The following is a 72,089-nucleotide window of genomic DNA, read 5'->3' as shown; positions in this document are numbered from 1 at the left end:
CGTAAGTATCCTATGGCTAGCCTGATAAATCCAGGCTATGAGTGACAGGCCTTCCATACTTCTTACTGGGCGTTGTCGGGCACACATGTAACTAACTACTCAGTGATCCCGTGGCTGGCTTTGATGGAGAGTACCCCGCTGAGATTATTTCAGAGCCCTAAGGACATGATGACATGGGGGTGCCACACACACGCGTGCGCCCTGGGGCAGGAAGGGGGAGATAAATGAGACAAAGTGGTTTAGCCAAACAGAACAGCCTCGGGGGTAGATCTTCAACCCGGGCTAACATTAGCATGTTTATAGAGGTTGAATGTGTTTGTCTACATTCCACTGCCCCTGGAATCACCTTTTGATGAAACCTATTAAGAACAAAGGACCTTGGAAGAAGTCAATGCTCTGTGATGAAGTCGAGCATATGAATGCTAACGTTGTGCTCACATCGTTGTGTACCAAACAACCCTGGTTTTACAACCCATAGATGATCTGAAGACATTGTTAGAGTCATTTCATGTCGTTGTTGGGGACACCTCAGTGTCAGAAAGCCTGTGTTTCTAACATTTGTTTGACAACGACCGACACAACAAGGACCAAACACCGGCTAACCAAAATTATTTTCTTAATGACATCTCCATTTGCTCAAATCTGGTAATATAATACGGTCTCATATCTAAGAACACAATTCTATGTTGCAGAAAAACAAAATATTCCATTATATGACAATATGTGTGTAGGCTTGTCGAATTTACTGAGAATCCAAACAATAACAATGTTCTCAGTCATCACAACCGCTGAAATACAACGGGTAGCCCAGGGACGTTATTAGCATAGTGTAGAGGGTGTGTGAATAGGAGAAATGATACAACGGGTAGCCCAGGGACGTTATTGGCATAGTGTAGAGGGTGTGTGAATAGGAGAAATGATACAACGGGTAGCCCAGGGACGGTATTGGCATAGTGTAGAGGGTGTGTGAATAGGAGAAATGATACAACGGGTAGCCCAGGGACGTTATTAGCATAGTGTAGAGGGTGTGTGAATAGGAGAAATGATACAACGGGTAGCCCAGGGACGTTATTAGCATAGTGTAGAGGGTGTGTGAATAGGAGAAATGATACAACGGGTAGCCCAGGGACGTTATTGGCATAGTGTAGAGGGTGTGTGAATAGGAGAAATGATACAACGGGTAGCCCAGGGACGTTATTAGCATAGTGTAGAGGGTGTGTGAATAGGAGAAATGATACAACGGGTAGCCCAGGGACGTTATTAGCATAGTGTAGAGGGTGTGTGAATAGGAGAAATGATACAACGGGTAGCCCAGGGACGTTATTAGCATAGTGTAGAGGGGGTGTGAATAGGAGAAATGATACAACGGGTAGCCCAGGGACGTTATTAGCATAGTGTAGAGGGTGTGTGAATAGGAGAAATGATACAACGGGTAGCCCAGGGACGTTATTAGCATAGTGTAGAGGGTGTGTGAATAGGAGAAATGATACAACGGGTAGCCCAGGGACGTTATTAGCATAGTGTAGAGGGTGTGTGAATAGGAGAAATGATACAACGGGTAGCCCAGGGACGTTATTAGCATAGTGTAGAGGGTGTGTGAATAGGAGAAATGATACAACGGGTAGCCCAGTGACGTTATTGGCATAGTGTAGAGGGTGTGTGAATAGGAGAAATGATACAACGGGTAGCCCAGGGACGTTATTAGCATAGTGTAGAGGGTGTGTGAATAGGAGAAATGATACAACGGGTAGCCCAGGGACGTTATTAGCATAGTGTAGAGGGTGTGTGAATAGGAGAAATGATACAACGGGTAGCCCAGGGACGTTATTGGCATAGTGTAGAGGGTGTGTGAATAGGAGAAATGATACAACGGGTAGCCCAGGGACGTTATTAGCATAGTGTAGAGGGTGTGTGAATAGGAGAAATGGTACAACGGGTAGCCCAGGGACGTTATTAACATAGTGTAGAGGGTGTGTGAATAGGAGAAATGATACCAAGCACAGAGAGAATCAATGGAATGTGACCAGATGAGGTGTCATCTATGCATGTAATATATCAGAGGGACCAAAGGCTTTAGATCATAGAAATACAGATGAGGTGTCATCTATGGATGTAATATCTCAGAGGGACCGAAGGCTTTAGATTGTGTCATCTATGCATGTAATATCTCAGAGGGACCAAAGGCTTTAGATCATAGAAATACAGATGAGGTGTCATCTATGCATGTAATATCTCAGAGGGACCAAAGGCTTTAGATCATAGAAATACAGATGAGGTGTCATCTATGCATGTAATATCTCAGAGGGACCAAAGGCTTTAGATCATAGAAATACAGATGAGGTGTCATCTATGCATGTAATATCTCAGAGGGACCAAAGGCTTTAGATCATAGAAATACAGATGAGGTGTCATCTATGCATGTAATATCTCAGAGGGACCAAAGGCTTTAGATCATAGAAATACAGATGTGGGATTATTATTATACATGATATGTATGTTTATGGTGCAGAGAGGGACTTTTACAGACTTTTACAGAAGGTGAGGAGCCTGGAACTGCTACTCAAACTGTCTTGTTTTTGTGTTGGCTGAATGTACCTTGGTCTAGTTAGAGTCTAAAGACCATTAATGTAGAACCAAAAAGTGCTAATGGTTCAAATGGTAAATATATGCTTACTGCAGCGTTTCCCAATCCTGATCTGGGGACCCCGAGAGGTGCCGCATTTTGTTTTTGCCTTAGCACTTAGTTCTAATACAGCGGTAATGTCTGTTTTAAGACAAATACATACATTTTAACAATTGCAGCAATGAATGAATGACTCGTGCTGGGGACTTTAAGGAAGCTAAACAATAGTTTTAAACCTGTAAACTGTCTTATCTATAACCTACTGAGACTACATGACAGAGGAAAATGTCTTTTTAAACAGCAACCTTTCAAGAACGCATGTTGAGAGCTGCAGTATCCAACGTTAGCCACTGGGAGGCGCTAGATGACCTCTCTTGTTGACACCACTGCAACTCCAAGACATAAACACAAAGCAAACTGAACGAGAAAAGGCATGTGTTGTTAAAAAATAAAATGTCTCTCCCACTTAAATGTTTGATTATTGATGATATCAGCTATCACAAAATGGAGGGATTGGAAAATACAGTTTTGATCAATACAGATTGGAGCAATTCATTTCTAACATATTATAATCATGTATTTACACCAGATTATAACCTAGGCCTATTCATTATAAAACGATGTCTCTTCCTCGTGTGTTCTGACTGAGAAAGCTATGTTTATTCCAAAAAATTATGAGGAATATCTAATGGTGTTTTTCCACAGTATAAATTGCTTATTTAAACTAGGAGATTGAAAAATCATTGGACTATACAAAAATAAGTCCAACTAAACATTGATACATTCAACTCTGGCTTCCTGGTTTTATTTGAGTCACAGTCAAATGAAACATGAAAACCATAAACAGCAGCCATATAGGATCTGTGTTGAAGGCGTGCCCATTAAAATACCTAACATATGACGGCTCCAGTTGTTGCGCAACAGAACAACACATTTTTTTCCGTCAATCATTTATCTAGGCAGGTCAGTTAAGAACACATTCTTATTTACAATGACAGCCTACCAGGGAACAGTGGGTTAACTGCCTTGTTCAGGGGCAAAACAACACATTTTTATCTTGTCAACTCGGGGATTTGACCCAGCTACCCAATGCTCTAACCACAAGGCTAACTGCCACCCCAAATAGATAAAGGGTGACAACATCTCTTTCCTGACCACTATCAGTAACAGTGCTCTGTCCTACTCTATCCTAAACAACAGGAAATGATCCCGCCACTCTGTCCTTGCCCGTATTGACCGACAGTCATGTTGGACATGAGTCATGTTATAGTTGGGAGTGCGTGGTCAGCAGGACCATACCTGGGGCTCTGTAGGACTCTGTAGGGCTCTGTAGATCTCTGTAGGACTCTGTCGGGGTCTGTAGGGCTCTGTAGATCTCTGTAGGACTCTGTAGGACTCTGTAGGGCTCTGTAGGACTCTGCAAGGCTCTGTATGACTCTGTAGGGCTCTGTAGATCTCTGTAGGACTCTGTCGGGGTCTGTAGGGTTCTGTAGGGCTCTGTAGGACTCTGTAGGACTCTGTAGGGCTCTGTATGACTCTGTAGGACTCTGCAAGGCTCTGTATGACTCTGTAGGACTCTGCAAGGCTCTGTATGACTCTGTAGGACTCTGTAGGACTCTGCAAGGCTCTGTATGACTCTGTATGGCTCTGTATGAATCTGCAAGGCTCTGTATGACTCTGTATGGCTATGTAGGACTTTGTAGGACTCTGTATGACTCTGTATGGCTCTGTATGACTCTGTATGGCTCTGTATGACTCTGCAAGGCTCTGTAGGACTCTGCAAGGCTCTGTATGACTCTGTAAGGCTCTGCAGGACTTTGTAGGACTCTGTAGAACTCGGTAGGACTCTGTAGAACTCGGTAGGACTCTGTAGATCTCTGTAGGACTCTGTAGGACTCTGTAGGGCTCTGTAGGACTCTGCAAGGCTCTGTATGACTCTGTAGGGCTCTGTAGATCTCTGTAGGACTCTGTCGGGGTCTGTAGGGTTCTGTAGGGCTCTGTAGGACTCTGTAGGACTCTGTAGGGCTCTGTAGGACTCTGCAAGGCTCTGTATGACTCTGTAGGACTCTGTAAGACTCTGCAAGGCTCTGTATGACTCTGTATGGCTCTGTATGACTCTGCAAGGCTCTGTATGACTCTGTATGGCTCTGTATGACTCTGTATGGCTCTGTATGACTCTGCAAGGCTCTGTAGGACTCTGCAAGGCTCTGTATGACTCTGTAAGGCTCTGTATGACTCTGTATGGCTCTGTATGACTCTGTATGGCTCTGTATGACTCTGCAAGGCTCTGTAGGACTCTGCAAGGCTCTGTATGACTCTGTAGGGCTCTGTAGGGCTCCGTAGGACTCTGTAGATCTCTGTAGCGCTCTGTAGGACTCTGTAGGAGTATGTAGGACTCTAGGACTTTGTAGGGCTCTGTAGAACTCGGTAGGACTCTGTAGAACTCGGTAGGACTCTGTAGATCTCTGTAGGACTCTGTAGGACTCTGTAGGGCTCTGTAGGACTCTGCAAGGCTCTGTAGCACTCTGTAGCACTCTGTAGGACTGTGTAGGGCTCCGTGGGACTTTGTAGGACTCTGTAGGACTCTGCAAGGCTCTGTATGACTCTGTATGACTCTGCAAGGCTCTGTATGACTCTGTATGGCTCTGTATGACTCTGTATGGCTCTGTATGACTCTGTATGGCTCTGTATGACTCTATAGGGCTCTGTAGGACTCTGCAAGTCTCTGTATGACTCTGTAAGGCTCTGCAGGACTATGTAGGACTCTGTATGGCTCTGTAGGACTCTGTGGGACTCTGTAGAGCGCTGTAGGACTCTGCAAGGCTCTGTAGGACTCTGTAGGACCATGTAGGGCTCTGTAGGTCTCTGTAGGACTCTGTGGAACAATGTAGGACTCTGTGGGGCTCTGTGGGACTCTATAGGGCTCTGTAGGGCTCTGTAGGACTCTATAGGGCTCAGTAGGACTCTGTAGGACTTTGTAGAGCTCTGTAGGACTCTGTATGACTTTGTAGGACTCGGTAGGACTCTGTAAGGCTCTGTAGGATTCTGCAAGGCTCTGTAGGACTCTAGAGGACTTTGTAGGGCTCGGTATGGCTCTGTAGGACTCTGCAAGGCTCTGTAGGACTCTGCAAGGCTCTGTATGGCTCTGTAGGACTCTGCAAGGCTCTGTAGGGCTCTGTATGGCTCTGTAGGTCTCTGTAGGACTCTATGGGGCTCTGTAGGACTCTGTAGGGCTCTGTATGGCTCTGCAAGGCTCTGTAGGACTCTGTAGGGCTCTGTATGACTCTGCAAGGCTCTGTAGGACTCTGCAGGGCTCTGTAGGACTCTGCAAGGCTCTGTAGGACTCTATAGGACTCTGTAGGAATTTTGTAAGGCTCTTTAGGACTCTGTAGGGCTCTGTAGGACTCTATAGGGCTCTGTAGATCTCTGTAGCGCTCTGTAGGACTCTATTGGGCTCTGTAGATCTCTGTAGGGCTCTGTAGGAGTATGTAGGACTCTGTGGGGCTCTGTAGAACTCGGTAGGACTCTGTAAGGCTCTGTAGGACTCTAGGACTTTGTAGGGCTCTGTAGAACTCGGTAGGACTCTGTAGAACTCGGTAGGACTCTGTAAGGCTCTGTAGCACTCTGTAGGACTGTGAAGGCTCCGTAGGACTTTGTAGGGCTCTGTAGGACTCTGCAAGGCTCTGTATGACTCTGTAAGGCTCTGCAGGACTATGTAGGACTCTGTATGGCTCTGTAGGACTCTGTGGGACTCTGTAGAGCTCTGTAGGACTCTGCAAGGCTCTGTAGGACTCTGTAGGACTATGTAGGGCTCTGTAGGACTATGTAGAGCTCTGTAGGACTCTGTATGACTTTGTAGGACTCGGTAGGACTCTGTAAGGCTCTGTAGGATTTTGCAAGGCTCTGTAGGACTCTAGAGGACTTTGTAGGGCTCGGTATGGCTCTGTAGGACTCTGCAAGGCTATGTAGGACTCTGCAAGGCTCTGTAGGGCTCTATAGGACTCTGTAGGGTTCTGTAGGGCTCTGTAGGACTCTGTGGGACTCAGTAGGGCGCTGTAGGACTCTGCAAGGCTCTGTAGGACTCTGTATGGCTGTGTAGGGCTCTGTGGGGCTCTGTAGGACTCTGTAGGGCTCTGTAGGACTCTGTAGGGCTCGGTGGAACTGGGGTATGACTGACTTACCCATAGCTGTGTGTGTGTGTGTGTGTGTGTGTGTGTGTGTGTGTGTGTGTGTGTGTGTGTGTGTGTGTGTGTGTGTGTGTGTGTGTGTGTGTGTGTGTGTGTGTGTGTGTTTAACTTGTCTGTCTGACTCAGGTGAACTTCACCTCACCCACAACACATACAGTACTCCAGAACGGTCCTGTCAGCAGACTGAGATGAGCTCTGAGGGGACAGACTGAGACATCCTGGTCTAAAACAACACTGTGTTGCTGTGTGTGTATGACAGTACATAGTATGTGGATGTTGTGTACAGTCTAACAACTAAAAGGTTAGGACACTGTTTACCTGTCAAGATGATGATTGAACTAGGTAACTGATCGTTGATGATTGATTATTTTACCTACGTAATAACCTAAATGTTCCCATTCTTACTGCACAATTTCTTATATTAATAGGTCAATATTACATGATATAGGACCAACCACCAAACCAATAGAAGCATAACATTTTCTGGAAGTTTCGTAATACTTTCCGTTCTGCAAACTGCTCAAGGCTGTACGACTGCCCATTAGAGGAAATTTACCCCCCTACGATTTTTCTGGTTATTCATAGCCCTACACACCAAATTGCGCAATACTGTAAGTTTACAAAGATCTGTTAGTCAAGAAGTATAAATGAAGTATTGCTTCCTGTACTGGAATGGATCAACTGGTGTAAACGATGAGTCAGTCACACCATCCTCATTATGCAGAGGTAAAGTGACTCCTTACTGAAATAAACAGAGAGAGGAGGGAGTGAACGACCTTGAGGCCCAGGAGAAAGAAGTGGGTGTACACCATGTGTGCCTCAGACGTGGAGCTGTCAGATGCCGTTGAGAGATTGATGGCTTTTAGAGGGAGAAAACATCATGTCATAGTATTGCCAAGGAGATTTGTGAAGACACTGCTTGACAGCTCTCAACAGTTCGCCCTGAGCCCTATCATGTCAGAAACGGACTGGAAGAACAAGCTGTGGTGTCTCACACAGGTAGCTCATAAGCATACAAACACACACACCAACACAGACACACACACACACACCAACACAGACGCACACACATACAAACACAGACACACACACACACACACACACATATAAACACAGACACACACACCAACACAGACACCCACACACACACACACCAACACACATACACACACCAACACAGACACACACACAGACACACCAACACACAGACACACACACAGACACACACCAATACAGACACACACACACACACACACACAAACACAGACACACACACCAACACAGACACCCCCACACACACCAACACAGACACCCCCACACACACACACACACACCAACACAGACACACACACACACACACACACACAGACACACACACCAACACAGACACCCACATACAAACACAAACACACACAGCACATAACAGAAAACACACCCACAATAACACTAGCGTCAGCATCAACAATCTGAGATGAGGGTCAATGATCAAATGTTGGCATGGTAATATCACTGATGTTAGCTACGTTAGATAGTAAACTGTTCACTACGAAACTTCCTGGACACTGAGATAACATGCTCTAAAATCTATTTCACCCTACATTAAAACTGTTCACTATGAACCTTCCTGGACACTGAGATAACATGCTCTAAAATCTATTTCACCCTACATTAAAACTGTTCACTATGAACCTTCCTGGACACTGAGATAACATGCTCTAAAATCTATTTCACGCTACATTAAAACTGTTCACTATGAACCTTCCTGGACACTGAGATAACATGCTCTAAAATCTATTTCACCCTACATTAAAACTGTTCACTATGAACCTTCCTGGACACTGAGATAACATGCTCTAAAATCTATTTCACCCTACATTAAAACTGTTCACTATGAACCTTCCTGGACACTGAGATAACATGCTCTAAAATCTATTTCACCCTACATTAAAACTGTTCACTATGAACCTTCCTGGACACTGAGATAACATGCTCTAAAATCTATTTCACGCTACATTGTTTAGTTACATGACCACAAAAGTGCTCTGGTTGTTGGAAAGAGGTTTTGGGCCTTTAGGCTCTTTGATTCTGCTGAAGGCTTCAGTGTTTTATAAGTAATGAAAGTTCCTGGCCTTTGATTCTGCTGAAGGCTTCAGTGTTTTATAAGTAATGAAAGTTCCTGGCCTTTGATTCTGCTGAAAGCTTCAGTGTTTTATAAGTAATGAAATTTCCTGGCCTTTGATTCTGCTGAAGGCTTCAGTGTTTTATAAGTAATGAAAGTTCCTGGCCTTTGATTCTGCTGAAAGCTTCAGTGTTTTATAAGTAATGAAAGTTCCTGGCCTTTGATTTTGCTGAAGGCTTCAGTGTTTTATAAGTAATAAAAGTTCCTGGCCTTTGATTCTGCTGAAGGCTTCAGTGTTTTATAAGTAATGAAAGTTCCTGGCCTTTGATTCTGCTGAAGGCTTCAGTGTTTTATAAGTAATGAAAGTTCCTAGCCTTTGATTCTGCTGAAGGCTTCAGTGTTTTATAAGTAATGAAAGTTTTACTATATTTTGTCATTTGAAATGGAATAATGATGGAGTTAAGTACTATACTTTTAGTTTAGTTGTTTGCAGCACAAACTTGATGTGATGTGTAAGCAAGCGATGCACACCAGAACAAAGTGGGTTTATCAGGTCCAGTGTTTTCATCTTATCAGAGCAGCAGCACAGACCCAGCTTCCTTTTATTCTGCCGTCTCATCCTGCTCTGGGACACCAGCTGACATAACACACACACACACACACACACCCGCCCCATCCTCATCCCCAAGTGTCCCCAGAGTCCAGTCCACCACAATGCCATTATCGTCCATCGGATTGTACATGGTCATTACCCATTCAGCTCTGCCGACGTGCCTTTTGTGCTGGGTAATTCTTCACAGCATCCCCCTACCCTGCTCCCACCCCATCCCGCTCCTGTCTACTGCAGCCCATCTGTTTAGCCCATCCCCCACCCCCCATATTCATCCCCATCCACCCCCCATATCCATCCCCATCCACCCCACACTCCAAACCCAAGCAGCTGTCTTGGCCGTCCCAGTCCCGGAGGGCATGAACAGGTGCCAGGCCTAGTGTGGGACGGCTACATGAGACACACGGTTGAGCACGCTCTCTCTCTCTCTCTCTCTCTCTCTCCCTTTCTCTCTCTCTCTCTCCCTTCTCTCTCTCTCTCTCTCTCTCTCTCTCTCCCTTTCTCTCTCTCTCTCTTCCTTTCTCTCTCTCTCTCCCTTTCTCTCTCTCTCTCTCACTCTCTCTCTCTCTCTCTCTCTTTCTCTCCCTTTCTCTCTCTCTCTCTCTCTCCCTTTCTCTCTCTCTCTCTCTCTCTCTCTCCCTTTCTCTCTCTCTCTCTCTCTCTCTCTCTCTCTTCAGCCTGTCAATATAACACATCACACAGTGAGTGCTGGGAGAAAGTAGGTTCTTATTATTGTCTATGCTGTCTCTAGCTGCAGGCAGCTTGGTTGTAACCACAGACTCGGAGGTGTTGCTGCTTCACTGCAAAACAGAGAAAACAAAGAGGGCCTGCAACTGACTCCTGTGGGATACCCTTAAACACTTACTACAGATAAAAACACGTTTCTGGATGGTATGAGTTGTCGCTTATTTATTTCAGACATGGTCCATGTAATCAGGATAACTGATAACACAAAGATAATATTAAACAGATGTTATACTTAAAGGTGCAATCTGCAGTTCAAACAATAAGAAAGTGGCACACCCCACCACTGATTTGGTAAATAGCTGAGGGATGAGTCTGGAGAAATGGAATCACTCTCAAATTCATAGACAAAGTTATGGACTGACCTTCCATGAGATCCTAATGACAGTTTCAACCATGTCTTAAGACTGTAGAGTGTTTGTTTACAATTACATTATTTACCAACAAAGGAGTAAACAATAAGCTTATATTCTGATGGGCTAGACAATTCATCTAGGCTCATAAGGCATTCATAAATTATAATCTTCAAGAATCAATGGACGTATATCATGAATTTAAAAGTCCAAAAAAGGATGTGGCAATCGCAGATTTACCCTTAAAGAAGAAGAAGTCCAACAGTCTTACTGTGGAACTGGCTGTTATGTTGATAGAATTGTATTTATTAAAGGTTGGGAGGATCTTTTGACCGCAGGTTTGAAGGAAGAGGAGGACACGCCTTAAGCTGATGTAAAAATATACATTACCGTCTCATGGAAATAGATCCAAGGGAAAGAGGCTATCGTGCTGAGCTTGAAGGGAGCTGTGTTTTTACAACAGGCTGTGCAGTGTGTTAAGGGAGGAAGACAAGTTGGACGCTGGTCAATGCGCCAGTACACACACACTAAAATAGCAACAGAGGGTCAATGTTACTATTCTCGGAAGACTGTGAACTGTCAATTGTTGGATTGATCAACGGTTGGAGCTTGGAGGAGATTCATCTGCACACGGACAGTTCTTTCTTTTTCTGATTCTAAGGCAAAAGTACAGAGGACTGGTACAGTGATGAAGCTAATAGATATGACTACAGAAAATGACAGTGGGCAGAATATTGCAAACGATTTGAAACACTTCCACCTTGAGAAATCACTAATCCTCTCAGCAGTGCTGCTACTTACAGACAGAACCAGTCAAATGTTTGGACCAACTTACTCATTCAAGGGTTTTTCTTTATTTTTACTATTTTCTACATTGTAGAATAATAACACATATGGAATCATGTAGGAACCAAAAAAGTGTTTAACACATCAAAATATATTTTATATTTGAGATTCTTCAAAGTAGCCACCCTTTGCCTTAATAACAGCTTTGCACACTCTTGGCATTCTCTCAACCAGCTTCATGAGGTAGTCACTTGGAATGCATTTCAATTAACAGGTGTGCCTTGTTAAGTTCATTTGTGGAATTTCTTTCCTTCTTAATGCATTTGAGCCAATCAGTTGTGTTGTGACAATGTAGGGGTGGTTTTCAGAAGATAGCCCTATTTGGTAAAAGACCAAGTCCATATTATGGCAAGAACAGCTAAAATAAGCAAAGAGAAGTGACAGACCATCATTACTTTCAGACATGAAGGTCAGTCAATACGGAACATTTCAAGAACATTAAAAGTTTCTTCAAGTGCAGTCGCAAAAACCATCAAGCGCTATGATGAAACTGGCTCTCATGAGGACCGCCACAGGAAAGGAAGAACCTGAGTTACATCTCAAATCAAATCAAATTATATTTCTCACATGCGCCGTACACAACCTTACAGTGAAATGCTTACTTACAAGCCCTTAACCAACAATGCAGTTTTAAGAAAAACAGTAAGAGATAAGAATAACAAATAATTAAAGAGAAGCAGTAAATAACAATAGCGGGGCTATATACAGGGGGTACCGGTACAGAGTCTGTGTCAATGTGCGGGGGCACCGGTGTCGAGGTAATTTGGGTAATTGTGTACATGTAGGTAGAGTTATTAAAGTGACTATGCGTAGATAATAACAGAGAGTAGCAGCAGTGAGGTGGCTTGGGGGTGGAAGCTGTTTAGAAGCCTCTTGGACCTAGACTTGGTGCTCTGGTACTGCTTGTCGTGCGGTAGCAGAGAGAACAGTCTATGACTAGGGTGGCTGGAGTCTGACAATTTTTAGGGCCTTCCTCTGACACCGCATGGTATAGAGGTCCTGGATGGCAGGAAGCTTGGCCCAGGTGATGGAAGTAGTGCCTTGTGGTCGGAGGCCGAGCAGTTGCCATACCAGGCAGTGATGCAACCCGTCAGGATGCTCTCGATGGTGCAGCTGTAAAACCTTTTGAGGATCTGAGGACCCATGCCAAATCTTTTCAGTCTCCTGAGGGGGAATAGGTTTTGTTGTGCCCACTTCACGACTATCTTGGTGTTTTTGGACCATGTTAGTTTGTTGGTGATGTGGACACCAAGGAATTTGAAGCTCTCAACCTGCCCCACTACAGCCCCGTCGATGAGAATGGGGGCGTGCTCGGACCTCCTTTTCCTGTAGTCCACAATCATCTCCTTTGTCTTGATCACGTTGAGGGAGAGGTTGTTGTCGTGGCACCACACGACCAGGTCTCTGACCTCCTCCCTATAGGCTGTCTCATCGTTGTTGGTGATCAGGCCTACCACTGTTGTGTCATCAGCAAACTTAATGATTGTGTTGGAGTCGTGCATAGCTGTGCAGTAATGAGTGAACAGGGAGTACAGGAGGACACTGAGCACGCATCCCTGAGGGGCCCCCGTGTTGAGGATCAGCGTGGCGGATGTGTTGTTACCTACCTTCACCACCTGGGGGCATCTCGTCAGGAAGTCCAGGATCCAGTTACAGAGGGAGGTGTTTAGACCCAAGGTCCTTAGCTTAGTGATGAGCTTTGTGGGCACTATGGTGTTGAACGCTGAGCTGTAGTCAATGAACAGCATTCTCACATAGGTGTTCCTTTAGTCCAGGTGGAAAAGGGCAGTGTGGAGTGCAATAGAGACTGCATAATCTCTGGATCTGTTGGGGTGGTATGCAAATTGGAGTGGATCTAGGGTTTCTGGGATAATGTTGTTTTTGTGAGCCATGACCAGCCTTTCAAAGCATTTCATGGCTACAGATGTGAGTGCTACGGGTCGGTAGTCATTTAGGCAGGTTACCTTAGTGTTCTTGGGCACAGGTGGTCTGCTTGAAACATGTTGGTATTAGAGACTCAAACAGTGAGAGGTTGAAAATGTCAGTGAAGACACTTGCCAATTGGTCAGCGCATGCTCGGAGTACACGTCCTGGTAATCCGTCTGGCCCAGAGGCCTTGTGAATGTTGACCTGTTTAATGGTCTTACTCACATTAACTGTGGAGAGGGTGGTCACACAGTCGTATGGAACAGCTGATGCTCTCATGCTTGTTTCAGTGTTACTTGCCTCGAAGCGAGCATAGAAGTTATTTAGCTCGACAAGTAGGCTTGTGTCACTGGACAGCTCTCGGCTGTGCTTCCCTTTGTAGTCTGTAATAGTTTCCAAGCCTTGCCACATCCGACGAGCATCGGAGCCAGTGTAGTACGATTCGATCTTAGTCCTATATTCACACTCAACTGCCTGTTGGATGGTTTGTTGGCTGGCATAGCGGGATTTCTTATAAGCTTCCGGGTGAGAGTCCCGCTCCAGAGGATATGTTCAGAGGATAAGTTCATCAGAGTTACCAGCCTCAGAAATTGCAGCCCAAATAAATGCTTCACAGAGTTTAAGTAACAGACCCATCTCAAAATCAACTATTCAGAGGAGACTGCGTGAATCAGGCCTTCATGGACAAATTGCTGCAAAGAAACCACTACTAAAGGACACCAATAAGAAGAAGAGACTTGCTTGGACCAAGAAACACGAGCATTGGCCATTAGACCGGTGGAAATCTGTTGTTTGGTCTGAAGAGCCCAAATTTGTGAGTTTTGGTAGGTGATTTCCACATGTGTGGTTCCCACCGTGAAGCATGGAGGAGGAGGTGTGATGGTGTGGGGGTGCTTTGCTGGTGACAGTGTCAGTGATTTATTTAGAATTCAAGTCACAGTTAACCAGCATGGCTACCACAGCATTCTACAACGATTCGCCATCCTATCTGGTTTGCGCTTAGTGGGACTATTATTTGTTTTTCAACAGGGCAATTACCCAACACACCTCCATGCTGTGTAAGGGCTATTTTATCTAGAAGGAGAGTGATGGAGTGCTGCATCAGATGACCTGGTCTCCACAATCACTCGACCTCAACCCAATTGAGATTTTTGGGATGAGTTGGAGCGCAGAGTGAAGGAAAAGCAGCCAACAAGTGCTTAGCATATGTGGGAACTCCTTCAAGACTGTTGGAAAAACATTCCTCATGAAGCTTGTTGAGGGAATGCCAAGAGTGTGCAAAGCTGTCATCAAGGCAAAGTGTGGCCACTTTGAAGAATCTAAAATATGAAATATAATTTGAGTTGTTTAACACTTTTTTGCTTACTTTATGATTCCATATGTGTTATTATATTTATTCTACAATGTAGAAAATAGTAGAAATAAAAATAAAAACCTTTGAATTGTCACGTTCTGACCTTTATTTCCTTTGTTTTGTCGTTATTTAGTATGGTCAGGGCGTGAGTTGGGGTGGGCAGTCTATGTTTGTTTTTCTATGATTTTGGGATTTCTATGTTTCGGCCTAGTATGGTTCTCAATCAGAGGCAGGTGTCATTAGTTGTCTCTGATTGAGAATCATACTTAGGTAGCCTGGGTTTCACTGTTTGTTTGTGGGTGTTTGTTTCCGTGTCTGTGTTTTTCACCACACGGTACTGTTTTGGTTTTCGTTTGCTTCACGTTTATTGTTTATGTATTCATAGTGTTCAGTTTATGTTTTTTAAATAAACAACCATGGACACTTACGACGCTGCGCATTGGTCCTCCGATCCTTCTCGCTTCTCCTCCTCAGACGAAGAGGAGGAGGATAACCTTTACATGAATGAGTACGTGTGTCCAACGTTTTGGCTGGCACTGTGTATATCTGTATACAGTTGAAGTCGGAAGTTTACATACACTTAGGTTGGAGACATTAAAACTTGTTTTTCAACTACTCCCCAAATTTCTTGTTAACAAACAGTTGTTTTGGCAAGTCTAGCCGACTTGTGCATGACACAAGTAATTTTTCCAGCAATTGTTAACAGGCAGATTATTTCACTTATAATTCACTGTATCACAATTCCAGTGGGTCAGAAGTTTACAAACACTAAGTTGACTGTGCCTTTAAACAGCTTGGAATATTCCCGAAAATTATGTCATGGCTTTAGAAGCTTCTGACTAATTTACATAATTTGAGTCAATTGGAGGTGTACCTGTGGATGTATTTCAAGGCCTACCTTCAAACTCAGTGCCTCTTTACTTGACATCATGGGAAAATCAAAAGAAATCAGCCAAGACCTCAGAAAAAACATTGTAGACCTCCACAAGTCTGGTTCATCCTTGGGAGCAATTTCCAAATGCCTGAAGGTACCGCATTCATCTGTACAAACAATAGTATGCAGGTATTAACACCATGGGACCACGCAGCTGTCATACCGCTCAGGAAGGAGATGCGATCTTTCTCCTAGAGATTAACGTACTTTGGTGCGAAAAGTGCAAATCAATCCCAGAACAACAGCAAAGGACATTGGGAAGATGCTGGAGGAAACAGGTACAAAATTATCTATATCCACAATAAAACAAGTCCAGCAAGGAAGAAGCCACTGCTCCAAAACCGGCATAAAAAAGCTAGACCACGGTTTGCAACTGCACATGGGAACAAAGATCGTACTTTTTGGAGAAATGTCCTCTGGTCTGATGGAACAAAAATAGGACTGTTTGGCCATAATGACCATCATTATCTTTGGAGGAAAAAGGGGGAGGCTTGCAAACCGAAGAACACCATCCTAACCGTGAAGCACGGGGGTGGCAGCATCATGTTGTGGGGGTGCTTTGTTGCAGGAGGGACTGGTGCACTTCACAAAATACATGGCATCATGAGGCAGGAAAATGGTGTGGATATATTGAAGCAACATCTTAAGACGTCAGTCAGGAAGTTAAAGCTCTGTCGCAACTGGGTCTTCCAAATGGACAATGACCCCAAGCATACTTCCAAAGTTGTGGCAAAATGACTTAAGGACAACAAAGTCAAGGTATTGGAGTGGCCTGACCTCAATCCTATAGAACATTTGTGGTCAGAATTTAAAAAGAGTGTGCGAGCAAGGAGGCCTACAAGCCTGACTCAGTTACACCAGCTCTGTCAGGAGGAATGGGCCAAAATTCACACAACTTATTTTAGGAAGCTTGTGGAAGGCTACCTGAAACGTTTGATCCAAGTTAAACAATTTATGGGCAATGCTACCAAATACTAATTGAGTGTATGTAAACTTCTGACCCATTGGGAATGTGATGAAAGAAATAAAAGCTGAAATAAATCATTCTCTCTACTATTATTCTGACATTTCACATTCTTAAAATAAAGTGGTGATCCTAACTGACCTAAGACAGGGAATTTTTACTAGGATTAAATGTCAGGAATTGTGAAAAACTGAGTTTAAATGTATTTGGCAAAACTTCTGACTTCAACTGTGTATCTGAACCTCGCGACCCCGCTCTCTGACTATTCTACACCCTTCACATGTGCGGGTGTTTGTGCTTGTACGTGCGTGTGTGCGTGTGTGTGCATATGTGTGTGCGTGTGTGTGTGTGCGTGTGTGAGTACTGCCCATTAAATGTTAAATGTATCTTGCTTGAGCTAGGGTTATGTTAGCTTGGCCTCGACAAGCTGGGGCAGGTTGTGTGCATGCCTGCCTTCACCATACTAAAAGGAGAGAAACAACTGCAGGAGGCTGGGAGAAAGGAGAGATACTACTACTGGAGGCTGGTAGAAAGGAGAGAAACTACTGCTGGAGGCTGGGAGAAAGGAGAGAAACTACTGCTGGAGGCTGGTAGAAAGGAGAGATACTACTACTGCTGGAGGCTGGGAGAAGGGAGAGATACTACTGCTGGAGGCTGGGAGAAAGGAGAGATACTACTGCTGCTGGAGGCTGGGAGAAAAGAGAGATACTACTACTGGAGGCTGGGAGAAGGAGAGATACTACTACTGGAGGCTGGGAGAAAGGAGAGGTACTACTGCTGGAGGCTGGGAGAAAGGAGAGATACTACTGCTGGAGGCTGGGAGAAAGGAGAGATACTACTGCTGGAGGCTGGGAGAAAGGAGATATACTACTGCTGGAGACTGGGAGAAAGGAGAGATACTACTGCTGGAGGCTGGGAGTAAGGAGAGATACTACTGCTGGAGGCTGGGAGAAGGAGAGATACTACTGCTGGAGGATGGGATAAAGGAGAGATACTACTGCTGGAGGCTGGGAGAAAGGAGAGATACTACTACTGCTGGAGGCTGGGAGAAGGAGAGATACTACTACTGGAGGCTGGGAGAAAGGAGAGATACTACTGCTGGAGGATGGGAGAAGGAGAGATACTACTACTGGAGGCTGGGAGAAAGGATAGAAACTATTGCTGGAGGTTGGGAGAAGGAGAGATACTACTGCTGGAGGCTGGGATAAAGGAGAGATACTACTGCTGGAGGCTGGGAGAAAGGAGAGATACTACTACTGCTGGAGGCTGGGAGAAAGGAGAGATACTACTGCTGGAGGCTGGGAGAAAGGAGAGATACTACTACTGCTGGAGGCTGGGAGAAAGGAGAGATACTACTGCTGGAGGCTGGGAGAAAGGAGAGATACTACTACTGCTGGAGGCTGGGAGAAAGGAGAGATACTATATAGTCTCGTTATTACCTCAGCTACCTCGTACCCCTGTACATGAACTCAGTACTGGTACCCCTGCACATTAACTCAGTACTGGTACTCCTTGTATATTGTGTCATTACTGTTATTTTATTGTGCTACTATTTCCTTTTTGCAAATATTTCTTAGTGTTTAACTTTGCATTATTTGGAAATGGCTTGTAAGTGGGCATCTCACAGTAACAGTCTACACCTTTTGTATTCGGCATGTGTGACAAATACAATTGAATTTGACTGCCACAGTCTTGTAGCAATCACAGTTTTAGGATTGTGTTCTAAGAAGAGGAAACGATGACAGGTACTTCAGTGGTGTGTTGTGTGGATTCTGTCCAATAATCTGGAACACATTGGCAGTGGACCCCTTCAAAAAGTTTCCCAAATGGTAAGACAAGAGCAAAGCCTCTCCTGAGTTCTGGACTCAAATATTGTTTATGTTATTTTTTTCTGATAACGAGCAGAGATTACACACTTTATGCAATATGCACAAGCTTGCTGTGTACGATGTCAGTTCTCATTGATGAAAGGAACCTTGTGATCTTCTATAGGCCTCTATGTTTTATTAAGTGATGGTGCTGCATGCATTGTGGAATGTTACATAATGTATCAGACTTGAGCGTTGTGTGGAGTTTTTATCACAACTCTTGGCAATTGGTATGGGTTGGGACCAGGGACTGGGACCGAGCCGGTGGGGCAGGGCTGGTGGGGCAGGCCTGGGCGAAAGGCAGGGCCCGTGCAATGCAGATGCAGCACATTTTGGTCAGCTGCAGCCTACGGGCTTTCACAGATCTACTTTGCAGTCTGAATGGGGAGTCTACGGAGGGTAGTCGTCCTGCGTTTACATTTGAAGCAGATTTTTTAGTAGACTTCAGACGGAGCCTACGAAGGCGGATGACTATGAACTTGGCCAAACTTCGTTGATAATCACACGTATACCAACGCGTAGGAGGCCATATTACATATATTTTTTTTAATTCAAAATCCTTAGTCCAAAATGACGAATGTTCTTTGGTTTTCACCTACGGCTTTAATTTAGGCGAGGATGAAGAATGCATTTCGAATCGACTAGAGCGAACTACGTTTCGCCGCGGAGTGTTACTGATTTGAATCGTGTGCAACAGTGTAGTGGTGGAGTGGTGCGGTAATCGCTGAGCCAGTCTGTGCGCTAAAATTGGTAGCTACAAATGAACTTTGTTTGTGCAGCATATGTGTACATTTAACAAAGTCGTTGTTCAAGCGCCCACGTCATTTTGCCCTTTGGATAGCTTTACAAAATATTTACATCTGTATCTTGCGAAACCAAGGACCACAGTACTGGAAGGACTTTACTGACCTCAAGATGTCAATTCTGCCTTTTACTCCCCCCATTGTGAAAAGGCTTTTGGGTTGGAAAAAAGGCGAACAGAACGGACAAGAGGAGAAATGGTGTGAAAAAGCTGTGAAAAGCCTGGTGAAGAAGTTGAAGAAAACAGGGCAACTGGATGAATTGGAAAAAGCCATCACGACACAGAATATCAACACGAAATGTATTACCATACCAAGGTAGGCGACTAGAAACATACATTGCAATGTTTGCGCAAGAAATGGAATCGATTGAATGTGACAGTTTTCAAACACAAATCTGGCTAGGTAGTTAGGATGGACTTTCCAGTGGTAGCTTTCTCTTCCTCGCAAACAATTTGATATTGTAGCCATGGAATATTTCTCATTCAAGAATAGTTTGGCTTTTGGGGATCCTGCACAACCCATGGGTAGGTAACTAGCCAGCTAGCTAACTGAGCAAGTTATACAGTGAGCTGCCTCTTGTCTGCATCAGCAATCACAGTACAGTAAACATAGCTAGGTAGCAAATGTAGCTAGCTAGCGAGTGTTGAATGTTTTGAGGGTTGCCCGTGTTTCTTTTCAACAATAATCATTGCATGCCACTTTTGTTGCACCACGAATTCTAGTTCACTGTCCTAGCAGGCAAACTACACACTACCCTCGGTAGATATATTTATGATGCAGGAAACGAGGCGAATCTGCATAGTGGAATAGACAGCTGTTCAACTCTAAACACAAATGGGTGACGAAGTTATATAATTTGGCCTTAATCTGGGGCGCTTTCTACTAGGATGGTGCGTAGGCGAGACTGAATCATCGTTTTCGCCATGCAGTGCAATACATCCACTGCTGTCTTGACAGATTTCAACCCTTACACAGTAATGCCCGAACGTACTCTCCTTAAAAAACCATCAATTAGCCCTAGCCTAGTTCTGCATCCTTGTAAGCTTGTCATGTCACTATAATGCTGAAAAGCTAGCTTCTATTTACACCTCCTTGTCAGCTCAGTCAATGTGTTGTTTGTAAACTCATCCGTGTTTATTGTACAGAGAGCTTTCACATCCTTCAGTATACGGTATCGATGTTTGGTTTATTTGCAGCCACACTAGTATGTAATGCTTAAGTTTGGGTAACTTCTGTGACCCTACTGCTGTCACTGTTGGTATTTCAGAACCTCACAACAAAGCAGACCTGTGATTGGCTGAAACTTTCATGTTGTCCCATAAATTCCAGCAGTTAATCAATGAATCGGCCTTCAAAATCTCATCTCCACTTTTGTCTGACATGGACTGTTGGTTAGCAAGCTGCTGGGGCGGTGGTGTGGGCTGAAGTTGGGTATATTTAGCTAATCAGACACTCCCACATTCTTGTTTGACCATCACAAGTGTTGTGCATTCTTCAGTCAATTGAATATCCTCTTAGCCAGGCTTGTAGCGCTGAAGATATCTGGCCCGGAAGTATAATATGCTAATATCTCCCTAATACCCTGGCTGTAGTGCAAAAGCCCTTGTCACAGACCAGTGTCATATAGTCAATGCTGGGACTGGAATGGGGAAATCTGATCCAAGAGCAGTGCTTAGGGGGACTTCCTGCCCCTGAATAACGGCCCACATTGCCCGGGAGGTCTGTTCCTATTTATTCCCCTGTGGTGGGGCTGACAGCAGCTGCTTGCTCAGGCCTGTCAAGGTGGTCATGGGGGAGCTCTCCTGGCTAACACATGAATTCCCCAGCGCCTCATCATTACTATCCTCACAGCTGATGAGCTAGCTAAGCTATGGTAACTCACCAGACTCTCTGTACTGTGCTCCGGATTTCACTGAGTCACAGCTGGCTTGATAAAGCTGATGGTGGTGGATTTGTATGGAACGGTAACATGTGTAGCCTATAGGACAGGTGTTTGTGGGGAGACCCTAGTTGACGAATGATAATTAAAAAATGTCTGTAAAATGTTGGCATATTGTTACATTCAATTGAGAATTGAACTCCCAGTAAATAGGCATACTTTGAATAATTTACTGTGAACAGTGGTTATTACCCGTTTAGGCTTTCTGTTTTTAGAGTAGGGCTGTTCATGCCAGATTGGCCAAAAATAAATATATTTATGATGTTTTGGATCCTTCTGAGATGAAATCCATAGATGGGTCCATTGAGGGAAGTCTATACACGGGATTCCCCAGTAACACATCAGATAAAGGTACTCACTGATCTAGACCCCAAATCCTAAACCCGAGGAAGTTGAGCAACCGTCCTACCAGATCGAGACCCCAAATCCTAAACCTGAGGAAGTTGAGCAACCGACCTACCAGATCGAGACCCCAAATCCTAAACCTGAGGAAGTTGCGCAACTGACCTACCAGATCGAGACCCCAAATCCTAAACCTGAGGAAGTTGAGCAACTGACCTACCAGATCGAGACCCCAAATCCTAAACCTGAGGAAGTTGCGCAACTGACCTACCAGATCGAGACCCCAAATCCTAAACCTGAGGAAGTTGAGCAACTGACCTACCAGATTGAGACCCCAAATCCTAAACCTGAGGAAGTTGAGCAACCGACCTACCAGATCGAGACCCCAAATCCTAAACCCGAGGAAGTTGAGCAACTGACCTACCAGATCGAGACCCCAAATCCTAAACCTGAGGAAGTTGCGCAACTGACCTACCAGATCGAGACCCCAAATCCTAAACCTGAGGAAGTTGCGCAACTGACCTACCAGATCGAGACCCCAAATCCTAAACCTGAGGAAGTTGAGCAACTGACCTACCAGATCGAGACCCCAAATCCTAAACCTGAGGAAGTTGAGCAACTGACCTGATCTAAATGAAGCACAATTATTTCATATTGAAACAGGAGCTGTGTTAAACACTAAAGCCTCGGTGCCCGGTGTGGATTTAGAGGCCCTGGGTTGTTAGATAACATTTCAAATGGGTTTAACAGCAGCAATCTCCTCTAAGAAGCTGTGTAATCAGAGAGAGTTCTAGCCTATAGCTGGCCTAGTGGGTCATAGAGCAGTTTTAGGCCTCATGATTATTTTTTCCCTCCTGATTGTCTGAATACAAAACATCGAAATTATGATTTGTTTGTTTGGAAACCAGTAGTCTTATTTCCTGTTACATTTTTATTTTCTGAAATGTTGCGCAACAAATGGCTTTGTTTTCTACCCAGAGTTTGTCTTATTTTGTGGTGCAAAGCTATTGCTCGGCATGCTTCTTGGCGCCTCTACACTTTTGTGGTTTTGGACAGTCATTTTCTTTTGCTTTTTAAATAATGGGTAGTTCTGAGAAACTAAGGCTCTGGGCCAAATTCATGTCTTAGTCATTCTGCAGTGTGTACTTATGGCTTTGTGATGCCTCACACTCACACTCTCTCGCCTGAGCAATGCGGATGGCACTGGCAGGAACTTCGGTATGAGAGGCCTGCTTAGAGGCCCACTTCCGCCTAAAACAAACATTCTCACATCTGTCAAGTCATTTTAGAGTGACTTTCTCAGAGCCAGTGGAGGCGGCTGTTAAGTGACGGAGCCTGCTCTGTTTGAGTGGGGAGAAGACTAATGTTCTCTCCCTGTCCTTTTAAATGTGCTTTAGTGAACTGGAGGCTAGGTGTGGCCTTCCTAAAGCAAAATGGGACAACACTATAGTTTTCATGGGAGTCTCCCCTTTCCATAGTGGGGTCATATTAGTTTGTATCTCAAACGATCTGGACGCTACAGACAGAGGTTGGCACATCGACGGTACCGACGTCAGACGAGTCCGTAGCTTGTGGGGTTCTTAGAGCAAAACGGAGAACACCATGGTGTTAGTGAGAGGCTAGGTCCCTGCTAGGTCGTCATTGTAAATAAGAATTTGTTCTTAACTGACTTGCCTAGTTAAATAAAGGTTAAATAAAAAATAAATAAAATCAACAGTTTTAAGGATTAGGAGGAAGACACTTGCAGAGTCAATTCCATATCAGCGGCTGTCAATACATTAAAATAGAATGGAATTGACAATCCTACTTGAAAATTAGGAGCCAATTGTCGATTAGTTTCATGAGTTGAGTGTATTTTAACTGGTCTTCCCTCTTGACCCGTCCAAAACTCTAGGTCTTTACTGTGGAGCAGAGCTGAGAGAGCAGAACTGTAACAGACGGCACAGCATTGTCTCTCTCACTCTTGGTTCGGGGCCAGGACCCGGGAGCAGCAGTCTGTCTTGTCCACACACGTCCCTTTGGCTGCAGGGCTGCAGGCTGGTGCCACCGACTCACACGGCAGCATGTTTGAGCAGGAGAAAGACAGTCCCTGATTTTGTGTCTGGATTAAGGGCCATTCTGTGACTTTGGTTAATATGCCTTATTTATTTACTGTGGTATTGTTTGGGTAAAGAGTGTTGAGTATTGTTTCTTAACCTGGTATGGAAGTCAAAATTCTGCTATTGTGACAACACTAAGGGAGAGGAAGCGTGGAGAGAGAAACGGAAGCAGGAAGAACAGAGGGAGGAACTTGAGCTGATAACAAAATAATTAACAGATTGGTGTCCCCACCACAAGTGGTCTACAGTGCTGTTGTACAGCAATAGAAGCGTGGGTGATGGTGTCTATTAGATAAAGCATGTCATGATGAATAAACTGGCCTAGTTGCGATTTAGAAAATATTTGAGAATGCATTATACCACCGAAGTGACCTACAGTGAAATCTCAACTATGTACACACGCACTAGAGGTCGACCGATTATGATTTTTCAACGTCGATACCGATTATTGGAGGACCATAAAAGCCGATACTGATTAATCGGACGATTTTATTTATTTGTAATAATGACAATTACAACAATACTGAATGAACACATATTTTAACATAATACATCAATAAAATCAATTTAGCCTCAAATAAATAATGAAACATGTTCAATTTGGTTTAAATAATGCAAAAACAAAGTGTTGGAGAAGAAAGTAAAAGTGCAGTATGTTCCATGTAAAATATGTTCCATGTAAGAAAGCTAACGTTTCAGTTCCTCGCTCAGAACATGAGAACATATGAAAGCTGGTGGTTCCTTTTAACATGAGTCTTCAATATTCCCAGGTAAGAAGTTTTAGGTTGTAGTTATTATAGGAATAATAGGACTATTTCCCTCTATACCATCTGTATTTCATTATCCTTTGACTATTGGATGTTCTTATAGGCACTTTTGTATTGCCAGTGTAACAGTATAGCTTCCGTCCCTCTCCTCGCTCCTCCCTGGGCTCGAACCAGCAACACAACGACAATTAGCGCCCGCTAACTAGCTAGCCATTTCACTTCGGTTACACAAGCCTCATCTTGGGAGTTGATAGGCTTGAAGTCATAAACAGCGCAATGCTTGACGCACAACGAAGAGCTGCTGGCAAAACGCACGAAAGTGCTGTTTGAATTAATGTTTACGCGCCTGCTTCTGCCTACCACCGCTCAGTCAGATACTTGTATGCTCAGTCAGATTATATGCAACGCATGACACGCTAGATAATATCTAGAAATATCATCAACCATGTGTAGTTAACTAGTGATTATGATTGATTGTTTTTTATAATATAAGTTTAATGCTAGCTAGCAACTTACCTTGGCTTACTGCATTCACATAACAGGCAGCCTCCTTGTGGAGTGCAACGAGAAAGAGGCAGGTTGTTATTGCGTTGGACTAGTTAAGGTTGCAAGATTGGATCCCCCGAGCTGACAAGGTGAAAATCTGTCGTTCTGCCCCTGAACAAGGCAGTTAACCCACTGTTCCTAGGCCATCATTGTAAATAAGAATTTGTTCTTAACTGACTTGCCTAGTTAAATAAAGATTAAATAAAGGTGTAAAAAAATAAAGAAATAAATCTGCGCCCAAAAATACCGATTTCCGACTGTTATGAAAACTTGAAATTGGCCCTGATTAATCGGTCGACCTCTAACACGCACACACCAAGGTTGTTATAGTAAATATTTAACTGAAATTAAATTATTATCCCCGTTTGGAAAAACTCGAACTACAATTAAGCTATTAACTTTTACTCCAAAAACGAATAAAGCTAAAATATAAACCATCATGAATTATGTTAATCTTAAAGAAAACTGTTCTCAAAATCTGTGGTTTTCAAGCTGCTGAATCTGGTGGGTAAATGCAGCCAGGAGATGGAGACGTTTCAAAAAGGCCTCGCTTGTGTATCACTGTTCCGGGGCGCCGCTGCTCCGGGGCGCCGCTGCTCCGGGGCGCCGCTAGCTAACGTGGAAAAACATAGAAGATGTTAGCTACCTAGACAAACACGTACTACTACAGTTGAAACTGTGGCTTCGGATCTTGACTTTTCGGGACTCCTCTTCCTGAACGCTAAAGGTCCCGAAGTTTCTGCTCATGTGCGGTACTCTACTTAACACCGTCTCTTCTCGTAGAGAACAGGCTGCTCTGGTGAATGGTGCTCCTTTAATGATGTGAGATCAAGGTCTGCCAGATCCCATAGTGATAGTACCATTTTTATTCATTTCTGTTATGAAGAATAATATTTGTGGGGTGCTTATATTTGTCCTGTTACACACAAGTGTGTTTTGGAAATGTGTTTCTGGCATATCCCAACTCCCCCTGAGAAACACCCACAGGGAATGGGGTCACGGCCTGGGTCAACGTTGTACAGCACCCTTGGAGCAATTAGGATTAATTACCTGGCTCAAGGGCACAGCGACAGATTTTTCACCTTGTTGGCTCCGGTATTTGAACCAGTGACCTTTCGGTTACTGGCCCAACGCTACCTGCCGCCCCTGCCAAATATAACTGCATAGTATAAAGTTACTGTAAGACAAGAAACACCACCTCATTTCTTATATTTCAGGATGTGGCCAAAACTAAAGTGTGCCACTAGGCAAAATATGTGCTTTGATTGAAACTAAAAACAGTTAGTCTTTGCTGCAGTTTAACACAATCTGATCTAAAATGTGCTCACAGTACCTCATTCAAAAATACACTGTATAGCTCAAGTTGATCTGAATGAATATTCTGAATGAATATGATTGAGATCACATGGTTAATATGCAGATGCTGCGTGGACATTTCACCGGTAAAACTTGAAGAATTATCATTCACGGTTTGACAGTGAGAAATGTGAAGCGAGAGTGACCACAGCAATGTGGGCATAAAGTAGACGTAAATAAACCCAGGGGTCTTCTGCTCTGGGGGACACGGGATCCGCAGCCTCTGAGACGACAAGTTAAAAAGCCTTGGATTGTCGTCAGCATGGGCGTCAGTTTCATTCCAATATATGTCACATTGAGCTTGGCGTTATCTTTTGAACTGCCCGCCCCCATTGGATTGTCGTCAGCGTGGGCGTCAGTTTTATTCCACTATATAAGTCACATTGAGCTTGGCGTTATCATTTGAACTGCCCGCCCCCAATGCAAGAAGTGACATCCTCCAAAATCACTATACAACACATGTCTCCTAGCCTCCCAGCATGCTTTCTGTCCCTAACACTAAATAATAGAAAATATTTTAAGACCAAACTAAAGCAAATCAGGTCTAAAAACGAACAGATTTATGAATTAAAATCTAAAAATGAACAGTAACCTTGGCGCACACAAGTAAAGTACTGAAAAATATATATATAAACACATCATGGAAAGTACTGATAAATACAAGCGCATCATGTAAAGTGTTGGTTTCATGAGCTGAAATAAAATCTCCCAGAAATTCTCACCATACGCTCAAAAACCTTATTTCTCTCAGATTCTGTACACATTTGTTTTACGTCCGTGTTAGTGAGCATTTCTCCTTTGCCAAGATAATCCATCCACCTGACAGATGTGGCCTATCAAGATAATCCATCCACCTGACAGATGTGGCCTATCAAGATCAATCCATCCACCTGACAGATGTGGCCTATCAAGATAATCCATCCACCTGGCAGATGTGGCCTATCAAGATAATCCATCCACCTGACAGATGTGGCCTATCAGGATCAATCATCCACCCGGACAGCTGATGAAACTGAGGAGTATTTCTGTCTGTAATTTAAAAAAAAAACTCATTCTGATTATCTGGGCCTGTCTCCCCAGTGGGTGGGCCTATGGCTGTGCCCCTGCCCAGTCATGTGGGCGGTAGGTAGCCTAGTGGTTAGAGTATTGGGCCAGTAACCAAAAGGTCAGCTCGGGGATTCGATCTAGCAACAAGGTAAAAATCTGTCGTTCTGCCCCTGAACAAGGCAGTTAATCCACTGTTCCCTGGTAGGCCGTCATTGTAAATAAGAATTTGTTCTTAACTGACATTAAATAAAAGTAAAATATATATATATTTTTTTTAATGTGACATACAGATCAATGTACACTGCTCAAAAAAATAAAGGGAACATTTAAACGACACAATGTAACTCCAAGTCAATCACACTTCGGTGAAATCAAACTGTCCACTTAGGAAGCAAATCAAATTTATTTATATAGCCCTTCGTACATCAGCTGATATCTCAAAGTGCTGTACAGAAACCCAGCCTAAAACCCCAAACAGCAAGCAATGCAGGTGTAGAAGCACGGTGGCTTGGAAAAACTCCCTAGAAAGGCCAAAACCTAGGAAGAAACCTAGAGAGGAACCAGGCTATGTGGGGTGGCCAGTCCTCTTCTGGCTGTGCCGGGTGGAGATTATAACAGAACATGGTCAAGATGTTCAAATGTTCATAAATGACCAGCATGGTCGAATAATAATAAGGCAGAACAGTTGAAAGAAACTGGAGCAGCAGCACGGCCAGGTGGACTGGTGACAGCAAGGAGTCATCATGTCAGGTAGTCCTGGGGCATGGTCCTAGGGCTCAGGTCCTCCGAGAGAGAGAAAGAGAGAATTAGAGAACGCACACTTAGATTCACACAGGACACCGAATAGGACAGGAGAAGTACTCCAGATATAACAAACTGACCCTATCCCCCCGACACATAAACTACTGCAGCATAAATACTGGAGGCTGAGACAGGAGGGGTCAGGAGACACTGTGGCCCCATCCGAGGACACCCCCGGACAGGGCCAAACAGGAAGGATAGCAACACTGATTGACAATACATTTCACATGCTGTTGTGCAAATGGAGTAGACAACAGGTGGAAATTATAGGCAATTAGCAAGACACCCCCAATAAAGGAGTGGTTCTGCAGGTGGGGACCACAGACCACTTCTCAGTTCCTATGCTTCCTGGCTGATGTTTTGGTCACTTTTGAATGCTGGCGGTGCTTTCACTCTAGTGGTAGCATGAGACGGAGTCTACAACCCAAACAAGTGGCTCAGGTAGTGCAGCTCATCCAGGATGGCACATCTATGCAAGCTGTGGCAAGAAGGTTTGCTGTGTCTGTCAGCGTAGTGTCCAGAGCATGGAGGCGCTACCAGGAGACAGGCCAGTACATCAGGAGACGTAGAGGAGGCCGTAGGAGGGCAACAACCCAGCAGCAGGACCGCTACCTCCGCCTTTGTGCAAGGAGGAGCACTGCCAGAGCCCTGCAAAATGACCTCCAGCAGGCCACAAATGTGCATGTGTCTGCTCAAACGGTCAGAAACAGACTTCATGAGGGTTGTATGAGGGCCCGACGTCCACAGGTGGGGGTTGTGCTTACAGCCCAACACCGTGCAGGACGTTTTTCATTTGCCAGAGAACACCAAGATTGGCAAATTCGCCACTGGCGCCCTGTGCTCTTCACAGATGAAAGCAGGTTCACACTGAGCACATGTGACAGACGTGACAGTCTGGAGACGCCGTGGAGAACGTTCTGCTGCCTGCAACATCCTCCAGCATGACCGGTTTGGCGGTGGGTCAGTCATGGTGTGGGGTGGCATTTCTTTGGGGGGGCCGCACAGCCCTCCATGTGCTCGCCAGAGGTAGCCTGACTGCCATTAGGTACCGAGATGAGATCCTCAGACCCCTTGTGAGACCATATGCTGGTGCGGTTGGCCCTGGGTTCCTCCTAATGCGAGACAATGCTAGACCTCACGTGGCTGGAGTGTGTCAGCAGTTCCTGCAAGAGGAAGGCATTGATGCTATGGACTGGCCCGCCCGTTCCCCAGACCTGAATCCAATTGAGCACATCTGGGACATCATGTCTCGCTCCATCCACCAACCACAGACTGTCCAGGAGATGCTTTAGTCCAGCTCTTGGAGGAGATCCCTCAGGAGACCATCCGCCACCTCATCAGGAGCATGCCCAGGCGTTGTAGAGAGGTCATACAGGCACGTGGAGGCCACACACACTACTGAGCCTCATTTTGACTTGTTTTAAGGACATTACATCAAAGTTGAATCCGCCTGTAGTGTGGTTTTCCACTTTAATTTTGAGTGGGACTCCAAATCCAGACCCTCCATGAGTTAATAAATTTGATTTCCATTGATACTTTTTGTGTGATTTTGTTGTCCAGCACATTCAACTATGTAAAGAAAAAAGTATTTAATAAGAATATTTAATTCATTCAGATCTAGGATGTGTTATTTTAGTGTTCCCTTTATTTATTTGAGCAGTGTATTTAAAGTGACTGATTTCCTTATATGAACGCTAACTCAGTAAAATGGTTGAAATTGAGTTTAATATTTTTGTTCAGTGTGGTGGTAGTCGTGGTTGTAGTCGTGGTGGTGATAGTCGTGGTTGTAGTCGTGGCCAATAGGACACAAAGCAGGCTTGTTGTCTGTGTGAAGAGTTAGTGTTCTTCTCCCCCACAGACAGATAGTGGTCAGGCCAAGGCAAAGCAGAGTAGAGCTTTCTCTCACTAATATAACCTAACTCCTGCCGCCTCCACACAGAGCAGCAGTTGCTAACCAAACAGCAGCCCACACCCTCCCCAAGGCCCCAGCAACCAGCCGCAGCACATTCCTCTGGGCTGACTAACCACGCCTCACACACACACACACACACTATAAGCCCCGCACACACTCAGCGCATGGAGGGAGCGTGGAGACCACGATTGGGGCACTCACACTTAATACCATGACCAGACCTGGCACAGCGCACACACACACACACACACACGCACAATACCCATGATGCCCTCTGCTTGGAAACACAGAAGCAGTCAACAAGCCAAAAATGCAGATGACCCGGTGCCCACATACACTGAGGAATCGTCACACAAACCCCTCCTGCTTCTGGATGAGGTACAGTGATGGTACACGCTGGAGCTACCAGGCAGAGCAGACCGGCAACACTGTGTCCCTCTGTACCCATCTGCCAAGACTACACACACACACACACACAGATGGAGACACACACAGAAGGAACAGAAAGAGAGATGTCTCAGACAGCAGTATCCACTTTCTGTCAGACAAATCAAACAATAGGGTTGAGCAGCCAGTGGTAATTACAACACAGACAGACAAACTCTCAGTGAACCAGTGTGTATCACATCACTAGAGAACAATACAGTCTGGACTGTGACTCAGGTACCTGCTTTAAAATGTGTGGGTGTGTGTGAGGAGGAGACATTGTGATGGCTCTGAGGGGTCTGTCCCAGACAGATTGAGATTAAACGCCTTTGTCGAGCGAGTCAACCAGAAAGTGTGTGTCTGTCTGTTTTAGTTAGTTTTTTAGTTGCAGTGCTCAGGCTAGTATCTCTGTCTGTTTGTTTTAGTTGCAGTGCTCAGGCTAGTGTTTCTGTCTGTTTGTTTTGTTTGTTTATAGTTGCAGTGCTCAGGCTAGTGTCTCTGTCTGTTTGTTTTAGTTGCAGTGCTCAGGCTTGTGTCTCTGTCTGTTTGTTTTAGTTTCAGTGCTCAGGCTAGTGTCTCTGTCTGTTTGTTTTAGTTGCAGTGCTCAGGCTTGTGTCTCTGTCTGTTTGTTTTAGTTGCAGTGCTCAGGCTAGTGTCTCTGTCTGTTTGTTTTAGTTGCAGTGCTCAGGCTTGTGTCTCTGTCTGTTTGTTTTAGTTGCAGTGCTCAGGCTTGTGTCTCTGTCTGTTTGTTTTAGTTGCAGTGCTCAGGCTTGTGTCTCTGTCTGTTTGTTTTAGTTGCAGTGCTCAGGCTTGTGTCTCTGTCTGTTTGTTTTAGTTGCAGTGCTCAGGCTTGTGTCTCTGTCTGTTTGTTTTAGTTGCAGTGCTCAGGCTTGTGTCTCTGTCTGTTTGTTTTAGTTGCAGTGCTCAGGCTAGTGTTTCTGTCTGTTTGTTTTTAGTTGCAGTGCTCAGGCTAGTGTCTGTCTGTTTGTTTTAGTTGCAGTGCTCAGACCAGTCTCCTTGTCCGTTTGTTTTTAGTTGCAGTGCTCAGGCTAGTGTGTCTGTCAGTTTGTTTTTAGCTGCAGTGCTCAGGCTAGTGTTTCCTTGGCAATATTAGGTTAAGCATTAAGCAAAGGCCCTAAAGCAACATCCAGGGTGGTCTGCAATACCTTTTATCGGTTGAAATCAAATGAAGCACAACGTATTTTGGTCCAGGCTAGTTCCTCCCTGCCTATCTAATGGTTGAACCTATTTAACTTTCAGTTAGTATTTCATCTTGGCTGAATGAACATTAGCCTTTTCCCCGTGTGTTTGATGTTGGTGTTGAGACCACCCCAGACGCAGGCAGGCACACACACATTGTCTCTGCTCCAGCTGTGCTCACTGAAACAGGATGTGTTTGCCTGCTGTTTTGAGCTGAGGGGAAGAGAGGAAATATCTAACTAGCTAGCAGGTGAATGACTGGCAGGGCAGGTGCACCCTTAGGATTTCCCCCAGACATGGAAGCTGTAAAGGTAGAGTTCAGGAAGTGTGTGGTATCATTTAGGGCTGCCCCCCCCCCCCCCCCATGTTTTGCTTGCTGATGCAGTGTCATTTACCAGGTTACCACTGTCTGCTTCCAGTCAGATTGGACACTTTGGCTGGCCACAAGCTTTTATGATGGGGCACACAATGCTTGGAGGGTGGAGAGGAGGAGAGGGGAAGTAGTCGGGCCAGGGTGGACAGACGGAGGGGGGGGGGGGGGGGCAGCAGACACTCTGAGCCGCCCTGATCTATTGAGACAGTCTGTCATTCTTTTACCCCCTTTTGTCCTGCTCTCTCTCTCTCTCTCTCTCTCTCTCTCTCTGCTCTCTCTCTCCCTGCTCTCTCTCTCTCCCTGCTCTCTCTCTCTCTCCCTTCTCTCTCCTCTCTCCTCTCTCCTTTCTCCTCTCTCCTCTCTCTTATATTTATATATATTTCTGCATGAGGACATGGCCATTCTGTTATTGTAGATCAGTCTCTGTAGTTTAAAAAAACCTCTGAGTGCCTGGGCAGTACGGTACACAGTGTCATTCTCATGGTTCTCTCTCTGTGTCTCTGTCTCTCATATATTTCTGCATGAGGACATGGCCATTCTGTTATTGTAGATCAGTGTCTGTAGTTTATGGACATTAGAGACAGGCAAGGTAGTCTTTGTTGTGTTGCTCGACTGTAGTTAGTCATTATGAGGGAGCAGAAATAGAATGTTTAGTTTAACTAGATTCTATATCAAAGCATAGCCTATAGGCTAGACCAACCAGGATTAGGATTATTAGTGAATAAACTGTCAATCATTTAAATATCTTAAATAAGTACAACGATGTAGCCTGGTGGATGTTTTTCTACCAGTCCAACTTCCTTTTGACTCACTGTAGCAGTGTGCTGAGTGAGTTAAAGAATTCCGTGGCCAAAGTTTTGGCCTTGGTCCACAGAGGGGTGTGTGTGTGTTCAGAAGCGCTTGGAGCACAGAACCGTAGCCAGTGTGTGACTGTTCGTGCTTCAAAGTGTTTGTTTTGCCCCCTCAGATTAGTGCAGCTCAGCCTGGGCCAGTCAGAGTCTCTGATCTGAGGCAGACACACACACACACCCCACCAACCCCTTAAATCTGAGAACCCCCTCTCACACAACCCCTAACCCCTCCACCCCTGCAACAGCAGCTGTACCAACCCACAAATCTGGGCCCTTTCTTCTCCATACTACACAAACATAGACAACACACACAACAGCAGGCGATGTGGGTGAGGCAGGGGGATTTAGGGTGCAGGTCTCCCATCTCCTCCAGGGTTGTGAGGGGGCTCCGGGTCAGTCTCTGTTGGAGAGCCACAGTACCCTCCACCCAGTTCCCCCCAAAGCAAATTCAACTTCTAACCCTTTCCACATCAGTTCAACACCTCCATTTAAATGTCCACATTGTTAACAGATTTCTCTTTGTCACACTTTATTCAAATGCCTGGATGCATTCTGCAAACGGTGGAACAGGCTACATCTGATAACACAACAACTGAATGGCAGTGGCCAACTACTGTAGCTATCTAGACAGCTGACCTCTGTAACTAGCAGGCAAGCTAGCAAGCAAAGCTGAAGGGATCGCAAACCGGTTAGAGTAACTCTAGCCAATGCAACTTTTGTTGGCCCAGGACCCGTCTTTTCAATGCTGCCTTCGTATTCTGATAGCTGAAGTTGCATGTAAGTGTCGGGTGTATAGCGAACTATACTGTAATGCCGCATAGGCCTAGTTGAATGGAATCAGGACTGAGGATGAACATGAGTAACCATGCTCCATTAGCTAGGTCTAGCTGCATGGAATCAGGACTGGGGATAAACATGAGTAACCATGCTCCATTAGCTAGGTCTAGCTGAATGGAATCAGGACTGGGGATAAACATGAGTAACCATGCTCCATTAGCTAGGTCTAGCTGCATGGAATCAGGACTGGGGATAAACATGAGTAACCATGCTCCATTTAGCTAGGTCTAGCTGAATGGAATCAGGACTGGGGATAAACATGAGTAACCATGCTCCATTAGCTAGGCCTAGTGACTCACCGCTTCTCACTAGTTTTCCCCCTAGATACACTCTAGAAGGTCATGTACTTGTTTACCCACTTTCTGTCACCGAAATGATATTATTTTTGTACATGGCCTGTTCAGTGTGGGATTGCTGAGAGTGTCATTCAGTGTAACTTGCCTCAGTCACACAGCCACACCTAGGGCCTGGCTGTTCTGCTGGCCTGGGTCCCATGGAGGGCTTGGACTCCGGATCCTTCCTGAACCCATTTGGTGTTTTCCATTCCCCAGCACCCGATCCATCTTTCATGTCTTGTCAAGAGTGCTCGCCCACCGGCACCGGCAGGGCATACCGGGTCAAAGCCATTCCTCCACTGCCATCCTGGAACATATTTGAAACACAACGCGCTCCACATACTCATAAAGCATATTTGAAGAGTGCGAGGTCGTCTGGGGCCTGGTATGGCCCCTCCAACAACATGGTAGTCGCTCGGGGACGGTGGCATGTTATGAATGGCTGGGGGTTGTTCTGGGCAACGTTTCACTCACTTCTATCGCTGTGGTAAATGTCTTGAACAGTGACTCAGCGGCTGTATGTGAAGTTGTTGGCGTTTTTGCCTAGGGCTTGTTGTATGGTCCCTTCCTTCCTCCCTCCCTGGACTGTGCTAGTGGAATCCCTCACGTTAGAACAGCACATTGAGTCTGAATCTGTGTGTCTTGTGTTTCCTGGACCTGAGTTGGTCCAGACCAGAAAGCTGTTGCGGGGGTTCAGTGACGAGAGTAGGGTCCCAGTGAAGGGCTGAGTCAGGGAATGAGAATGGGCAATTCCAAGGTAACGGAATTACGCAGAGACTCCGATTTTTCCATTTAAAATGTATGCCAAACAAAAACTATTGATTTTTCAAAGTTTAACAAACCATACAATTCTATGCACAAAGACTACTTTTAACAATTACCATAGTAAATAAAACTAAAAACATTTACTGGAAATTACGGTAAAATCTCTCCTGGTTTATTCTGTGACCAAAGTTGTATCTGCACAGTTCTGCTGTAAATGTGGTTTTGCCACACACCGTAATAGTTTTGGTGAATAGGATGTTTTTGTCTGTTCCATGTTCAGTGTCAACCCCCAGCCTAAACCCCAAAGGAATACACCCACTGTAGAGCATGGGCCTGAGACGCAGTTACATCACCTCAGCCCAGTCTGTACACACACACACACCAACCAAACAAACCTGGGTTCAAATACTAGTTCTATTACTTTTCAATACATTTCAAAACAATTATTCAGATAACTAAAGGTTATCTAGTTAATTTTATGTTTAAAAATAAACTAGTTGTTGAATATTGGAATGTATTTGATACACTTTTTGAAAATACTACACTGACTCAAATCCACGCCCAAGCCTGACCTTTAATCCATAACCCTACAACTATACCGAACTCCTAAACCTACCTGTATCCCATAACCCTACAACTATACCGAACTCCTAAACCTACCTGTATCCCATAACCCTACAACTATACCGAACTCCTAAACCTACCTGTATCCCATAACCTTTAACCCATAACCCTACAACTATACCGAACTCCTAAACCTACCTGTATCCCATAACCTTAATTATAACCCAACAACTATACCGAACTCCTAAACCTACCTGTATCCCATAGCCTTAATTATAACCCAACAACTATACCGAACTCCTAAACCTACCTGTATCCCATAGCCTTAATTATAACCCTAAAACTATACCAAACTCCTAAACCTACCTGTATCCCATAACCTTTAACCCATAACCCTACAACTATACCGAACTCCTAAACCTACCTGTATCCCATAGCCTTAATTGTAACCCTAATTTGAACCTTAAATGTAACCCCTAAGCCTAAAATAGCATTTTTCCTCGTGGACTGGAAAAATGTCCCTACTTACCCAAATTTTTCCTTGTTTTACTATCCTTGTGAGGACTTCTGGTACCTACAAGGATAGTTAAACACAGAACACTAGAGAGTGAGCTGAGCTAACCCAGCCCCCCATTAACCTTAATTCTTTATGATGGCCACAGGACTCACTGATGTGCAAAGCCCCAGGAAATGGCTGCTCGTTTACGGGCTGTGGCAACAGCAACCCACTGACTCCTTTTCAGCCAATTGGGGCTCATAAAAGGGGACCTTGCCCTGTGCCATGCGCTGTGGGAAATACCTTTTTTGTTTAATAAGAACCGGAGGATGTGTTTGAGTAGGACCGAGAGCTCGTCGGGATACAGAACTGAATGCTCTCTGTGACAATGTGACTTCTGATTAGGGACGGTATGTTATAGATTTTCTGCTGGTGGACACACACACACACACAGGTTTTTATGGTTTAATTATTTAGTTTGGTTTAAGGCAACATTGTTGAATCCCAACCCCCCCACACACACACACACACACACCTGTCCTCCACCACCACACACAGGGGGATTCTGCTTGTAACGACTTCCCCTTTCTCAAAATGCCAAGACAGTGAAAAGCTGCTATGAAATATTAAAGGCCCTGATGTTTTTCCCTCTGGAGGCACAGTAGTTGGCTGAGACTAACACACACGCGCTCAGTCTGGCTGAGTACCACTGAAGGCTCCTCCAATCACATTACAGCATGGAGTGTTGGTACGGTGAGGTCACTGGTTAGACTCCTCGTTGCTCCGCTGAGACTCTCCTGCAGGCTTCTAAAGAGCTTAGAGGGGGACCAGATTGAACCCTAACAGGGATAAAAATAGAGGTCGACCGATTTATGATTTTTCAACGCCGATACCGATTATTGGAGGACCAAAAAAAGCCACTAACGATTAATTGGCATATTTTTTAAAATATATTTTAAAATATATATATATATATTTGTTGTAATGACCAATAAACACATATTTTAACTTTAATATAATACATCAATAAAATCAATTTAGTCTCAAATAAATAATGAAACATGTTCAATTTGGTTTAAATAATGCAAAAACAGTGTTGGAGAAGAAAGTAAAATTGCAATATGTCCCATGTAAGAAAGCTAACGTTTCAGTTCCTCGCTCAGAACATGAGAACATATGAATGCTGGTGGTTCCTTTTAACATGAGTCTTCAATATTCCCAGGTAAGAAGTTTTAGGTTGTAGTTATTATTGGACTATTTCTCTCTATACCATTTGTATTTCATTAACCTTTGACTATTGGATGTTCTTATAGGCACTTTAGTATTGCCAGTGTAACAGTATAGCTTCCGTCCCTCTCCTCGCCCCTACCTGGGCTCGAACCAGCAACACAATGACAACATCCACCACATCGAAGCAGCGTTACCCATGTAGAGCAAGGGAAACAACCACCCCAAGGCTCAGAGCGAGTGAAGTTTGAAACGCTATTAGCGTGCGCTAACTAGCCAGCCATTTCACTTCGGTCACACCAGCCTCATCTCGGGAGTTGATAGGCTTGAAGTCATAAACAGTGCAATGCTTGACGCGTAACGAAGAGCTGCTGGCAAAACGCAGGAAAGTGCTGTTTGAATGAATGTTTACGCGCCTGCTTCTGCCTACCACCGCTCAGTCAGATACTTAGATACTTGTATGCTTGTATGCTCAGTCAGATTATATGCAACGCAGGACACGCTAGATAATATCTAGTAATATCATCAACCATGTGTAGTTAACTAGTGATTATGATTGATTGTTTTTTATAAGATATGTTTAATGCTAGCTAGCAACTTACCTTGGCTTACTGCATTTGCGTAACAGGCAGTCTCCTTGTGGAGTGCAACAAGAGAGAGGCAGGTCGTTATTGCGTTGGACTAGTTAACTGTAAGGTTGCAAGATTGGATCCCCCGAGCTGACAAGGTGAAAATCTCTTTCTGCCCCTGAACAAGGCAGTTAACCCACTGTTCCTAGGCTGTCATTGAAAATAAGAATGTGTTCTTAACTGACTTGCCTAGTTAAATAAAGGTGTAAAAAGAAATTTTAAAAACGGCAAATCGGCGCCCAAAAATACCGATTTCCGATTGTAATGAATACTTGAAATCGGCCCTAATTAATCGGCCATTCAGATTAATCGGTCGACCTCTACTCCATACATCTTGTCAAATATAGAGAACTGATGGTGTATACTGGTTGTTGGAATGTCATAGGGTACTTGGGTGTCTTTTTGAAAAAAGAAATGGATTCTTCATGTCTTACTCATTTGTAGGAAGTAGTTTGGTCCAAATTGGATGTTGGGTATTATATTTACTGAATATGACCTAAATCCTATAAATTCAAATGGCCAATTTGGTTGCAATCAGTTAGCTGAATTTTTCTGCGATTTTTAAAATGTCAACAAAATGTTTCAGGAATGGCATTTTGTTTCTAACTCCAGAAACTATTTCAGACCAATCTGAGATGGTGGGTGTCATGGCTGGCTGAAATGACCTGATGACCTCATGGTTTACTTTGGACCGTCAGCAGGATGAGATCTCTTTACCAAGATGGTAATAATTCACTTCAGAATTTTGACCATGTAATTGTAACCAGAGAATTAATAGTGAAGTTACAAAAACAAGGTGAAATTCAGTCGTGAGGAATCGGCTGCACGTTTTCTAACCCCCACCACAAGTTCTCCTACTAATAACAAGCTGAAAGCCATGCGTAGCTTCTCCTTTTACACTTCCTGTCTCTAAGTTGGTGATATCATTGCCACTTATTATTATTAGACTTAAAAACCCTTCTCACACAGCTCTGACCCATGACAGTAAGGGGTTGTATTAATTAAACCAAACAGTCACAAGCTGTGGTGTGACTGCTGTTGTAGTTTGATTTTATACGCTGTGAAGACGTCTTTCTGACTGTCTGAAATTCTATGAAGGAACATTTTTAATTGCATTGGTAATGTTTTGAATGTTTACACGGTTATAGTGGAATCATTTTTGTTCAGTTCAATTCAAGAGTGCAGGCTGTTTCCCCTACATGTACCCTGGCTCAGTGGTCTACATGTTTCATTGGCAACAGATGGCCATGGGGAGAAACCCTGTCACTACTGTAACCTAGTAACTGGTCTTCTGTGGCCTAGACAGCCTCCCTCTGCTACTGGGATCCTACATCAGGGTGCATCAGAATGAGACAGAGCAACATGAGCCTATTTAATATAGTCAGCCCAGGGATGGGCAACTGCACCACTGTATGTCCATAATGACCATCGTTATGTTTGGAGGAAAAAGGGGGAGGCTTGCAAGTCGAAGAACACCATCCCAACCCGTGAAGCACGGAGGTGGCAACATCATGTTGTGGGGGTGCTTTGCTGTAGGAGGGACTGGTGCACTTCACAAAATAGGTGGCGTCATGAGGAAGGAAAATTATGTGGATATATTGAAGCAACATCTCAAGACATCAGTCAGGAAGTTTAAGCTTGGTCGCAAATGGGTCTTCCAAATGGACAATGACCCCAAGCATACTTCCAAAGTTGTGGCAAAATGGCTTAAGGACAACAAAGTCAAGGTATTGGAGTGGCCATTACAAAGCCCTGACCTCAATCCCATAGAAACATTTTGGGCAGAACTGAAAAGGTGTGTGCGAGCAAGGAGGCCTACAAACCTGACTCGGTTACACCAGCTCTGTCAGGAGGAATGGGCCAAAATTTTTACCCAACTTATTGTGGGAAGCTTGTGGAAGGCTACCCGAAACGTTTGACCCAAGTTAAACAATTTAAAGGCAATGCTAACAAATACTAATTGAGTATTTGAGGGAGGCTGTCTAGGCCACAGAAGACCAGTTACTGGGTTACAGTAGTATATAGAGAACTGATAGTGAGTATATTGAGTGTATTTAAACTAATGACCCACTGGGAATGTGATGAAAGAAATAAAAGATGGAAGAAATCATTCTCCTTTCTATTATTCTGACATTTCACATTCTTAAAATGAAGTGGGGATCCTAACTGACCTAAAATAGGGGATTTTTACTGGGATTAAATGTCAGGAATTGTGAAAAACTGAGTTTAAATGTATTTGGCTAAGGTGTGTGTAAACTTCAGACTTCAACTGTATGTACTACATTACTAAAAGTATGTGGAAACCTTCTAGATCAACATCTCATTCCAAAATCATGGGCATTAATATGGAGTTGTTCCCCCCTTTGCTGCTGTAATAGCCTCCACTCCTCTGGGACGGCTTTCCACTAGATGTTGGTACGTTGCTGCAGGGACTTACTTCCATTCAGCCACAAGCATTAGTGAGGTCGGGCACTGATGTTGGGCGATTAGTCGGTGTTCCAATTAATCTCAAAGGTGTTCGATGGGGTTGAGGTCAGGGTTCTGTGCAGGCCAGTCAAGTTCTTCCAGATTCGTCCGTCGCACTGCCAGATGGTGAAGCTTGCTCCAGAGTCCAATGGCGGTGAGCTTTACACCACTCCAGCTGTCGCTTGGCATTGCTCATGGTGATCTTAGACTTGTGCGCGGTTGCTCGGCCATGGAAAATGGAAACACATTTCATGTAGTGTATAAAATTGCACACTCTTCTCTCCGGATCAATGGTAGAATGTATATAATTGCAGGTGGGTGGGGGGGGCTTTAAAGTGTTTTAGCTCGCAAGGTGAAATGTTTTTGCCTATACTCAGTGTATGGGGTGTGATCTCTGTACACTCGCAGTCGTGAGATTGTGAACTTACCTTTTTGGAGTTGGCCTGCTTGGCCATTTTTAAGAACGGCAAACTATTCAAACAACGTGCCAAAAGGCAAAACAGTTTATGAACTTTCTAACTCCAAAGCAGTAACAACAAAACAAACCTCTCTGTCTCTGCCAGGTCTCTGGATGGACGGTTACAGGTGTCCCACAGGAAGGGCCTCCCGCACGTCATCTACTGCCGCTTGTGGCGCTGGCCGGACCTGCAGTCCCACCACGAGCTGCGGGCCGTGGAGCTCTGTGAGTACGCCTTCCACACCAAGAAGGATGAGGTGTGTGTCAACCCCTACCACTACCAGAGGGTGGAGACGCCAGGTACGGACAACTGTCCCCTTTCATTAAAAACCACCAGAGGTTCAATGAGCTTCACCTCAGTAGCATGTATTGCACATCTTGTAAATGTATTGGCTCTGTGACTACTGGTTTGACAGGTGTGAGAGGCTCAGCCTCAACTGTCATTTGTGAAAACATAAAAGAGCTATCTATAACTTTTGTGTTAGAGAAACAATGCATTGTATTTGTGTTCTTTGTGTTTCTGTCTGTGTGTGATGTCTAATTGTGTTCTTTGTGTTTCTGTCTGTGTGTGATACATGTCTAATTGTGTTCTTTGTGTTTCTGTCTGTGTGTGATACATGTCTAATTGTGTTTCTGTCTGTGTGTGATACATGTCTAATTGTGTTTCTGTCTGTGTGTGATACATGTCTAATTGTGTTCTTTGTGTTTCTGTCTGTGTGTGATACATGTCTAATTGTGTTTCTGTCTGTGTGTGATACATGTCTAATTGTGTTTCTGTCTGTGTGTGATACATGTCTAATTGTGTTTCTGTCTGTGTGTGATACATGTCTAATTGTGTTTCTGTCTGTGTGTGATACATGTGTGTTCTGTCTGTGTGTGATACATGTCTAATTGTGTTTCTGTCTGTGTGTGATACATGTCTAATTGTGTTTCTGTCTGTGTGTGATACATGTCTAATTGTGTTCTTTGTGTTTCTGTCTGTGTGTGATACATGTCTAATTGTGTTTCTGTCTGTGTGTGATACATGTCTAATTGTGTTCTTTGTGTTTCTGTCTGTGATACATGTCTACTTGTGTTCTTTGTGTTTCTGTCTGTGATACATGTCTACTTGTGTTCTTTGTGTTTCTGTCTGTGATACATGTCTAATTGTGTTTCTGTGTGTGATACATGTCTACTTGTGTGTCTGCAGTGCTGCCTCCTGTGCTGGTTCCCAGACACACAGAGATCCCCAGTGAGTTTCCTCCTCTGGACGACTACAGCCACTCCATCCCAGAGAACACCAACTTCCCCGCCGGCATCGAGCCACAGAGCAACTACATACCAGGTGACATATCAGTCGTATAACTAGTGAGACCAGTCTACATACCAGGTGACATATCAGTCGTATAACTAGTGAGACCAGTCTACATACCAGGTGACATATCAGTCATATAACTAGTGAGACCAGTCTACATACCAGGTGACATATCAGTCATATTACTGGTGAGATAAGTCTATATATCAGTCATATAACTAGTGAGACAAGTCTACATACCAGGTGACATATCAGTCGTATAACTAGTGAGACCAGTCTACATACCAGGTGATATATCAGTCATATAACTAGTGAGACAAGTCTCTATATCAGTCATATAACTAGTGAGACCAGTATACATACCAGGTGAAATATCAGTCATATAACTAGTGAGACCAGTCTACATACCAGGTGATATATCAGTCATATAACTAGTGAGACAAGTCTCTATATCAGTCATATAACTAGTGAGACCAGTCTACACACCAGGTGACATATCAGTCATATTACTGGTGATACAAGTCTACATACCAGGTGACATATCAGTCATATAACTAGTGAGACCAGTCTACATACCAGGTGACATATCAGTCATATAACTAGTGAGACAAGTCTCTATATCAGTCATATAACTAGTGAGACCAGTCTACATACCAGGTGATATATCAGTCATATAACTAGTGAGACAAGTCTACATACCAGGTGACATATCAGTCGTATAACTAGTGAGACCAGTCTACATACCAGGTGACATATCAGTCATATAACTAGTGAGACCAGTCTACATACCAGGTGATATATCAGTCATATAACTAGTGAGACAAGTCTATATATCAGTCATATAACTAGTGAGACAAGTCTATATATCAGTCATATAACTAGTGAGACAAGTCTATATATCAGTCATATAACTAGTGAGACCAGTCTACATACCAGGTGACATATCAGTCCTATAACTAGTGAGACAAGTCTACATACCAGGTGACATATCAGTTGTATTACTAGTGAGACCAGTGGTAAAGGAGGTGAAACTAGTCCTCACACAGACTCCTAGAGCAGGTGAGACCAGTCAGGATTTATGAAGCATGTTATAGAACAGTCTTACAGTGGACGAGACTGGTCTAAGTGAGACACGTTTAAAATGAGTGGAAGGTCGTGAGAAAAGTCTTAAAGCAAGTTAAAATCCCATTCAAGCGGACAAGACAGGTGAGTAGGGGAGACTGGCCAAGAGTTTGCAATGCATGACCTTGTTTCACACAGCTCAGTGTCTGGGATTTGGTCTTGTCTGCCCACTCTCACACAGTCTAGTTGTGACAGACGAGGGTTTTTATCCGGTCACTTTTCCTTCAGTTCTCCTCCTGGCTTCTCAGTGAGGTTGGGTGACAGCCACTGCCCCTCTAGCACCTCTGTTTTCTCTAGCCCCCTTTCCTTCTAGCCACATAGACCCCTCTCCTTCCTTCACAGTGAGTTTGGGTGACGGCCACCTAGACCCCTCTCCTTCCTTCGCAGTGAGTTTGGGTGACGGCCACCTAGAGCCCTCTCCTTCCTTCACAGTGGGTTTGGGTGACGGCCACCTAGACCCCTCTCCTTCCTTCACAATGAGTTTGGGTGACGGCCACCTAGACCCCTCTCCTTCCTTCACAGTGAGTTTGGGTGACGGCCACCTAGAGCCCTCTCCTTCCTTCACAGTGGGTTTGGGTGACGGCCACCTAGACCCCTCTCCTTCCTTCACAGTGAGTTTGGGAGACGGCCACCTAGACCCCTCTCCTTCCTTCACAGTGGGTTTGGGTGACGGCCACATAGACCCCTCTCCTTCCTTCACAGTGGGTTTGGGAGACGGCCACCTAGACCCCTCTCCTTCCTTCACAGTGGGTTTGGGTGACGGCCACCTAGACCCCTCTCCTTCCTTCACAGTGAGTTTGGGAGACGGACACCTAGAGCCCTCTCCTTCCTTCACAGTGAGTTTGGTTGACGGCCACTTAGACCCCTCTCCTTCCTTCTCAGTGAGTTTGGGAGACGGCCACCTAAACCCCTGCCTTCAGACAGACTCTAGCAGAGGTGTGAGCTACATCAGCAGACCGGATGAACAGTTGCCAAACACACACACACACACACTCGAGTCCAGAGGAGGTGGGCAGTGTCTGCGGTGGCTTGATAGGCCGTCTGAAGCAGACACTGCCTCTCGGAGACCAGACCAGCACATGATCTGTTATTACCTCTGGAGGACAAGTTGACCCCCTGTTACAGGGGGGTCAGTCAATACATTAAGCCTGTCGGGAGTAGAACCAACTCAGTCAGTACATTCAGCCTGTCGGGAGTAGAACCAACTCAGTCAATACATTCAGCCTGTTAGGAGTAGAACCAACTCAGTCAATACATTCAGCCTGTCGGGAGTAGAACCAACTCAGTCAATACATTCATCCTGTCAGGAGTAGAACCAACTCAGTCAATACATTCATCCTGTCGGGAGTAGAACCAACTCAGTCAGTACATTCAGCCTGTCGGCAGTAGAACCAACTCAGTCAATACATTCATCCTGTCAGGAGTAGAACCAACTCAGTCAATACATTCAGCCTGTCAGGAGTAGAACCAACTCAGTCAATACATTCATCCTGTCGGCAGTAGAACCAACTCAGTCAATACATTCAGCCTGTCGGGAGTAGAACCAACTCAGTCAATACATTCAGCCTGTCAGGAGTAGAACCAACTCAGTCAATACATTCAGCCTGTCGGGAGTAGAACCAACTCAGTCAATACATTCAGCCTGTTGGGAGTAGAACCAACTCAGTCAGTACATTCAGCCTGTGAGGAGTAGAACCAACTCAGTCAATACATTCAGCCTGTTAGGAGTAGAACCAACTCAGTCAATACATTCAGCCTGTCGGGAGTAGAACCAACTCAGTCAATACATTCAGCCTGTCAGGAGTAGAACCAACTCAGTCAGTACATTCAGCCTGTCGGGAGTAGAACCAACTCAGTCAATACATTCATCCTGTCAGGAGTAGAACCAACTCAGTCAATACATTCAGCCAACTCAGTCAATACATTCAGCCTGTAGGGAGTAGAACCAACTCAGTCAATACATTCAGCCTGTCAGGAGTAGAACCAACTCAGTCAATACATTCAGCCAACTCAGTCAATACATTCAGCCTGTAGGGAGTAGAACCAACTCAGTCAATACATTCAGCCAACTCAGTCAATACATTCAGCCTGTAGGGAGTAGAACCAACTCAGTCAATACATTCAGCCTGTCAGGAGTAGAACCAACTCAGTCAATACATTCAGCCTGTCAGGAGTAGAACCAACTCAGTCAGTACATTCAGCCTGTCGGGAGTAGAACAACAACTACATTCAGCCTGTCGGGAGTAGAACCAACTCAGTCAATACATTCAGCCTGTCGGGAGTAGAACCAACTCAGTCAATACATTCAGCCTGTCGGGAGTAGAACCAACTCAGTCAATACATTCAGCCTGTCGGGAGTAGAACCAACTCAGTCAATACATTCAGCCTGTCGGGAGTAGAACCAACTCAGTCAATACATTCAGCCTGTCGGGAGTAGAACCAACTCAGTCAATACCTTCAGCCTGTCGGGAGTAGATCCAACTCAGTCAATACATTCAGCCTGTCGGGAGTAGAACCAACTCAGTCAATACATTCAGCCTGTTTTCTACTGGGTTCCCCTTCCCTGAATAAAAGCATTGGCCGAGAGCGCACTGACAAAGGGCGTTGTTAATATGCATATGTGGAGCAGTGTAAGGGCCTTTGGGATATGTTATTAGAAGGAACCTACCAACCAATCATTGTTTACTCTATTGGCTGTGGTTTACTAGTGGTGTGTGTGTTTCAGAGACTCCTCCACCTGGCTATCTCAGTGAAGATGGGGAGACCAGTGATCACCTGATGAACCACAGCATGGACACCAGTTCACCCAACCTGTCACCAAACCCAGTGTCTCCAACACACAGCAATTTAGGTAAGCATTAGGACTGGGTATGACCATGGACCTCACAATACAATATTATCACCATACTTGGGTGCCGAGGCTGTATGTGTTGCCATTCAATACTGCAGTTTGAAATTCATATCGCTCTCCAAATGTCTGCTGCAGGGAGATGAGAGGGCAGGAGAATGTTTTGGTTTGTGTAGTTACCTCGGACAAAAAATAAATACAAAAATTGCTATTTGGTTGTGTGTTTGGGGATGTTTATTTGTGATTGTGTGTGTGTGTGTGTGTGTGTGTGTGTGTGTGTGTGTGTGTGTGTGTGTGTGTGTGTGTGTGTGTGTGTGTGTGTGTGTGTGTGTGTGTGTGTGTGTGTGACTGTGTGTGTTTGTGTTAACTAGCGGACAAGCGTTGCAAGCGAAGCCAGTCCACTGCTCCGTATTGTAACAGAGGAAACCCGGTCTGAGCCCAGAGCTGTGGCCAACTCCGTCAGCCCACACTGACATCAATGATAACATCCTGTTTATTAAATCACTGTTTCTGGCCCAGCTACTATAGAAAAAAACAAATGGACTGGACCTTCACATGGGCCCAGACAGTTCACTGTACCTGTACTTCAAATAGACTGGGCCTTCACATGGGCCCAGACAGTTCACTGTACTTCAAATAGACTGGACCTTCACATGGGCCCAGGCAGTTCACTGTACTTCAAATAGACTGGACCTTCACATGGGCCCAGACAGTTCACTGTACCTGTACTTCAAATAGACTGGGCCTTCACATGGGCCCAGACAGTTCACTGTACCGGTACTTCAAATAGACTGGACCTTCACATGGGCCCAGACAGTTCACTGTACTTCAAATAGACTGGACCTTCACATGGGCCCAGACAGTTCACTGTACTTCAAATAGACTGGGCCTTCACATGGGCCCAGACAGTTCACTGTACTTCAAATAGACTGGACCTTCACATGGGCCCAGGCAGTTCACTGTACTTCAAATAGACTGGACCTTCACATGGGCCCAGACAGTTCACTGTACTTCAAATAGACTGGACCTTCACATGGGCCCAGACAGTTCACTGTACCTGTACTTCAAATAGACTGGGCCTTCACATGGGCCCAGACAGTTCACTGTACTTCAAATAGACTGGACCTTCACATGGGCCCAGGCAGTTCACTGTACTTCAAATAGACTGGACCTTCACATGGGCCCAGACAGTTCACTGTACCTGTACTTCAAATAGACTGGGCCTTCACATGGGCCCAGACAGTTCACTGTACCGGTACTTCAAATAGACTGGACCTTCACATGGGCCCAGACAGTTCACTGTACTTCAAATAGACTGGACCTTCACATGGGCCCAGACAGTTCACTGTACTTCAAATAGACTGGGCCTTCACATGGGCCCAGACAGTTCACTGTACTTCAAATAGACTGGACCTTCACATGGGCCCAGGCAGTTCACTGTACTTCAAATAGACTGGGCCTTCACATGGGCCCAGACAGTTCACTGTACCTGTACTTCAAATAGCCTGGGCCTTCACATGGGCCCAGACAGTTCACTGTACTTCAAATAGACTGGGCCTTCACATGGGCCCAGACAGTTCACTGTACTTCAAATAGACTGGACCTTCACATGGGCCCAGGCAGTTCACTGTACTTCAAATAGACTGGGCCTTCACATGGGCCCAGACAGTTCACTGTACCTGTACTTCAAATAGCCTGGGCCTTCACATGGGCCCAGACAGTTCACTGTACTTCAAATAGACTGGGCCTTCACATGGGCCCAGACAGTTCACTGTACTTCAAATAGACTGGGCCTTCACATGGGCCCAGACAGTTCACTGTACTTTAAATAGACTGGGCCTTCACATGGGCCCAGACAGTTCACTGTACTTCAAATAGACTGGGCCTTCACATGGGCCCAGACAGTTCACTGTACTTCAAATAGACTGGGCCTTCACATGGGCCCAGACAGTTCACTGTACTTCAAATAGACTGGGCCTTCACATGGGCCCAGACAGTTCACTGTACTTCAAATAGACTGGGCCTTCACATGGGCCCAGACAGTTCACTGTTCTTCAAATAGACTGGGCCTTCACATGGGCCCAGACAGTTCACTGTACTTCAAAGGTAAATGTTGGAAGTAGTTAGAAGGAAAAGTAAAAATAAATCTTTGCTGTTACGAGAACTGTACAAGCGTTTGCTGAATGTTTTGGTTACGGAACCCTGTAATTTGCCGTTGTCTCCACTGTCTCTGCGTGAGGGCCGAGGGAACTGGCAGACTCTGTCCTGTTTGTTTTTCTCCCTCTCTTCTTTTTCCATATTCCATCTTTATGTCCTATACTTCCCTGGCTCTGCTGTTATCTCTCTCTGTCTTTATGTCCTCTACTTCACTGGCTCTGCTGTTATCTCTCTCTGTCTTTATGTCCTCTACTTCCCTGGCTCTGCTGTTATCTCCCTCTGTCTTTATGTCCTCTACTTCCCTGGCTCTGCTGTTATCTCTCTCTGTCTTTATGTCTTCTACTTCCCTGGCTCTGCTGTTATCTCTCTCTTCAGTCTCTCTCTGTCTTTATATCCTCTACTTCCCTGGCTCTGCTGTTATCTCTCTTCGGTCTCCCTCTGTCTTTATGTCCTCTACTTCCCTGGCTCTGCTGTTATCTCTCTCTTCAGTCTCCCTCTGTCTTTATGTCCTCTACTTCCCTGGCTCTGCTGTTCTCTCTCTCTTCAGTCTCCCTCTGTCTTTATGTCCTCTACTTCCCTGGCTCTGCTGTTATCTCTCTCTTCAGTCTCCCTCTGTCTTTATATCCTCTACTTCCCTGGCTCTGCTGTTATCTTCCTCCATCTTTATCTACTCTACTTCCCTGGCTCTGCTGTTATCTCTCTCCATCTTTATCTCTAGCTGTGTCTTTTCTCCTCACTTCTGTTTCCCTTTCTCTTCCCTCTATCTTTATATCTTCACATTGTATCCCTCTTTCTCTACCTTCCCTCCTGTCCTTACCCACCTCTCCCTCTTCTCCTCCCTCCTGTCCTTACCCACCTCTCCCTCTCCTCCTCCCTCCTGTCCTTACCCACCTCTCCCTCTCCTCCTCCCTCCTGTCCTTACCCACCTCTCCCTCTTCTCCTCCCTCCTGTCCTTACCCACCTCTCCCTCTTCTCCTCCCTCCTGTCCTTACCCACCTCTCCCTCTCCTCCTCCCTCCTGTCCTTACCCACCTCCTTACCCACCTCTCCCTCCTCCCTCCTGTCCTTACCCACCTCTCCCTCTCCTCCTCCCTCCTGTCCTTACCCACCTCTCCCTCTCCTCCTCCCTCCTGTCCTTACCCACCTCTCCCTCTCTCTGTCTGTTACTCTGTAGTAGTCCCATATAGATGATATTGGTAAAGGCTTAGTCCCAAGTAGGATGCTCAATAACTATCTAAATAAACTGTTTCCCCATGTCTCTCCTGTGTCTGTCAGACCTACAGCCTGTGATGTACTGTGAACCAGCCTTCTGGTGTTCTATCTCCTACTACGAGCTGAACCAGCGGGTGGGCGAGACCTTCCACGCCTCCCAACCGTCCCTCACCGTGGACGGCTTCACCGACCCCTCCAACTCAGAGCGCTTCTGCCTGGGCCTCCTCTCCAACGTCAACCGTAACGCCGCTGTGGAGCTGACACGCAGACACATCGGTACTGACGCTTTGAAAATAAACCGCTGACAAAATGACTTTGGGCCTGATGCTCGGTCATTGACATGAGGGGAAAGTGAAATGGAACAGCAGTGTTAGATGGGATAACTAGTCAACTTTAGGACTACCCCTACTTCCAACCTGAACCACCTGTACTGGCCACACGTGGTAGCAACTTGAAACAGAATTGTGTTTACAAGGTCATTCACACCAGAGTACAGAGAAAGAGAGACGTTTTATTAGCCAATACTTTAGGTTGGGGGGGTGGGGCCTTAGGTTGGGGGTGGGGCCTTAGGTTGGGGGGGTGGGGCCTTAGTTCGGGGGTGGGGTGGGGCCTTAGGTCGGGGGTGGGGTGGGGCCTTAGGTCGGGGGTGGAGTGGGGCCTTAGGTCGGGGGTGGGGTGGGGCCTTAGGTCTGGGGTGGGGTGGGGCCTTAGGTCTGGGGTGGGGTGGGGCCTTAGGTCGGGGGTGGGGTGGGGCCTTAGGTCGGGGGTGGGGCCTTAGGTCGGGGGTGGGGTGGGGCCTTAGGTCGGGCGGGGGGTGGGGACGTAGGTCGGGGGGGTGGGGACGTCGGGTGGGTGGACAAATAGATTCACACCACGGGACGATTTTTGTCAGAGAGAATGGTCAAGGGGCCAGAACATAATTATAATATTTTGTACACTGCTAAGCCCAAAATTAAATTGTATTTGAAAATAACAATTATTTCATACCTTGATTACAGTGAGACACGATCACATATGTCCATTTTTTTTGAGGGGGGGGATACTTGGGAACAAGTTTCCTAAATACAGCGCATTCTGAAAGTATTCAGTCATCTTGACTTTTTCCACATTTTGTTACGTTACAGATTTATTCTAAAATGTATTCAGTTACACACAGTACCCCATAATGACCGAGCACTAACAGGTTTTAGAAATGTTTGCAAATGTATAAAAAAATATTTAAAAAAGGAATACCTTATTTACATAAGTATTCAGACCATTTGCTATGAGACTCTAAATTGAACTCAGTGGTATCATTTCCATTGATCATCCTTGAGATGTTTCTGCAACTTGATTGAAGTCCACCTGTGGTAAATTCAATTGATTTGACATGATTTGAAAAGGCGAACACACCTGTCTATATAAGGTCCCACAGTTGACAGTGCATGTCAGGGCAAAAGCCAAGCCATGAGGCACAGATCTGGGGAAGGGTACCAAACAAATGGCTACAGTATTGAAGGTCCCCAAGAACACAGTGGCCTCCATCATTCTTAAATGGAGGAAGTTTGGAACCACCAAGACTCTACCTAGAGCTGGCCGCCCGTCCAAACTGAGCAATTGGGGGAGAAGGGCCTTGGTCAGGGAGGTGACCAAGGTTGTTTTTCAACGGCAGGGACTGGGAGACTAGTCAGGATCTAGGGAAAGATGAACAGAGCAGAGTACAGAGATTCTTGATGAAAACCTGCTCCAGAACGCTCAGGACCTCAGACTGGGGGAAAAAGGTTCACTTTCCAACAGGACAACGACCCTAAGCACACAGCCAAGACAACGCAGGAGTGGCTTTGGGACAAGTCTCAATGACCTTGATTGGCCCAGCAAAGGCTGGACTTGAACCCGATCGAACATCTCTGGAGAGACCTGAAAATAGGTGCGCAGCGACGCTCCCCATCCAACCTGACAGAGCTTGAGAGGATCTGCAGAGAAGAATAGGAGAAACTCCCCAAATACAGGTGTGCCAAGCTTGTAGCATCATACCCAAGAAGACTTGAGGCTGTAATCGCTGCCAAAGGTGCTTCAACAAAGTACTGAGTAAAGGGTCTGAATACTTATGTAAATGTCATATTTCAGTTTTCTATTTTTAATACATTTGCAAAAATGTCAAATAAAAAAAATAGCTTTTTCATTATAGGGTATTGTGTGTAGATTGATGAGGGGGGGCTATTTAATCCATTTTAGTATAAGGCTAATGTAACAAAGTGGGAAAAGTCAAGGGGTCTGAAGACACCTTCAAATTCACTGTATTTAGGTATACATCACATGTTCGTTGTCATCAGTTTCTCAATCTAATGGCTTGTGTGTACACGTCAGGGGTGAGTTTTGTGTTCACGGATGTCTTGTTTGTCTGGCAGGCAGAGGGGTACGTTTGTACTATATTGGAGGAGAGGTGTTTGCTGAGTGCCTCAGCGACAGTGCCATCTTCGTCCAGAGTCCCAACTGTAACCAGCGTTACGGCTGGCACCCCGCCACGGTCTGCAAGATCCCCCCAGGTGAGAGCTGAGAAGGGGGTGTGTGTGTGTGTGTGTCGTACGTGTGTGTGTGGCAAAGACAGCGAGACAAAAGGTTGACACACAGTAGGTTAATTTCCACAATGACTGTCGTACTGTGGTTACTCACCAACACACGTACGACACACACACACACACACACACACGTACGACACACACACACACGTACGACACACGTACGACACACACACACGTACGACACACACACACACACCTCCATTCATTGTGTCTTGACGGTAACGGTTTGTCGGACGGTTGTGTGACGGTTCCGTAGGCTGCAACCTGAAGATCTTTAACAACCAGGAGTTTGCTGCCCTGCTGGCCCAGTCGGTGAACCAGGGCTTCGAGGCGGTCTACCAGCTCACCAGGATGTGCACCATCCGCATGAGCTTCGTCAAGGGCTGGGGAGCAGAGTACAGGTAACACACAGTCCACAGCGACACGCTCTCATTAAGGTGTCATGTATTAAACAAGAGTTAACCCCTGTCGTTCGTTGATGCCATGCTCCTACCTGATTAGCTCACTAGGTGATTCAGATGAGACGGTACAGGAATGGAGAAACTATATGGGATGGCTGAGGGGTGCAAGGTTAAATAACTATGTGGGATGGCTGAGGGGTGCAAGGTTAAGTAACAACTATGTGGGATGGCTGAGGGGTGCAGGGTTAAGTAACAACTATGTGGGATGGCTGAGGGGTGCAGGGTTAAGTAACAACTATGTGGGATGGCTGAGGGGTGCAGGGTTAAGTAACAACTATGTGGGATGGCTGAGGGGTGCAAGGTTAAGTAACAACGATGGGGGATGGCTGAGGGGTGCAGGGTTAAGTAACAACTATGTGGGATGGCTGAGGGATGCAGGGTTAAGTAACAACTATGTGGGATGGCTGAGGGGTGCAGGGTTAAGTAACAACTATGTGGGAGGGGTGCGGGGGTTAAGTAACAATGCTTCTCGTTGTCGTCATCAACTAAACCACCCCACAGATTATCAGACGGTGCTGATTGGTCTACCCATATGGTGGGTGGAAGGGATGGGTTCAGACGGTTTGAATGTGGTCGTGGCCAGACTGTATCCGTGTAGTGAAACTCACGAGCTCATGAGATCAGGATGGATCGTACCAGGCTAGTGTCTCCCCTCTCTTCCCCATAGAAACAGGTCTGTTTCACCCAAACACACATGTGCTGCGTCAAAGGGAGCTGTCAGTCGTCCCCCCTCCTCTCATCCTCTTCTCCATGCTGTAGTCTGACTCATCTGGTCTTAGAAGAGAGGGGAGAGCCCTCAGGGGCTTCTGTACTGGGAGTCAGTGATTGCTTTCCACCGGGGAGATCCCCAGTGACAGACAGACAGGCAGGCAGACAGGCAGGCAGGCAGGCAGACAGGCGAGATGAGATACTCCAACTCAGCATGTGGAGACACTTAGGTGCAGGGTCTCTTTCTCTTTCTTTCTTTCGCTCTCTCATTGAATCATACAATTACTTGTCTTATAACCTGTCCACAATCTGAAATGTATCTACACGGAGCAAAAATATAAACGCAACAAGTAAAGTATTGGTCCCATGTTTCATGAGCTGAAACAAAAGATCCCAGAAATGTTCCATATTTACAAAACGCTTATTTCTCTCAAATTTGGTGCATACATTTGTTAACATCTCTGTTAGTGAGCATTTCTCCTTTGCCAAGATAATCCATCCACCTGACAGGTCGGACATATCAAGAAGCTGATTAAACGGCATGGTCATTACACAGGTGCACCTTGTGCTGGGTAAAGTAAAAAGCCACTCTAAAATGTGCAGTTGTGTCATACAACACAATGCCATAGATGTCTCGTGTTTTGAGGCAGCGTGTATTTGACATGCTGACTGCAGGAATGTCCACCAGAGCTGTTGCCAGAGAATTTAATGTTCATTTCTCTACCATAAACCGCCTCAATGTCGTTTTAGAGAATTTGGCTGTACGTCCATCTGGCCTCAAGACCACGTGAATGGCGTCGTGTGGGTAAGCGGTTTGCTGATGTCAGCATTGTGAACATAGTGCCCCATGGTGGGGTTATGGTATGGGGCAGGCATAAACTACGGAAAAAGAACACAATTGCATTTTATCGATTGCAATTTGAATGCACAGATATACCGTGACGAGACCCTGAGGCCCATTGTTGTGCCATTAATTTGCCATCACCTCATGTTTCAGCATGATAATGCACAGCCCCATGTCGCAAGGATCTGTCCACAATTCATGGAAGCTGAAAATGTCCCAGTTCTTCCATGGTCTGCATACTCACCAGACATGTAACCCGTTGAGCATGTTTGGGATGCTCTGGATCGACATATGACAGCGTGTTCCAGCTCTCGCCAATATCCAGCAACTTCATACAGCCATTGAAGAGGAGTGGGACAACATGCCACAGACCACATTCAACAGCCGTATCAACTCAATGTGAAGGAGAGATGTGTTACGATGCAAAAGGTCACACCAAATATTGACTGGTTCTCTGATCCACGCCCCTACCTTTTTTTTAAATGTATCTGTGACCTACCGATGCTTATCTGTATTCCCAGTCATGTGAAATTTATAGAAATGTAACTCAGTAAAATCTTTGAAATTGTTGCATGTTGCGTTTTATATTTTTGTTCAGTGTATCTTCATACCTACAAAAACAGCCCATTCTATCCCCTATCACACTTTCTGGTAAAAACTCTAAACGGTAGCAGAGACAGTCTGGGATATTAAATCGAACTCCCTGATAGGTTCTTGTATACAGTGGTTCATTCAGAAGTCTGATGGTAGCAGAGACAGTCTGGGATATTAAATAGAACTCCCAGATAGGTTATTGTAGACAGTGGCTCATGCAGGAGTCGGTCCTTACACCCTAGAGGCCTTTTTTCAAGTCCTTGCTTCCCCCTCTGTATTCCTAGAACAATAAGCATTCATCTATTGTAATCACAGCTACCCACCTCTCTCTTCTCATCCTCTTCTTCTTCTCCTCCTCTTCTTCTCCTCCTTGATAATGATGAAGTGCTCTGACACGACAGAGCTGCTGTCTTGATGTATCATTCATCACTGTGGACTGTGCTGGATTATCAGTTCTCTGTCCTGGCAAACACACAGTGAGGGAAGCAGGAGTATGGCTGCTAGTGGCCTGGCAGACACACAGTGAGGGAAGCAGGAGTATGGCTGCTAGTAGTTCTCTGGCCTGGCAGACACACAGTGAGGGAAGCCTGGCAGACACACAGTGAGGGAAGCAGGAGTATGGCTGCTAGTAGTTCTCTGGCCTGGCAGACACACAGTGAGGGAAGCAGGAGTATGGCTGCTAGTAGTTCTCTGGCCTGGCAGACACACAGTGAGGGAAGCAGGAGTATGGCTGCTAGTAGTTCTCTGGCCTGGCAGACACACAGTGAGGGAAGCAGGAGTATGGCTGCTAGTAGTTCTCTGGCCTGGCAGACACACAGTGAGGGGAAGGAGCAGAGAGTATGGCTGCTAGTAGTTCTCTGGCCTGGCAGACACACAGTGAGGGAAGCAGGAGTATGGCTGCTAGTAGTTCACTGGCCTGGCAGAAACACAGTGAGGGGGTTTAATGTCAAGGAGACGTGGGGGGAACCGGGAGGAGAGGTATTGAGATCAATAGCCCAAACCGGTCTGAAGTGGCTACTTTTATTTCAACTGTTTCTCCCAAGTGCCAGGAGACCAAGGGAACGTGAGGGGGGAGAATGGAAACAAAATAATGAAGCGTTTTCTCCTGTTTTAATCTACCGATGGTTTTTCATTTTTAGTCACTGCCCAGCTATGCTTCTTTTCCCCTGTGCATTTCCTCACTCAAATATTTAGTTGTAATGAACTAATCATGCGCATGCCGTAGGTACGTTTGTACAGACGTTTTCCATCAGCAGCCATTGATAAATTTTACATGTGTTTCCACAATAAGAAAAAATACCAGCTCAGCCCAGCGCACACGGGGCTGAGACAGAGAGGGAGTTGTGTAGGGGATGGAATGCAGGAAAGAGGGGAGGGTGGAGCGGGGGAGGCAGAAGACACGGGGGGAGGGAGGGAGGCAGAAAGATGCGGAGGGAGGGAGGGAGGGAGACGGGGAGGCAGAGAAAGACGCGGAGGGAGGGAGGGAGGGAGGGAGGGAGGGCAGAAAGACGCGGAGGGAGGGAGGGAGGGAGGCAGAAAGACGCGGAGGGAGGGAGGCAGAAAGACGCGGAGGGAGGGAGGGAGGGAGGCAGAAAGACGCGGAGGGAGGGAGGGAGGGAGGCAGAAAGACGCGGAGGGAGGGAGGGAGGCAGAAAGACGCGGAGGGAGGGAGGGAGGCAGAAAGACGCGGAGGGAGGGAGGGAGGCAGAAAGACGCGGAGGGAGGGAGGGAGGCAGAAAGACGCGGAGGGAGGGAGGGAGGCAGAAAGACGCGGAGGGAGGCTGGCGGACGCGGAGGGAGGGAGGCTGGCGGACGCGGAGGGAGGGAGGCTGGCGGACGCGGAGGGAGGGAGGCTGGCGGACGGACGCGGAGGGAGGGAGGGAGGCTGGCGGACGCGGAGGGAGGGAGCCAGGAGGAGACCACTGAGGGAGGGAGTGGGGCGCTGTGCTTCTGTCCCAGGGTGGGACGTCGTGTGCTCTCCTTGTCCCTTCACACAGAAAACGCAATGGTCCACTGTTGACTTTTATCAATGTAGTATTACTGACCAGTCTACGCTTGCCTGGTTCCAGATCACTGTAGTGTTACTGCCCAGTCTACACTAGCCTGGTTCCAGATCACTGTAGTGTTACTGCCCAGTCTACACTAGCCTGGTTCCAGATCACTGTAGTGTTACTGCCCAGTCTACACTAGCCTGGTTCCAGATCACTGTAGTGTTACTGCCCAGTCTACGCTAGCCTGGTTCCAGATCTCAGGGGTTGATAAAACAGCACAAACATCTCGACCAGTCTATTTCTTCAGGATCTTTGACCCTTCCATGGGACTGGTGAGCTAACATAGGCTAATGCGAATAGCATGAGGTTGTAAGTAACAAGAACATTTCCCTGCAGAAGACATATGATATTGGCAGAAAGCTTAAATTCTTGTTAATCTAACTGCACTGTTCAATTTGCAATAGCTATTACAGTGAATGAATACCATGCTATTGTTTAAGGAGAGTACACCATTTTTGAACATGAAAAGTTATTAATAAACAAATTAGGCACATTTGGGCAGTCTTGACACAAAGTTTTGAACAGAAATGCAATAGTTCATTGTATCAGTCTAAAACTTTGCACATACACTGCTGCCATCTAGTGGCCAAAATATAAATTGCAGCTGGGCTGGAATAATACATTATGGCCTTTCTCTTGCATTTCAAAGATGACGGTACAAAAAAATACAAAAGAACGGTTGGTTTTTTTCTTTGTATTATCTTTTACCAGATCTGTTATGTTCTACTACATTCCTTTCAAATTTCCACAAACTTCAAAGTGGTTCCTTTCAAATGGTACCAATAACATGCATATCCTTGCTTTAGGGCCTGAGTTACACGCAGTTAGATTTGGGTATGTCATTTCGGCGAAAATTGGGGACGGTTTCCTCCCACTGAAAAAGATCTGCTTCAAGTTGTATGATATATATTTAAGCAATAAGGCGCAAGGGTGTGTGGGATATGGCCAATATACCAAAGCTAAGGGCTGTTCTTATGCACGTCTTATTCACAAACTCACACACTGTTGAAAACCTACAAGAAAATGGATGAGTGTTTGTCACTGTCATACAGGTATAATCCAGATCCTAGTTGATTGTGTCCTGCAGTGAACTATCCTGTCTCTTATGTCTCCTCCTCCTCTTCGGTCTCTCTACCCAGGCGACAGACCGTGACCAGCACCCCTTGTTGGATCGAGCTGCACCTCAACGGCCCCCTGCAGTGGCTGGACAAGGTGCTCATGCAAATGGGTTCCCCCAGCATCCGCTGCTCCAGCGTGTCATAGGAATACTCTCCCCACCGTCTCTGTCACAGCACCAGTGAATTAAACAGACTAGAGACCATAGACACATCAACTAAAGGATCAGAAAGGGTTCGGCAGGCATTGAGAGAAGGCTTTGTGTCTTTGGAAGAAGAGCCTGTAGGCTGAAAAAGCCCAACCCTCGTCTGTCACATACTCTCCCCAACCCTCGTCTGTCACATACTCTCCCCAACCCTCGTCTGTCACATACTCTCCCCAACCCTCGTCTGTCACATACTCTCCCCAACCCTCGTCTGTCACATACTCTCCCCAACCCTCGTCTGTCACATACTCTCCCCAACCCTCGTCTGTCACATACTCTCCCCAACCCTCGTCTGTCACATACTCTCCCCAACCCTCGTCTGTCACATACTCTCCCCAACCCTCGTCTGTCACATACTCTCCCCAACCCTCGTCTGTCACATACTCTCCCCAACCCTCGTCTGTCACATACTCTCCCCAACCCTCGTCTGTCACATACTCTCCCCAACCCTCGTCTGTCACATACTCTCCCCAACCCTCGTCTGTCACATACTCTCCCCATCCCTCGTCTGTCACATACTCTCCCCAACCCTCGTCTGTCACATACTCTCCCCAACCCTCGTCTGTCACATACTCTCCCCAACCCTCGTCTGTCACATACTCTCCCCATCCCTCGTCTGTCACATACTCTCCCCATCCCTCGTCTGTCACATACTCTCCCCATCCACACCAACTGACAGCACTTTTTTTCCGTTTTGTTTTGTACATGTTTGTGGCAAAAGGGGGCGTGTGCATTAAAACAGGAAGGCGTTGTTATCGCCTCTATGTCATAGACATTTTTTTTTATTGAACATGTGTCGGCATCTAGTGCCAACACCGCTGTAGCATGGGAGATTTTAAGGCATGAGATTCCTCCATTTTTCTTTTCTGTTTTTGTTATCATTGTTAGTTGTACATATGTTTATGTAGCGCTGCTAGGTAATTACTAGATTGGGTGTTTCGGAATGGTGAGTGATACTGCTTTTTATATAGCATGCTAGAAGAACATGAAGTTTTACACATTTCCGTGGAGACTGTTTCTATGGTTAGCTGTTTTTTTTTCGTTTTCGTCTTTTTGTTGCAAATTTGTAGAATGCCGCCCATTTGTTAGCTGATTGAAAATATATGAATTTGTCGTCATGAAATATGTTCCTCCCTTGCCACTTCTGAGTAGTGTGTAAAGGGAAATCTAGTAAGAAGCTTTTAGGCGAGGTCGATGTTCTCCTGTCTGTCCAGTCCTCTGGATGGGTTTCCCATGTTCTCTAGTTTGTCCCGGAACAGTGCAGATCGTGTTTGTAATCCGTCTTTTTGGAAGCGCGCCAAATCTCTTTCCCGCACAGTCAGAGACCATTGGGTTGTGGATTTGAACTGTCACCCAGATATCCTCTGACTGTCTGAGGAGTTTGACATAGCAGTGTATTTCTCAGTACATCTGAAACTGTGGTTTGATTATCCATAGCATTTGACAAAATTAGAACTTTACAAAAATAGTTTTTTTGTATTTTACCCCCTTTTTCTCTGCAATTTCGTGATATCCAATTACGATCCAATTACGATCTTGTGCCATCGCTGCAACTCCCCAATGGGCTCGGGAGAGGTGTAGGTCGAGCCGTACATCCTCCGAAATATGACACGCCAAGCCGCGCTTCTTAACACCCGCCCACTTAACCCAGAAGCCAACTGCACCAATGTGTCAGAGAAAACATTGTTCAACTGATGACCGAAGTCAGCCTGTAGGCGCCCGGCCCGCCACTAGGAGTCGCTAGAGCGCGATCAGGCAAATAAAGCCCCACCTGCCAAACACTCCCCTAACCCGGACAACACTGGGCCAATTGTGCGCTGCCCTATGAGACTCCCGGTCACAGTCGTTTGTGACACTGCCTGGGATCGAACCCAGGTCTGCAGTGACGGCTCAGGCCTTAGACCGCTGAGCGACTCGGGTGGCCTTGACACAAACTTTTGTCATGGCAATGGTCGTGTTGAGCGACGTTGCCCCTGGCATTTTACAAGAAATCTCAAAGTCTGGGAATAGTTGATCCAATCATTTATATAAGCAAACATACTTCAAGGGGCAATTCTTAGTGTCCATTTTGGAAAAGTGACTATTGACTGCTTATGGGCATTGCAGAGTGTTGCCAGTCAGCTGTTGTTCTCAGAACCTAGGATTAAGCTAAGTATCCTGGACTATAGATACAGGAGTGTTCCTTCCTCATCTCTATTTTACTACAGAAGTGTAATGTTCTGTATTTTGTAATGAAACGCCATGCAAGACTGTACGGTGCTGATGTGAAAACCCTGAGAGGTGCACTATCACTTGTTAAAAGCTAGCTAGTCTGATCTCTCTCTCTCTCACACACACCAGTTGCCATACCCCCGTCCATGGCTGATACCCGTCTCAATCTGCACATTTTCTAGGACTCCATGGGTTCCCCTGGAAGTGATAACTGTGGGTAAGAGTGGAACCTGTACTATGGTCTGTATTATTAGTGTTGTTTCTTTGATGTAGTACTCACTCAGATCCAGCAGGGGGTGCTACTCTCACCCCCCCCAAAACACATGTGTATATACATCTAGAAAAAAATCGAATGCATGCTTATTTTCACACTCGTCCCCTTTCTTTTGTAATGTAGATTCTATTTTGCTACCAAGTATTTTTGTAGAAAGGGGATGGTATAGCATTATATGCTCTGCTCCCGAGGTCGTCACGGCGATGGAGACATACTGCTGTCAGGTGGAGAGGACAATGTTTTGGGGAACGCAGATTTTGTTTTGTTTTGTTTTAAGGGAAACGTTAGCCCGACTCTGGCAATGTACATAGTAGGACCAAGTCCCCTTTCTGTCAGTCAGTTCTTTCTTGAATACTCTACTCTTATGAAATGCAGGATTTTAAGCCTTCTTACTGTGTACCTGGAAGTGTATGAGTGTGTGTTTCTATGAATATGACCATTGTGATCCTGATGGTTTTTGGCTAGAGGAGGACAGAAGGGATGTAGGGGGAGATCAGATCTCCCTGTAATGACCGACAGCACCGCTTATTATTACAATCCCCTCACTGAAGACTGCACTGTCCGGAATGGCACCCTATTCCCTACATGGTGCACTACTACCCATAGGGCGCTGGTCAAAAGTAGTGCACTACTACCCATAGGGCTCTGGTCAAAAGTAGTGCACTACTACCCATAGGGCGCTGGTCAAAAGTAGTGCACTACGTGCCATTCCAGATGCAGCCCATTCGTCTTTATTAGGAGTGGTCTGTGTTTTGGGTGTTTCCATTCCCATCTTACTGTATGGGGGTGCTTGGTCGAGGTGGAGGGAATTGAACCATGGTCTCCTACAGCACTTAGTTACTTAAGTGCATTGACCAAGCGCAAGCTTCTGTCTTGACGCTAACCCAGCGGTGATAACTGCTAGCCGTTATCGTTACAGTGATGCTAACCCAACGGTGCTAACTGCTAGCTGTTAACATTATAGTGATGCTAACCCAACGGTGCTAGCTGTTAACATTAGTGATGCTAACCCAACGGTGCTAACTGCTAGCCGTTATCATTATAGTGATGCTAACCCAACGGCGCGAACAGCTAGCAGTTAACATTACATTGATGCTAAGCCAACGGTGCTAGCCGTTAACATTACAGTGACACAGAGCAGTGTGTATGAGGTTATACTGTTATACTGCTCTCCATGTACATTGTCCTACAAGGACATTTCAGAAAAAGTAGTATCTACCGATCTGGAGAAAGAGATGTGCTCTTTGTAAAGCTGTCCCCAAGTGTCCAGGTGAACTGAACCCAAATTCACCGTCCTATAGGACCATTGAAAATCCAATGGTACATGCATTTACCTGATAGAATATATTTTATTAGCAAAGAAATGTTTTTAATCTGCTCTTCAAGTTGTATTGCTTGTTCTTGTTTCCACCCATACTATTCTGTGTGTATTAGTTGTTTGTCCTTTTTATGCTCCCACATCTTTTAATGTCATTTTGTATAAATATATATCCTTTTTATTTTTTTTTGCATAGGAAATGTTGTGGAAATGATGCATCATACTTGTATCTGTTATTGTTGTTCTTTTAATAAAAAAAATACATATCTCAAATGATTCTGGTGTAGCCTATTATCATTTTATTAGCTAGGACCAAGTCTATACATTTAATGCTGCTACATGTGACTTTTTTGGGGCGCCCTTGTCAAATTCACATAGAGTTATGAGTTATAGATCAGTCATTGTCATGGAAAGCAAGTCCAAGAAGGTGCTAAATTGGTTCTATGCTTGATATTTCTATGATTCCCGTTCTTAAGTTTTTGTTTTTTTCCTCTTTTGCTTTGGGTTTTGTTCAGCAGGTTCAAACAGCTGGAAATACAATGTGTTTGGTTTTGGAAAAGAGATTTCACAGCGGTTTAGATGGTACATTGATTCTCTGCACTACTTGCTTATTTATTTTATTTTTTTTACCCCCTTTTCTTGGTATCCAATTGTTAGTAATTACTATCTTGTCTCATCGCTACAACTCCCGTACTGGCTCGGGAGAGACGAAGATCGAAAGCCATGCGTCCTCCGAAACACAACCCAACCAAGCCGCACTGCATCTTAACACAGTGCTCATCCAACCCGGAAGCACCAATGTGTCAGAGGAAACACCGTGCACCTGGCGACCTTGGTTAGCGCGTACTGTGCCCCGGCCCGCCACAGGAGTCGCTGGTGCGAGATGAGACAAGGATATCCCTACCGGCCAAACCCCTCCCTAACCCGGACGACGCTAGGCCAATTGTGCATCGCCCCACAGACCTCCCGGTCGCGGCCGGCTGCGACAGAGCCTGGGCGCGAACCCAGAGTCTCTGGTGGCACAGCTAGTGCTGCGATGCAGTGCCCTGGACCACTGCGCCACCCGGGAGGCCCCACTACTTGCTTATTTTGTCACAAGAACCGAAATTAGGCAAACTATTAGAATTTTAGCAACCAGGACATTCCGGAGCGATTTCTGCATAGTGCATCTTTAAGTTTATTCACACACCAAAGAATAGCAAAAATAGTTTGTTTTTTTGTTGATATTTTCTTGCTTTTTACAGACATTTTGCTGTCGACCTTTTGTTATGTTCTGTGTGTCCAGGCAGCAGTTATCTAGATGGCGTGAGACGGGTGTGAGTAATGAACGGTAGGTATTCTACAGGTTTTACATTGGCTGACATTATTTCAGCCACATCAGATATACATACTGTAGGGATAACTACTGTAAGAGGGGAAATGGGACACATTAAGCTTGAGAGCTGTCATAAAACCAATAGAATAATGTTATTTTAATGCTGTTTTTCAGAGTTCTCTTAACAATTTACAAAGACTTAAATGATCTACCGTGTGAATTATTTTTTGAACACTTATTTTATTCTCTGAGGTCAAATCTGGATAGTACAATGATCCATGGCTTCATGTTTTGAGCTTTAGTTCAGATATTCTACTGTACTTGGAGGACCAATAGTTGGGCCAACCAAACGCTCTAAGGCAGTCCCTGGTGTAAAGCATAAAGTGCTTACCTGGATAGTTTATAACCCAGGGGTCTTCAACAGGTCCATGGTGAGCTACCATACACCCCTTCGAATTGGTGGATTCGGCCATTTCGGCCACACCCGTTGCTGACAGGTGTATTAAAATCGAGCACACAGCCATGCAGTCTCCAAAGACAAAAATTGGCAGTGGAATGGCCATACCGAAGAGCTCCGTGGCTTTCAGCGTGGCACCGTCATAGGATGCCACCTTTCCAACAATTCAGTTCGTCAAATTTCTGCCCTGCTAGAGCTGCCCCGGTCAACTGTAAACGTCTAGGAGCAACAACAGCTCAGCCGTGAAGTGATTGGACACAAGCTCACAGAACGGGACCGCTGAAGCGCATAGTGTGTAAAAATCATCTGTCCTCGGTTACAACACTCACTACTAAGTTCCAAACTGCCTCTAGAAGCAACGTCAGCACAATACCTGTTAGTTGGGAGTTTCATGAAATGGGTTTCATTGGACTCTGGAGCAGTGGAAACGTGTTCTCTGGAGTGATGAATCACGCTTCACAATCTGGCAGTCCAAATCTGGGTTTGGCGGTTGCCAGGAGAACACTACCTGCCCTAATGCATAGTGCAAACTAAAGTTTTGGGAAGGAGGAATAATGGTCTGGGGCTGTTATTCATGGTTTGGTCCAGGCCCCTTAGTTCCAGTGAAGGTAAATCTTAACGCTACAGAATACAATGATTTTCTAGACGATTCTGTGCTTCCAACTTTGTGGCAACAGTTTGGGGAAGGCCCTTTCCTGTTTCAGCATTACACTGCCACAGTGCACAATGAGGTCCATACAGAAATGGTTTGTCAAGATCGGTGTGGAAGCACTTGACATGCCTGCACAGAGTCCTGAACTCAACCCCATCGAACACCTTTGGGATGAATTGGAACGCCGACTACGAGACAGGCCTAATCACCCAACATTAGCGCCCGACCTCACTAATGCTCTTGTGGCTGAATGGAAGCAAGTCCCCGCAGCAATGTTCCAACATCTAGTGGAAAGCCTTCTCAGAAGAGTGGAGGCTGTTATAGCTGCAAATGGGGGACCAACTCCATATTAATGCCTATGATTTTGAAATTAGATGTTCGACTAAGAGATGTCCACATACTTTTGGTCATGTAGTGTATGAGTAGCTCGCCAAACAATTCTGAAAGTACATACAGTGGAGCAAAAAAGTATTTAGTCAGCCACCAATTGTGCAAGTTCTCCCACTTAAAAAGATGAGAGAGGCCTGTAATTTTCATCATAGGTACACTTCAACTATGACAGACAAAATGAGGAAAAAAAATCCAGAAAATCACATTGTAGGATTTTTAATGAATTTATTTGCAAATCATGGTGGAAAATAAGTATTTGGTCACCTACAAACAAGCAAGATTTCTGGCTCTCACAGACCTGTAACTTCTTCTTTAAGAGGCTCTTCTGTCCTCCACTCGTTACCTGTATTAATGGCACCTGTTTGAACTTGTTATCAGTATAAAAGACACCTGTCCACAACCTCAAACAGTCACACTCCATCCAAACTTCACTATGGAGACCAAAGAGCTGTCAAAGGACACCAGAAACAAAATTGTAGACCTGCACCAGGCTGGGAAGACTGAATCTGCAATAGATAGGTAAGCAGCTTGGTTTGAAAAAATCAACTGTGGGAGCAATTATTAGGAAATGGAAGACATACAAGACCACTGATAATCTCCCTCGATCTGGAGCTCCACGCAAGATCTCACCCCGTGGGGTCAAAATGATCACAAGAACGGTGAGCAAAAATCCCAGAACCACATGGGGGGACCTAGTGAATGACCTGCAGAGAGCTGGGACCAAAGTAACAAAGCCTACCATCAGTAACACACTACGCCGCCAGGGACTCAAATCCTGCAGTGCCAGTACATGTCCAGGCCCGTCTGAAGTTTGCTAGAGAGCATTTGGATGATCCAGAAGAAGATTGGGAGAATGTCATATGGTCAGATGAAACCAAAATAGAACTTTTTGGTAAAAACTCAACTCGTCGTGTTTGGAGGACAAAGAATGCTGAGTTGCATCCAAAGAACACCATACCTACTGTGAAGCATGGGGGTGGAAACATCATGCTTTGGGGCTGTTTTTCTGCAAAGGGACCAGGACGACTGATCCATGTAAAGGAAAGAATGAATGGGGCCATGTATCGTGAGATTTTGAGTGAAAAACTCCTTCCATCAGCAAGGGCATTGAAGATGAAACGTGGCTGGGTCTTTCAGCATGACAATGATCCCAAACACACCGCCCGGGCAACGAAGGAGTGTCTTCGTAAGAAGCATTTCAAGGTCCTGGAGTGGCCTAGCCAGTCTCCAGATCTCAACCCCATAGAAAATCTTTCAATCAATCAAATTTATTTATAAAGCCCTTTTTTACATCAGCCGATGTCACAAAGTGCTGTACAGAAAGCAATGCAGGTGTAGAAGCACGGTGGCTAGGAAAAACTAGAAAGGCAGGAACCTAGGAAGAAACCTAAGGCAGGAGGGGTGGCCAGTCCTCTTCAGGCTGTGTCGAGTGGAGATTATAAACCTAGAGGAACCAGGCTCTGAGGGGTGGCCAGTCCTCTTCAGGCTGTGTCGAGTGGAGATTATAAACCTAGAGGAACCAGGCTCTGAGGGGTGGCCAGTCCTCTTCAGGCTGTGCTGAGTGGAGATTATTACAGTTAATTAAAAAATAATAATTTTAAGAGTGGAAAAACAAAAAACATCTAAAACCAGGAAAAATAAAACGGGACTATTTGGGAAAATATAAAACAGAATTTGGGAGCAGGTATATTGACAGAAAAAACAGTTCACTACTTTCACTAAGGACCTGGGGAAGAGTTGCAGCGGAGGAGAAAAGAATGGGCCTATTTGAAAGCTAGAAATAAAATTGTATCTTGTGACATTGTTTCATTTTTTTTAAAGTAACTCTCATGCTAGGAAAGGTTGGAGAACCCTGTTCTAACCAATTTGAACCACTTGAATCCATTGGTGCACTGAAACCTCCATTGTATCCCTACACTGACCTCTAAAAGACTACTATGACAAGTGGAGCTACCCCAGAGAGAGAGAAGAAACTGTCTTGGATAGTTCCTCTGTTAGTTCGGGGATAGCCGGGCCCTGGTTGGTGAGTAATCTGACGCTCCTCTGGGCTGCAGACATGAACATTACCACTAATTACAGGCTTGCAGCCCAACGCGAGCTGTTTCTCTCTCCATGTTTCACCATTGCTAGGTAACGGCTCATATAAACCATGCCGTTTGTGAGAATCACAGCTCCGGCCACTGCGATATGAAGACGGGCTTTGTTCAGACGCCCGTGGGGCAAGGAGAACCTGCTGTCACTTCAGGAACCACCACCCACTGACACACAATGGGCTTAAGGGTGGCGATTTAGGTCCAGATTGACATGCCTTCGGTTAGTTTATTACACTTCAAAAAGCCTGTCAGATTTTTCAGACCTCAAAAGTCTTATGTTGAGATGCATATGTCCCAGGCCAGTCAATGTCTCAGCAGGCCAGAATGGGAAAGACATCACCGTATCTTATTCAGATAGTTAGGTCTATACTTATTTCTACTAGTGTTTACATTTCAGTCATTTAGGAGACGTTCTTATCCAGAGCCACTTACAGGATCAATTAGGGTTAAGTGCATTGCTCAAGAGCACATCAACAGATTTCAACTAGTCTGCTCGGGGATTCAAACCAGCAACCTTTTGGTTACTCGCCCAACCGCTAGGCTACCTGCCACTAGCAGTCACAGACATTCTCAAAGACATGTACCCTATGAAATGATTGCTGACTCATTGTTGTTAATGTCTTACGTTGTTGTGATGTCTTTTTGACCTTTGTTTCTGATGACTCTCGTCTCAGACGGTCTCTACTTGTATTCATTCAGCGTCACACTTCACCTCATTACCAGGCTGAGCCTTCAACCCCTAAGAGCAGGTACACACGTAGATGGTCTTGACTACATCATCAGTAGAGATGTATATTATCATGCTGCTTTACCACTGTAACACCAGTGTTATACTAGTGTGTGCACCCTTGTGTTACACTAGTGTATGCACCCTTGTGTTACACTAGTGTATACACCCTTGTGTTATACTAGTGTATACACCCTTGTGTTATACTAGTGTATACACCCTTGTGTTACACTAGTGTATACACCCTTGTGTTACACTAGTGTATACACCCTTGTGTTACACTAGTGTATACACCCTTGTGTTACACTAGTGTATACACCCTTGTGTTACACTAGTGTATACACCCTTGTGTTACACTAGTGTATACACCCTTGTGTTACACTAGTGTATACACCCTTGTGTTACACTAGTGTGTGCACCCTTGTGTTACACTAGTGTGTGCACCCTTGTGTTACACTAGTGTGTGCACCCTTGTGTTACACTAGTGTGTGCACCCTTGTGTTACACTAGTGTGTGCACCCTTGTGTTACACTAGTGTGTGCACCCTTGTGTTACACTAGGGAAATTGTGTTTCCATAGCTAGGGTTGACAGTGAGAACTTGTGAAGAGCAGAATCAACAACCTCTGCATCATCCAAACAGTTGCTTTGTGAGAAGGTGTTAAAGTCCACAGTTAGCCATTGGTATATAGCTGAAAAGTACCAGTTGATCGACTTTGGTCAGTCCACTGTGAGAGCAGGTCTGCTGGAGCCATGGCCCAGTGAGGCATGGGTTCTCGCCCGCGTAAATGAAACAGAAAGTCTGAGCTTTTTCGGTACAACACAATGTGCCAAGATGGCTACCCATAAAACATCCTACCACTCCTCTTCTTTAATAATGAACAATGGTTTGGGGGGGAAATCTACAACACAAGGGGTCTATGAATCATTGATTGAGCTCTGTCTCTATATAGCTGGTAACTTTGGTTGTGTGGGTGGACCCAGTTTGTCTACACATTCCATCATAGTTTTACTTTGAATGCTTGTTTTGACGTTGTGACTGCTGCTTTCCAACTGGGCACTAGCTTATCTCCAGACCTTCAAACGACTAAGGCACTCATGTTATTCTGGTAACTCTAGACATGTTTATGGAAGTTACGAGGGAATACTTTATGGCAACCACAAATTTGTTACGGCAAATCCATATGAACCGTAGAGATGCTACCGTCACATACTAGTCATAGACAGTCAGAGATCCTAATGAATGGGAGAGATGCTACAGTCACTTACTAGTCATAGAGTTCCTAATGAACGAGAGAGATGGAACAATCACAGTCAGAGATCCTAATGAACAGGAGAGATGCTACATTCAGAAATCCTAATGAACGGGAGAGATGCTACAGTCACATCTGAACGGGAGAGATGTTACATTCATAGACAGTCAGAGATCCTAATGAACAGGAGAGCTGCTGGGGCGGCAGGTAGCCTAGTGGTTAGAGCATTGGGCCAGTAGACAAAAAGTTGCTGGATAGAATCCCCGAGCTGACAAGGTAAAAATCTGTCGTTCTGCCCTTGAACAAGGCAGTTAAACCACTGTTCCCCGGTAGGCCGTCATTGTAAATAAGAATTTGTTCTTAACTGACTTGCCTAGTTAAATAAATGTTAAATTTAAAAGCTTTTTTTTTGAGAAACGCTACAGTCACATCTAGTCATAGAGTCAGAGATCCTAATGAATGGGAGAGATGCTACAGTCACATCTAGTCATAGAGAGTCAGAGATCCTAATGAACGGGAGAGATGCTACAGTCACATCTAGTCATAGAGAGTCAGAGATCCTAATGAACGGGAGAGATGCTACAGTCTCATCTAGTCAGAGAGTACATTGTTACAACACTGTATATATATATATATAATATGACATTTGTAATGTCTTTACTGTTTTGAAACTTCTGTATGTGAATTGTTTACTGTTAGTTTTTGTTTATTTCACTTTTGTATATTATCTACCTCACTTGCTTTGGCAACACATGTTTCCCATGCCAATAAAGCCCCTTGAATTGAGAGTCAGAGATCCTAACGAACGGGAGAGATGCTACAGTCTCATCTAGTCATAGACAATCAGAGATCCTAATGAAAGAGAGAGAGCCACTACAGTCACATCTAGTCATAGACAGAGATCCTAATGAATATGAGGGAGACGCTACAGTCGCATACTAGCCATAGACAGTCATAGACTCTTCTAAGCTGAGAAGTAATGGTGATGTAGACCTATAGGAATTGGTTAGGGATATTCATGAGATAGAAGGAAAGTGAAGGAATTTCCTTCAGATCGCAAACTGGTCAGAGAGAACTGTTGGTTCTTCTGTCCCATTTTAAACAAATGTCTACATTTAAAGGCTTTATATAGCATACATAAATATATAGCCTACATAAAGGCTCCATAACCACAGTTGTGCCTGGAGCACAGCAGGTGTAACTGTCATGTCACGTTAGAAATATACCTGCCATGTACTGACAACGTGTAAAGAACATGTGAATAAATATAGAGGTGAAGTTAAAGACCGCTGTCTTAATTTATCCTGGTCAGTTTACTGACAGCATGTTATTAGCTTAGCTTAGCATAAACAGACCGCTGTCTTAATTTATCCTGGTCAGTTTACTGACAGCATGTTATTAGCTTAGCTTAGCATAAACAGACCAATGTCTTAATTTATCCTGGTCAGTTTACTGACCGCATGTTATTAGCTTAGCTTAGCATAAACAGACCGCTGTCTTAATTTATCCTGGTCAGTTTACTGACAGCATGTTATTAGCTTAGCTTAGCATAAACAGACCGCTGTCTTAATTTATCCTGGTCAGTTTACTGACAGCATGTTATTAGCTGAGCTTAGCATAAACAGACCGCTGTCTTAATTTATCCTATTCAATTTACTGATTTCCTGGTTTGGTGTTGCCAGTTGAAGAGGGTTCAACCCTTTCAGCAATTGCATCTTAATGAACTTGTGTTATGTCACTCTTTTAGAAGCACAGCTGTTTTGGGGACATTGATACGGTGTGTGGGTTATGTTCCATTTGGCTCTGCATCCTACATAAGGAGTTGTTACGTAACAATGCTTCTCCTTTAGTGGGCAAGATGGATTTTTCCTCAAATCCTCTTCACTTATCCAGTCAGACATCCAGTCAGACATCCAGTCAGTTCAGATCCATGAGGACAATAGTCCTCCTCAGAAATGTATCTACCGTCTCGGACTGGATGCGCCACGTCTTCCTGTTATTCTGAACATTGGATTCTTACACCCTCTGTCGGCATGTGGTTGAATTGCATCGACACTGGTGAGAGTAGCAAATGACACCCTATTCCCTATATATAGTGCACTACTTTTGACCAGAATCTATGGGCCCTATTCCCTATATACAGTGCACTACTTTTGACCAGAATCTATGGGCCCTATTCCCTATATAGTGCACTACTTTTGACCAGAATCTATGGGCCCTATTCCCTATATAGTCAGCTACTTTTAACCAGAATCAATGGGCCCTATTCCCTATATAGTCAGCTACTTTTAACCAGAGTCTATGGGTCCTGGTCATAATGTAGTGCACTATATAGGGAATAGGGTATCGTTTGGGATGCGCTTTAGTGTAGTCCGTACCGTAAACAAACCTCTAGCCACAAACCCCAAATGACGCACTGCCCAGCCAATGACGTTACAGTGGTGACACTGGACATCATGTCAGATTACTGAATGAGGGAAAATGCCGACTTCGCTGAGAAAAGGAAGCAGCAACAACCGTCCTTACGTTCTAGTTATGTAAAAGACAAAATGGTCAAAAACTGGCCCAATATTTGCATGGAGTAGATCACTACTGTTGTAGTGACATTTTTCTAATTTAGCAATCCCTCTTATCCAGAGCGACTAACAATTAGTGCATTAATCTCAAGATAACTAGGTTAGCTAGTTATAGTCATATTATAATATTTGCTGATCATTTGTGAGTCTGGATAATTAATAATGGCATTTTGTCAATATCCAAACTGAAGATGTTACCTCAGGATGGTGGTAGAGGATTGACGATCATCACACCACCTCAGTAACTGTAGTAAATTCAACATCGCCATCTACTGGCTATACTGCTGAAGCAAAGTGAAATGAGAGATAACTAACATTGGACTTTAGTATTGTATTCTCACTTGATATCATACAGAATATCAGAACATTAGATGAAGTATTAAATGCACTGTATGTCCATTAATGAACATGAATACAAACTCACTAAACAGAGAACATCCCTGGTCATCCCTACTGCCTCTGATCTGGCAGACTCACTAAACAGAGAACATCCCTAGTCATCCCTACTGCCTGTGATCTGGTGGACTCACTAAACAGAGAACATCCCTAGTCATCCCTACTGCCTCTGATCTGGTGGACTCACTAAACAGAGAACATCCCTGGTCATCCCTACTGCCTCTGATCTGGTGGACTCATTAAACAGAGAACATCCCTAGTCATCCCTACTGCCTCTGATCTGGTGGACTCACTAAACAGAGAACATCCCTGGTCATCCCTACTGCCTCTGATCTGGCGAACTCACTAAACAGAGAACATCCCTGGTCATCCCTACTGCCTCTGATCTGGTGGACTCATTAAACAGAGAACATCCCTAGTCATCCCTACTGCCTCTGATCTGGTGGACTCACTAAACAGAGAACATCCCTGGTCATCCCTACTGCCTCTGA

At 45.1% G+C, this 72,089-nt stretch overlaps 1 protein-coding gene across 1 annotated transcript; it reads left to right on the top strand.

The window, feature by feature from the left end:
* Window positions 1–19,240: 19,240 nt before the first annotated feature.
* LOC139384434 (mothers against decapentaplegic homolog 3) lies at window positions 19,241–58,200 on the top strand. Its single transcript, XM_071129200.1, has 8 exons — window positions 19,241–19,646; window positions 40,873–41,066; window positions 41,956–42,090; window positions 45,908–46,033; window positions 49,462–49,674; window positions 51,786–51,923; window positions 52,216–52,360; window positions 57,757–58,200. The coding sequence occupies exons 1-8, from the start codon at window positions 19,444–19,446 to the stop codon at window positions 57,878–57,880; spliced, it is 1,278 nt and encodes a 425-aa protein (XP_070985301.1). The 5' UTR covers window positions 19,241–19,443; the 3' UTR covers window positions 57,881–58,200.
* Window positions 58,201–72,089: the final 13,889 nt, after the last annotated feature.

Source organism: Oncorhynchus clarkii, chromosome 26, assembly GCF_045791955.1.
Source record: "Oncorhynchus clarkii lewisi isolate Uvic-CL-2024 chromosome 26, UVic_Ocla_1.0, whole genome shotgun sequence".
NCBI lineage: Eukaryota > Metazoa > Chordata > Actinopteri > Salmoniformes > Salmonidae > Oncorhynchus > Oncorhynchus clarkii.
Note: the sequence above shows the minus strand (reverse complement) of the source record. Positions and strands in the feature narration are given on the sequence as shown.

Coding starts and splice junctions, on each gene's coding strand:
- LOC139384434 (XM_071129200.1), top strand. CDS start 19,444: ATGTCAATTCTGCCTTTTACTCCCCCCATTGTGAAAAGGCTTTTGGGT. Junction 42,091..45,907: donor ACAGAGCAACTACATACCAG/GTGACATATCAG, acceptor TGTGTGTTTCAG/AGACTCCTCCACCTGGCTAT. Junction 51,924..52,215: donor GGTCTGCAAGATCCCCCCAG/GTGAGAGCTGAG, acceptor ACGGTTCCGTAG/GCTGCAACCTGAAGATCTTT.